The following is a 72,089-nucleotide window of genomic DNA, read 5'->3' as shown; positions in this document are numbered from 1 at the left end:
TCACATAATAATAAATCGAACAGCCGTTCAAATAATAATAAATCGAACAGGCCAAGTACTAAAATCAATGGCGATAAATCGAACTGGCAAAGTCCTCCATAAAGACCGCAAAAGTTGCTGCCGAGAAAAATTCATATGAAGTTTCATTTTACATGCGATTAATCGTCAATTGCGAACCAGCAAAGTCACATTTTCTCTGAAATTATCAAAATTTGGTCTAACGTTTTGTTACAAGATGGACCACACCTTCTACCATTAGATTACACCAAACCTTGAATATCAAGTATTTTGTGTTCTCGTTCACGCATTTGGCAGGTTCGATTTATTGCTGACCAATTTGTCAAGATTGAAAAACATATTATTACATTTAATATTGAATCTATGTCAGATGGGTTTGGAAGGTACAGTCTGTAAGATGGCAGTGTGTCTACACATGTAAACATTTAATTCATATGTCACATAGACAATGAAGTAAAAGCTGACAGTTGAATTGCACAAAGATAGATTTTAAAGGTAGTAGATGTTTTATGGGAGAGGCCTTATAATTCTTCTTGTCTTTCATTGCATGGCTAACAAATTATAGCCATGTACATCAAAGCAGCACATAACACATGAGGAATTAGATAACTCTATAACAGGTTTGGTGAAGTTTGATTTTGTAGAATCATCCATATTTTTTCCACTTTTCCCCACAAACTCAAATCTAAAAATGACATTTTCATTGACCCTTCCTCTTGGGAAATTGATGAACTGTGCCATAACTGTGTAGGAGGAATAGCAAATATATCTGTATGAAAGGCAATAGATTGCAAGGAGAATCTTGAATCAACTAAATAGTGTACTTTTTGTAAGTTTCCTTAGGCTTGTTTCATCGGACATGTTTTAACTGTGAGAGCTTGCTGCAATGTTGTAGCCAGCTGGGCTTGGCTTGTTGCCACAATATTGTACCTGAGAACAACCTTGTACGCTGTGAGACACATAGCAATAGATGACGCCTGTTTGCTGCACCTAATCCCAGCACAGTGGATGTACTTTGGCACTCTCTGCCATGACCTTTGCCCTTTGCCCTTTGACACACCTGCACAGTATGTAGTTTATGCACACTTTACACTTGACTAGAATCCTCAACCTTCAAGTCCATATTCAACTTACTGTGTAAGATCTCTCTAACTCTGTTATTTCTGTGACCAGCAGAATACTAAGTCCAGGAACTTTCTCATTACAGATTTATTACTGTCATAGATAATGTATCTGTACGTTCTTAACTGTAACAGCAAAAAGATAAACAAAGATAAACAAAAATAAACAATCAACACTTTAACAAAAACTACCAAACAAAATATATTATGAGCAAGTCCCTCAAACCAACAACAAAACAATTGACAGAAAATTGTGGACAGCTTACTATAAAATGTCTCTTTCTTTTACATAATTGTATTTTGTGCTGAATGGTTTAGATATAACAATGCAGGGTTTTTTATGCCTCTGCGACGAAGTGTCGCCGGAGGCATTATGTTTTCGGGTTGTCCGTCCTTCCATCCTTCCGTCCGTCCGTCCGTCCTTCTGTCCATCCGTCCGTCCGTAATGAATTTTGTGGATAGCGTAACTAAAAAAACGTTTAAGGTATCCTAATGAGACTTGATATGTATGTGCATGAGGGGACGAAGTTGTGCCTATCAACTTTTGTAGGCACATGCGCAAGGTCAAAGGTCAAAAGGTCAAGGTCAAATGCTCAAAATTTCACTATTTCCCCCTTATCTATGCAATGCCTGGATGCTTTTTCTTGAAACTTGGTGTATACATGTAATACAGAATAAAGATTCTCCAGAGAGTGTTTCAAGTCATGAGGTCGAAGGTCAAAGGTCAGAGGTCAAGTGAAAATGTTAAAATTTCACTTTTTTCTCCATATCTTGGAAATGGTTCAAGCTTTCTTCGTGGAACTTAGTACATATGCATGTACTGACTAGCAGTGATTATCTAGGGAATGTGGAGTCATGGATCAAAGGTCAAGGTCAACTCATAATTTCACTTTTTCCCTCATATTTAAATGCAATACTTGGCAGATTTTTCTTGAAACTTGATATATACATGTATAACCCAATAACTATTCTCTTGGAAGTTTCGTGCCCAAAGGTCAAAGGTCAAGTGAAAGGGCGAAATTTCATTTCTTGGTCCATATATCTCGAAAGTGACTCAAGGTATCATCATGAAACTTTCAGTACATATATCTATGCATGTTCTACCTGACAGTGATTCTCTTGGGAATTTTAGGGTCAAAGGATCAAAGTTCAAGGGTCAAAGGCCAAGTTAAAATGCAAATGTTTTACTATTTGATAGTGAAATTACATTTTTTTCTCCATACCTTGAAAATTTAATCAGTGCATAGACTTATTCAAAAAAGGGCCAAAAGTGAAGTAAAAATGCTCAAATCCCCAAATAACTGCACTCTTGCGCAGTATACTGTACAGCTATCCATCCAATTAAAACTAGGTCAAGGAAAGTGAACATTCAACACATTTATGACAAACCTATCATTTTGATATTTTGCCAATTATTTGAAACTCATCACACATTGTCAAGACATTGTACTATAGAACCATGCATTAAGGTGGAGGCATACCAGTCACCATAGCGACATTTCTAGTTTATTCTAAGTGCTTCAGGTTTTTAATATGCGCTGCACTGTTGCTTACTCGTATAATATTTTTAAATCTGATTCATGAGCAAGATAGAATTTGGTTTGACATTTCTATGCACGAAAGTAATCGGTACACGGAAATCATACGAGCATAGCCAACATGAGATATTAATAGAACGAATGCTAGGACACATACTCACACTGACTACTTCTGTAGAATTATATACAGTTCAGCTGATAAAGCACAGAGCAATTCAATCGTGCAGATATTTTTGAGGGTCTGAGAATTCGCACTGGCCAAAAGTAGTACTGAATCCAGAAAATTAGTACTGTGAATATTTACAATGTATGCATTAACAGTACACTGTGACTTTAACACAGGGCCAGCACAGCATTTTTAAAAGGGAGGGGAGGGGGGGGGGGGCAGTTTATATTTCTGGTGCCACTTTCATGATTCATCAACTAACAAGTAAAAAAGAAAAGAAAAAAACCTTTAGCGGCTATTTTCTGGTACAACTTTTTGGGATCAGTGGCTTGCAAGCAAAAACACAAAAAAGGAAAGCTTAACCACATTTTTCTGGTGCCACTTCCAGGATAATAAAAGTGGGGGCCCCAAGTGGTTAATTAGACTCTATGTATGCTTGCCCAACCCCCAAGTGCCTGGCAATGTATCATACATGTAGGTATATCATGTTCAAACATCACCACAAACTGTTCGGTGGCCCAAAGGTGCACCGTAATATAGAAATCACATGAGGTATAATTGGATCTAAAAAGACCCTCTGACCAAATGAACATAGCCACAAAAAAAGAAAGACCCGTAGCACCTATAAAAAAAAAAAAAAATCCTTAGCAATGAAAAGAAAAACCCTTAGCCACAAAAAGAACAATCCTTAGCCCAAAAAAAAAAGCCCTTAGCCGCAACAAAGAGCAAAAATAGAAAACATATTAAAATAATGTCAGTTTTTAGCCAAAAATGAAGTTCCAAAATCAAGAAGATGTAGCAAAGCAGAACATATGAGACACTGCACCTCAAAACAAACAAAAAGTAGCCAGACATGCAATTTTAGTTATGACCATATTCTGAAAGAGCAGACTTTAACCTTTAAAATGATGTATAACTCAAATCAAATGGACTCTCCTAACCTATCTAAATATTTGAAAGAAAGCACAAACTCAGGAAAAGTGTGAACTGAGAAAAGAGGCTCTGAAGTACAGTGTCTATTCAAGCGCTTAATCTTTACCAAACCGTGCTGGCTGTGCGATGAATGGGACAAAAAACAGGAAGTAAACCACCAGAGTAACAACAATGAAGGGATTATCAAATTAAACTGAAATTAAGCATGCCTCATTAACACATTCTGTCCATAATTAATGCCAACTTTCAAAGCAGTGGCACTATCCTTTCAAAAGTTATTAGAGTTGAAAGTGAAGAGTGTGGACATGGTTTTTCAGAAATGAAAAAGGGATTCTGAAGACACACCTAATCACACTATTCTATCAAAATGTTCAAGATAAACTGCTAAAAAACACACTTTCCTGCCCGTTTTATGATACCAAATTTTAGCATAATGTAAATGAAGACCCGCTCTTTCAGAAAATATGAAAAAGTCAAGTTCGGCTAGGTTGACCCATTTCACTTGTTTTCAGTCCTCACGCAAAATCAGTGTGTGCGACTTTATGTTCGTTTTGAGGTGCACGGTCACATATTATGTATTCTGAAATATAAATCTTAAAAGAATATGACGGATTCTATTTTTTTTTTGTCAACAATTTACAGAGGTGATGAGAACAATGAACTTTTTTCTTTTTTATACAAAGGAAAGTATGCTTGGATATTCGTACAAGAGATATCGTATCCTATACTATCAACCCTCATTCAGAGATACATGTACATCGTAAGTAGGAAAAAAATATCATGTGCTTTAGAATTATCTATGTGACATGAAAGACGGATTTTTTTTTTTTTTAAATATGGATCAGAAACAGGAGAATGGATCAGAAAAAGTCAGCCAAAAGTGAGACACCAACGAAAGTGGTGTCATCACATCTTTGTTGTATACCTTATCTCTGTCTTCCAGGGTGAGCTGGGTAGATTTAGGCGCGGCCCCTCATGGAGGAAAATGTTCAAAAGCAAAGAGGCCGCCGCCCACCACCGCAAAGACAAACTCCCATTGGACATGACGGCTGGGGAGTGCATGGAGGCCTATGGCCCCTCTCCGGGCTCCCCAACCCAGAGGACCATGATGTTCCCCACCCAGCGGACCGCACCCGTGGCCCACGGGGTGCCTGTGCTGCCCGCCTCCCCGCCCCCAAAGGGGCCGGGGGGCGGGGCCGGGATCGGTGGAGGCGGAGGGGGAGCGACGACCTCACCTAGCAATACGGGCGATCTCAGAACTTATTCCTGCTGACATAAGACCAGTGAGGGCGCTCTTACATAGTTTAGCAAAAGGTGTGTGTCATACCTGTCATTTCCATCTTAAATCCAAACAGGATTTGACAGTTTAGATTTTACCCTAAATATCAGAGTTTTGCTTAAATGTGTTTGGTATCCCCACAAAGTGGCGTTAATTAGACTTAAAGGGATGGTACAACTTTTGTTGAGATAGGGTTTCAATTGTGTGTGTGTGTGTGTGTGTGTGTGTGTGTATGGTGTGTAAGCTAATAAGAAACTACTCATGAAATATAAAAGGACATACAATTCTAAGAGAAATTAAAGTTTATTTTGATGAAAGAAATTGCTTTTGAAATGGCTGACATATCCAAAATTTAAAGTCCAAACTCAAAGTGGCCACAACCAAAACTGTATCATCTCTCTAATGTGTGCTCTTGTCTTTGTTTGATTGGCTCTTTCCTTTATGACATCATAGCACAAACTGTTTAAAGGGGCATTTCTGCAATGAGAGATAGATGTAAAATTTATCAATAAGTAAAACATAGCAAAATCAATGATGATGCTACAGTATGCTTAGTTAGAAATGCATTTTTCAATGGAGAGAACAGGGCAGGAATAATTTTGGTTGGGCGTGGATTTCAGATCCGATCACGCAATTGTGAACTTGAATAGCCTGAGCGCAATTTTGCCACAGGACCTTAAGATTGACATCTTGCTTTACATCGACAATAATGCTTTTGAAGTAGTGGTTCAAGAAAAAAATTGTCCATATAGGTATTTGACTCTTGGATTTTCAATGATTTTTTTTTTTTTCATTTGTATTTTTCATTCTTTAACACTGAAGGGAGTTCATTTAGATTAATGTCCTTGTAGCCTTGCTCGATTAACAATCACTCACTGTAATCGCCACTGCCACCTAACTACAACGTACCCAATCAGCTTTCAAGTTGCCGCATGCTTCCATAGCTCTCACCACTAGTTGTTTGTTGGATGAATCTCTAAAGCCATCTACTAAGAGCCTGACTGTAATTCTAATCCCTGATACCTGCCCAAAGCCTCAAGAGGACCAGTACTCAATGAATACTAAAGTATGCATTAGTTTCATTTGTCACCAGACTGTCGTTTCTACTTTTAAATTTTTTGTTTTCATGATTCCAAGTCTGAGATTGATGCTTTTAAAGTTGTCAGACACAATCGGACCAGAAGTAGGGCAGCCAGTGTCATTTTCTATTCTTGGAAAGTTCATGGTGTCCATTTTCTGTGTGCTGTGCTGGAAATAAAAAGCCTCAGAAAAAAAAAAAATGATTAAGTTTCTATTAAAAGTGAAACGTGGACAGTGTCAGAGACCGAGGCTCTTCAAATTGAGAGTCATATTCTAAATACTGTTTGAGTTTACAGCTCGGAGATATTTGTGACTATCAAAGAGACGATGGTGGGATTTTGAGTGCATGCACAATCCACAAAAGATCATACTGCCTTGCCATTGCTCACAACATCAGTGAATGACATACGTACCTGCATCCGAGCAGATGGGGTTCAGAATTGAGTGTGTGACCATAATCTTGTGAGCTTTTTTGTCTCGCCCACCGGAGGTGAAGGCGAGACTAAGGGATCCAAATGGCGTCCGTCCGTCGTCCGTCCGTCGTCCGTCCGTCGTCCGTCGTCCATCCGTCGTCCGTCACAAATGTTAAAGTTTACCTGCAAGACTCTCTTATGATGCATAACTTGGCAACTGTTACAGCAATGGCAGCCACACTTGGGTGATAGAAGCACTAGGGTTATCTTCATGTTATGGTGTTGTCAGAGGTCATGTGATGATGCCAAAGGTCATTTGAGGTCATATATTAAAGAGTATGTGAAAGACTCTCTTTTCTATGTTAAAGTTTACCTACAAGACTCTCTTTTGACAAATAACTTCACATAAGTTGCTTGGATTACAACCCAATTTGGGTCGTAGATGCACTTGGGGTACCTTCATGTTATGGTGCCGTTGGAGGTCACAGGATAAGGTCAAAGGTCATTTGAGGTCATACGTTAAAGTTTACTTGCAAGACTCGCTTATCACATGTAACTCGACACATGTTGATACAATGACAATCAAACTTGGGTGATGGATGCACTGGGGGTACCTTCATGTTATAGTGCCGTAAGAGGTCACATGATAAGGTCAAAGGTCATTTGAGGTCATACGTTAAAGTTTACTTGCAAGACTCTCTTATCACACGTAACTCAGCACATGTTGCTACATTGGCAATCAAACTAAGGTGATGGTAGATGTCTCTTGGGAAATTGAAGGTAACTACAAGGTCAAATGTTACAGACAGGGGTCAACGAACTTTTAGGGCCCAATGTTAAGTTTTTAGGGCGCATTTCGTTTATGGCTCATAACTTTTGATTCCTTTGTCCGTTTGTGACCAAACTTGGATGGAAGATGTCCCTTGGGGAGGTGAAGGTCGTCACAAGGTCAAAGGTCACAGACAGGGGTCAACAAACTTTTAGGGCCCAATGTTATATTTTTAGGGCGTGTTTTGATTGTGGCTCATAACTTTTGATCCCTATGTCGGTTTGTGACCAAACTTGGACGGTAGCTGTCCCTTGGGGAGTTATAGGTCATCACAAGGTCAAAAGTCACAGAAAGGGGTCAACAAGTTTTTAGGGCCCAATGTTAAGTTTTTATGACGCGTTTCGATTATGGCTCATTACTTTTGATCCCTTTGTCCGTTTGTGACCAAACTTGGGTGGTGAATGTCCCTTAGGGTGTTGAAGGTCACCACAAGGTCAAAGGTCATAAGCAGGTCAATTAACTTCTGGGAGTTATAAAAATATTAATTCCTTGTATGCGAATGGGTGAGACACAATTTGGCGATTGCCTTGTTTTTGTATTTTTTTTCATGGGGGCGGGGGAGGGGTCGTAGTTTGGAGGTATGCACACACATACACACATACATGCACACACTTTCTAGTGTCAAGTGTATGTACTGTGCAGTGGTAACTTCAGTTCCAAAAGATGTAGGAGAGTTACATGTAAACTATAAAGGAATGCATTTGTGGCTAAAAACAATGAAAGTATTTCTCCATAATTGCAGCATAGCATAGCAGCAGCGTCAGTCACATGGCCTTGTCACCCTCTTGGAATGTAATATTTTATGTTTGCTCTGCAGGTTATTACATTACAATGTCACTTTTGTGAAGAAAGTGGATTATTACTGGGGTAGTTTGTTTTGTTTTGTTTTTTGGGTTTTTTGCGAGAGTCTGAAATGGGTCTCATTTTCATACACAACTTTCAAGGCAGAAGAAGTAAATACATGCAAATTCAACCAATACCACTTTCTGGCATGAGGTTTCATGTTATGTGCATGACACATCAAGTGTTTGTCCTAGCAGGCATTCTGTTTATGTTGAAAATTTGTCCACAGATTATAGGGTTTGTAGAACAAAAAGAAGATCAAAATGTTCATTTGCCAATTCATGTTGTTTCTACTGATCGCTCGAGGTCTATGTAGATTTTTTTTTCCACCTCGGGGAAAATTTTCTTGATATCTGCCGTCATGTATGAACAGCAAAGAGTCCTGCATGTGGATGGGTACCCATAGCCTGCATCAACAGATGTGCTTCTTCCTGTAAAATGCATGTAGCTTCCATCATTTGTGACATCTAGTATTTTGTTGTGTGTAACCCTGCCTTTTTTATACTTCTTTTGGTGACTGAACTTCCCTTCCACAGATGTGCATTACACAGATTCATCAAATTTTCTGTTGGCCCTTTTCTTTTTTTTTTCATCTGATGAAATATGTTGGATTTTATCCTCGTTTCCATTTCAATTCTGGGTACTATTGAGCTAATATTTCGATAGGGATGTAATCTGTGGTAGTGGACATTTACCTTCTATGATATGGAAAGAGAGAAAGTGACTTATTTAACGCCCCTCTTTTCCTTCCAATCAAAATGGTTACCCGAGACGAGATATTTTGGCTTTTATGAAAGTAAAAATGTTCTTGGCTAGTTGATATAGAGTACCTGAGACAGCAAAGTGGAACAAATAGTGCAAAGGAATAGAGTGTCATCTGCTTTCTTTATTTTTCGTCTTCTTTCATAGATTTCCAAAGTTTGTCAGCATAATGCAGTGCTTGTGGTATACCTAAGGTGGCCTCTCAGCTAGAATGCATTTCTGTGTAAAATGCTCCTTTATGATTGCCTGCTTTACAGCAAACTTGTATTTGTGTCCCTCAGTATGTTGGCAGGAATAGTAGAAATCAAATGTGTGTTGTAATAGCTTCCGTGTGCTTGTGTATAATCCCAGCTTCATGTAAAAAAAAAAAATGAGTCAAAACAAGCTAAAGAGGGAAGGGATCTGTGTAGTAACTGCATTGTGCTGTTATGTTCAAAACCTGTATTAAAGTGACAAACAGTAATTATTTCAGCATTTGTTTTTTGTTTTTGTTTTTCGCAAGAAAGGCTGCCTGTTCTTTGTTTTACCTTCCTTGAGACTTTCACATGTCCTTGTTTTTTCCCCCGCCTACAGAACACATCACCGTGGAAACAAGGACCAAGTCACCCTATCAGCTGACCTCGCTTTCCCTAGCGGAACAGACTGTATGGTATAGGACAAACTTTCGGAAAGCGCAGGACGTCGTTCTGCCGCAGTTCCTCGTGACTTGCAACCCTTTGCAGGGAGCGCTACGTGACCAATCGCTCGCCCTGATCGGCAGATGCTCTGTGGTGTATGGTTCAATTCATTTGTGGGGGGATGGCATTATTCCACTATGGACCTGTGAGTGTCGGGGGCCATTGGTGTTAATTTGCGATGACTTCCGCGTGACACAAGAGTCCGCGAGAAATTGTGCACCACATGCAATGATGGGATGACCCATCAGTTTTGTTAATGTGTCCAACCAGACAGTAAAGAGAAAAGCTGGAATACTCCAGGCCACCAAATGCAAGAATTGTCCTTTCCAGGCACGGTCAAGCCAACCCACGTCCAGAGAAAGACGGCCTCTGGGCCGGATGACAGCCCCGCAGGATTTGAGGTCCTGCCCCACCATGATGCAGAAGAGATGACCTGTTTCTGAACCCCAACCTGACCCCCCTCCCTCCAATATTAGCAAAGGCAGCTCTGCAGATCCACGAACAATGTTACTTCTGTCTTGGTGAGCGAGCCTGGCCAAACTCTCAGCAAGTCACACGGTCTCTTCAATGCCAAACTCTCACACATCCTCTCCAATTATCTTTTGCGATGCTCTCCGATCAACTGAAACTAAAATGCTGACATGCAATGAAGTACTTAAATCACTGTATTGAAATGTTTTCTGTGTATCCTTCTACAACAAGCAGAATCTACACATTCCATTGAGGAAATAATATTTTGTTATTCGTAAGGTTCTGTCCCTGGAGTGTAAATGCTCACGAGATTCCATTGTTTCGATGTACAATTGTATGTGGGCAATTCCGCAGTTAGGTGGACATGACATGGATAAAAGAAATGTGCCTCTTTATCTTACTCTTTAATTTAGGTACCAACTAATGCCATGGATGTTCACCAATCATTAAGGTCTTTCAAATTCAGTAGATTTTATTTTTCATATTTATTGATTTTGCGAGATCTAAAACCATCATTTAAAATGTACATGTGGGACTGGGGATGCTGAAATTCAATTAAATGCCAATTACAGTGGGTTGCTTTGAAATTTGTTCCTGAAATTTTTGCTAAAAGGTAAAAGATGAATATACTTAAATACTCCAGAAGTCATGTGACATTTTGTCAATTAAAAAAGGGTGAAATGATCAGCGGAATTACTCCGGACAAATGTAACGTTACTAACCGTAACGTTACTAACCATGCATTTGGGGGTCTAGCTAATAAATTATCGGTCGAACTGCTAAAAATATTTGCGTGAACATTTGTCATGATGCAATAATTGAAATTAATGCAACACTTTGTTTGAAGTAACTTTAAATTTTGCACACTTTTTGTTACAAGACATTGATTTTTTTGTCATGTCCTTTTTTCGTAACGTTACTAACCAGCCCTATTAGTTGCCATAGCAATTCTAATATTTGTTGGATTGTACTCATTCTTTTCTATATCATAGACCTGGGAAGGATGAACATGTTTTACGATGATTTTGACTTGAAATGAATAAATGGTGATTTAGTAGTAAAAACAAATATCTAAATTTCTTTAAATGTAACGTTACTAACCGCGGAATTGCCCATGTGCACTTATTCGTTAACAGAAAGGAATGAATAGAAGAATCAGAGTGTGGTATTTTGAACAGACTGCTGAGTCTGGTTTTGGTAAGAGAAGAGGAAGTAGAGAATATTTTATACCAGTAAAACATATTAATTTGGCTGTAGCATGGTTTAAAGGGGAACACCTTTCAGCCAGATCTGCTTTCAGCTCATTTAAAATTCCAGCAGCAGATAAATTGATATTGCTGTAGATTTGCTTAAAGGGACTACAACGTAGCCCACTTGAAATCCCAGAATGACCTCAAAATTAGTATTCCTGTCATGTTATGTTGCCTCCGTAATACACACAGTGAAAGGGGACATATAGAAAGTCATATATGTTGATTTCCAAAAAGTTTAATTGTGTTTGTATAAAGAGTACAAAAGAGATGATGTCACAGTCTTTTGTTATGAGCTTGGATTGGAACCAGGTGGGAGCCAACAATAGTGTTCACAGACAGGGCCAGATGAGGTTGTCTAGAACCAGTTTCCATAGCGATGAATGCCCATGACATCACTCTTTGGTACTCTGTTGGAGGGTCTGAATCATGAATTCGGGGACAGACATTTGAAAGAGTGTGGTAAAGAGCTACCAAAAAGATGAAGATGTGTGGTCAGTTGGTAATGGTGCTTGATGGTGTCATTGATCATTAATTTTAGACTTTTTTCCATCTTCATTGGGCTTTTGCCTTCACAAGCATGCAGGTAATTTTTTGTTTTTCTAGGTAGAGGACATGAATATTTTCGCTAGATGCCGATATTCAGTTATGATGTGTATCCATCATCCCATTCACATACATTGCACATTCTGAGGTGTAGGGGTCATATGGTACAATGAATAGGATAATGTGGTATATCCTTTGTCTGTGCTATTGTACATGTACGTAGTCACCAGTTCACGCTCATCGTCAAAACTACCTCTCCCCCTCGTAAAGACCGGACACCGATGGTTAAAGCTGCAAGCAGCCAGTCCGTCACAGGTCAGCCTGCATGGAGTGAGTTCATTGACCTCTGTCTCCCCAAAGTGCTCTTTTGCAACATTATCCCTACAAGTACTGAGGAGAATAAACCTTTTTCCTCATCAAATTGGCAACATTCAATATTGATGGATATCCCATGATAAGATGAAATTGGTTAGAAAAATGCAATTAACTTAAAATAAACTTTCATCTTTAAAAAATGTGTTGCCAATTTAGCAATTACTTTACAAGTATCTTCTCAAATTTGAGAAAGTTTTGCAACAGCATCAAACATTGTATTTTTCAAATACTTCTTTTCTTAATTCTATATCATTTTGACTTTGTTCTTGTGAGCGGCAATATTTTTAAAACCCATTTGCTATTGAAATTAATGAAAATGAACAGTCACATAAATTGGTATCCCAATATCTCATTTGCATCACTTTTCTTTGATAAAAGTCAAGATTCTTTTTTGTTTCCCCCACTAATAAATTCTTAAATGATATCATGTCTGTATCTCATCAAATTGATCATACCAATGATGTATAAACGAATAATGACAAAAACCATAAAAAAATGCAAACAAGAGACTTAAAAAAGAGACTTTCGCATTAATTCTTCCAGCCTGACAGGAAGGAAACAAAAAATATAGATACTTGTTGCCAATGTTCAATGCAAAATGGTCAGGATGAGGGTAGTGCCAAGTGGTAGAGATGACTTTCTTCCGTTGATGCAATGCTTGTGGTTGTTGCAGAATGTGCCATGTGTCGGGGACGAAAATCATCGTCTTTATTTGTCGAAACATCAGGGAACCCGTAGGGACCGCGAGCAACTCACAGTAGAGACAAAGTTAGAATCTAAACAGTGTACGTGTGTTTTCTGCTCTGACTGAAGATGCAAATATTGATATAATGAGCAAGAATTTAGAGAGAAAGATAGGGAGAGAGTGAGATGAGAGAGGGTGAGTGAGAGTAGATATATGCAGTATGTAGAATGTGAATTACGTTTATTACTTAAACCGAATTCACGCGACGAAATTTCTCTCAAGTATTGTGTACATAAAACTATATAAACGTGATGATATACACTCTATGTATATGATGTACAGCATATCGCAAACGTAGCTAGTGGAGAGAGAGTGTGAAAGAGAGAGAGAGAGCGAGAGATAGAGAGAAAGAGAGAGAAAGAGGGAGATAGGTTGGCGATCCCCAGTTAACGTAGAGTTAAGACTGTTTTACAAGCCAAATATGTAATGTACTTTTTTTTTCTATCGAAGTCTAGGGATCGACTTTGAGAAGCTGGAGGATGAAGTTTATGTTGTCTATGCAAATTATAGGACAGGGGAGAAGAGAGAAGAGGGGTCTAGGAACAGTACCCCCTGGAAAACCACCCTCCGGATAACTACCACCCGGATAATTACCTCCCAGGACAATTCCCCCCTAGGGCAACTACCCCCCGGACAACTACCCTCCAAGGGCAATTACCCTCCAGGGTAATTACCCCCTAGGACAACTACCCCCCGGACAACTACCCTCCTAGGGCAATCACCCCCCAGGGCAATTCCCCCTTAGGAAAACTACCCCCTGGATAACTACCCCTCGGATAACTACCCCTGGATAACTACCCCCGCGGATAACTACCCCCTGGATAATTACCCCCCGGAAAACTACCCCCTGGATAACTACCCCCCGGAGAACTACCCCCTGGGTAACTACCCCCAGGAGAACTACCCCCTGGGTAACTACCCCCAGGATAACTACCCCCCGGATAACTACCCCTCGGATAACTACCCCCCGGATAATTACCCCCGGATAATTACCCCCCGGATACCTACCCCCCCCCCCCCGATAATTACCACCAGGATAATTGTCCCCAGGTTAACTACCCCCTCCTCCGATAACTAGACCCCAGATAACTTCCACCCAATAACTACCCCCTCCGATAACTCCCCATGGATGATTAGCCCGGATAAGTAGGCCTACAACTCCCCCTCCCCTATAACTATCAAGAAGAAAAATTACCCCCAGGACAGTGCACCACGTCAATTACCCCCTGGGTAACTACCTCCCGGGTCATTGCCCCCCACCACCCTCCCCCCCCCCCCCCGACTCTTACGTTTAATAAAAAGGATATCATTACTACAGGAAACGAAGTTCATTGTATTACTTGCCAGGAATCACGGAGTACCATACTGATACATCATCTTATGAAAAAAACATCTTAAGGATTTACGATTTGTATCGTTTGCATTTAGGACGATTTATGTACAAGCTTAATTTCTCCCTCTGTATTTTGACTCTATGTTCATAAAACACGAAGCTGTTCCTTCATATCCTACCCGGTAATCCAGTAAAATGTCAATGCCTTTAACCAAAACTATTTTCGCTAAATCTGTATTTTCTTTTACTGCTCCGAAATTTCGGATTTCTCTTAATAGTATAGTATAAAAGAAGTTTTAAGTTTGAATGCCTTTACCATTGAATTAAAGACATTTTGAAGAAATGTTACACTTCAGAATGAGTTATACTTTTTGCAATATTTTTTTAACCACAATCGTCTATCGTTTACCACAACTCCATGTAACACTTCTTTATTTGGAGGAGCTTATATCTCATGCCTCACGTGCCCTGGTTTTGACCCATCATCTTCCTCTTTCCTCTCGCTTTTCTCTGTCCACCGTGAAGGTAGTCTATTCCTGTCATTCATTACTCACCTTTCCTCTTTCTCTCATTACAAGGGATTAATCTCGTGTGTGTTCATGTGCAATGCACTCCCGTTAAAACGAAATGCTCAGGACCGGCATTTTTTTTTTTTTCGTTTTAACGAAATTTCGTTATAACCGAACAAATATAATATGCAATGTATAACGAAAAGAAGGAAACCACGCATAAAAAATTATATTTGTTGAATCCTCATCATACGCTGGAAGGCTATGTGAGATGGGAGAATACCTCTTTAATTTCGGTTAAATATTACATTTTGAAAAGAGCATAAAGTTGTTTGTGTTGTCACACGTGTAGAAAATGACGGTGTTAGATTTGGTTACAGTTCGCTATTCCAAAGGTTCTTTTCTTACTAAAGTACGTTACTCCAAAGGCTCCTTATTCCAAAGTTTCGCCATTCCCGGGATTCCGATGGTTTGTTTATCTGAAGGTTCGCATTTCTGAAGAATCATTATTCCGAAAGTTCATAATTTAGATCAAAATAATATATTGTTCATTTTCCGAAGGTTCGTTGATCTGAAAATGAAATGAGGTTCGTCATTTTGAAGGTTTATAAATCAAAAAGTGAGAAAGGTTCACTATTCAGAAAGCCCGTTGTTCCGAAGGCTTTTTCATCTGAAAATGAAATAAGGTTCGTTATTCCGAAGAAATTTTGCTAATGAAAAAAAAAAAATGAGAAAGGTTAGTTATTTCGAAGATTTATTTGTCTTAAGACTATTATAAGGATTGCAGTTCTTAAGTTTTGTTAGTGTACTCTCCTTTTTCCACCATGGATTAACGATACTTTTTGTAATGTTCCGATTAACGAACGTTTTGAATTCCTATCATTTTCGGACTAACGAACCGTATAAGAATGAGAATAAGGACCATATTTTATTATCGGATTAACGAACCTTTGGAATAACGGCAAAATGTGCTCAATAACAAACCCTATTTCATTTCCGAACTAACGGACATTTAGTTGTATCAGAATCTGTGTGTTTTGTATTAAAGGACTTCGGAACAATGAAACAAACCTTATCTGAATTCAGATTATTGTATTACAATAACGCAAGTTCCCCTCGGAAACTGTGCGTGATACACGGAGTGAACATTCAATGATGCGTTCGCTCATGCAGAGACGCTTTAAAAATGCTTGTTCCGCTACGCATTTTCGAATGCGATCCGCATTTCGTTATAACGGAGCACATTTCCTTTGTTTTTCTTTGTCAGTGGTGCTCAGAAAAGACTTCGTGATGACGAAAATTTTGTTATAACCGTCTTCGTCATAAGCGAATTTTGTACCATAGACTTTAATGGCGATACTTTTGGGACCAGAAGTTTTGCTTCGTTATAACGAAATTTCGTTATAACCGTGTTCGTTGTAACGGGAGTGCACTGTATCTTTATTTGTGTACTTCGTCTCTGTCTTAATTTGCTTTCTTTGCATTGTTTCATTAATTTTGTAACTATTTTACTGTTATACCATTAACGCTCATTTCAGAATTGCCCTACTGCATCATGAATTGGGCATTAACAACTAGTATATCAAGAATGTGGGAAGAGATTGTCACCTCCTTGGTATGATCACCGCAGAGCATTACCTCCCTTGACAATTACTCCTTATTAAAATTAGGCTCCAAACAGTCACCCCTCTTACAATAACTCTCCCCCAGAAAATTACGTCTCTCATTTTTATTTTCGAACAACGTTTGCTATTTGAATTGAAAAAAAAAACACCCATTTTTTCAAATCGTCTGGTTTTGGTCGAGACCTAACTTCAGGTTTTAAACATCTTTTGGGTGAGAAAATTAGAAACCCCTTACGACATATTAAAGAGTATGTTATTCCAAGAAGGATTCAAGTTTTTGTGAAAAAAAAAAATACTCTTGAAATGGCCGGGATAAAAAAGAGCAGCCCTATAATGTAAAAAGAATTCTGTCAACTACAACTCTCTATAGATCTATTAAAAAAGAGGGTGCAGGACAAAAGACTTCGTTAACAACTAGGGGTGTTTTGTAAAAAAAAAAAAAAAAAATACCGTTAAACTCATAATATTTTACTCTTTCTAATCAGACTAACTTATATTTGAACTGGATTTCCCCATAAAGTGTCGAGAACATTTAATTTGAAAACTAGCACAATTCTACTTGTATGTAAAACGAGCTGTAATTTTACTCTTATGACAAATTAGGGCACCGTTTGATAAAAGTTGCCAGTTATGACATCTTGTTAGTCTCTAATAATTTCAATAAAACCATGGGTTCTGCTTGATAGATAAGCTCGAGTTACCGACTTGTTACCGTGGACCTGCTTTGATCGACCTACAACGATTGGTAATTGCGTGGAACTGATAGCTTGTCAGGACTGACTTCATAAAACCGTGCCCGGATCCTATCAGAAATTATGGCTTTATATCGAAGGGTCCCTCGCTAATGTTAAGGGAATATGAATTGCAGTGAAATCAACTCTCCTTTTCTTATGTTTATCTTCTAATGTGTTATAACGGTAGAAAATGACAAGCCAAAAGAGTAAATGATGACAGTGTAAGAGAAAGGTGCATCTTCTGATATGGTGTTATGATCTTCTGGAAAAATTACAAAGGGTGGGAACTTTCGGGGGCGGGGAGGGAGGGTTGTCCAGTAGGTAGGTATCAGGAGGGGTGGGGGGGGGGGGTCGGGGTATGGTTATGGGGGGGGGGGGTAGTAATCCGGGTGGTAGTTATCCGGGTGGTAGTTATCCGGGGGGTAGTTATCCGGGGGGTAGTTATCCGGGTGGTAGTTATCCTGGGGGTAGTTATCCGGGGGGTAGTTACCCAGGGGGTAGTTCTCCGGGGGGTAGTTATCCAGGGGGTAGTTATCCGGGTGGTAGTTATCTGGGGGGTAGTTATCCGGGGGGTAGTCATCCAGGGGGTAGTTACCCAGGGGGTAGTTATCCGGGGGGTAGATGTCCTAAGGGTAATTGCCCTTGGGGGTAGTTGCCCTAGGAGGGTAGATGACCGGGTGGTAGTTGTCCTAGGGGGTAATGGCCCTGGAGGGTGATTGCCCTAGGAGGGTAGTTGTCCGGGGGGTAGTTGCCCTAAGGGGGAATAGACCTGGGGGGTAATTATCCGGGTGGTAGTTATCCGGAGGGTAGTTGCCCAGGGGGTAAGTGCCCGGATACGGAGAAGAGATATGATATGAATCAAAGGAAGTGCATGTGGATTGACGAGCTGAAAAAGCTAGCAATCCCGTCAAAGTCTTTTGGTGTTTTTGTTTTTGTTTTGTTTTGTTTTTTTAGATGCAAGTACTCCCTATGAAGACAAGAAAGTCGGTTCTGGGAGGCGTGGTGAAGATACACAGGTGTTTAAAGATAGCAAGGTGTTTTATGTTTTCATAGTGCTGTGGTGAACATGATTCTCTCTTTTTTCCTTTTTTCCCTTTAAATCGTTCTTGTATTGCAAGGTAGTAACAGTGTTACCTTTTTGGTATATTGCTTAGTCTGAATTGTGTTTTTGATCTCACAATTTACACTCGGTATCAGAGGGAATGCAAATGCAATGCAATGTTGATTATGGATTTCAATTTGAGATGTTCAGGCACCTAATAAAGGACACGAAAACAGAGAGAGACAGGAAAAAAAATCTTATCGGCTGCTGTAATTGTCACAAATATTACGGTCACACAAGTTATTCCCTAAGTCCCATCTGCCTACATGTGTGTGGGATTAGGAGATCAGTACAGCCCCTTACCCCAGCTGCAGGGAGTATTAAAGTGATATTAAGTGATATTAAATGACTTGTCTGGGTAAGCCTCCTCTTATGACAGAGAAATTTGATTTTATCGGAGAATGACTTTTTAGTTTGTGAATTATAACTGATGACGTGATGATATTATGATCGTGTGAATTCGAAGAAGAAATTTCAAAAAAAAAATAATAAAGAGATAAATGAATAAATAAATAAATAAATAAATATAAAAAAGGGGGAAAAGTGACATCGAATGATGAAACATATTCAAAAACCATAGTGGGTTTTTTTTTTAATTATTATTGCACAATTCTTTGTTACTCTGTGTATGGTGTTAAATACATTGCTACCTTCATTGTGAATTTGTTCAGTATACCTGGTATAAGTATGTGCAAAAGGAAAAATCTTTGTTTGATTTCAAATGGTGTCTTTAGATTTTGTATGTTGTCTTCTAGTACAAAAGAATGAAGGATGAACCATGCCCATACAAAAGATTACGTTTGGTATTTTTTATCATTTTCTGTTTAAACATTGCGGATACACATAGAAACTGTGGTATGATTTAGTGGACGATATCATTTCGGACAGAGTTTGATTTGTAATTCTTACTGTAAGGTCCTTCCGTAATGCAATCATCAGTTATTGAGCCCCATGTTTATCATACATGTGAGTAAGATTGTTAATGCCTTCCTTGTTCCTTATATGCTCTTTACCCTTTTCTCCTTTTTTTTTCTATTTCTTGGAGGGTTAGACTAAGATTCAGACTCTCAAAGTAAACCATCTCATTCAGTGAAACGTGCCATCAGACTGAAGAAATGCCATGTTAATACATCATTTCAACACACAAAGGGTGCTTTTATACTCAATTTATGAAGGCAGAATCGGCATTTTTGAAACATTATATTAAATGCCATTCATTGGAATGCTGTTTATGCTTTACTATTTCAGCTCCAGAGAGAGTCGATTCTGCAAAACATGGACTGCGCATTGTTAAAAAACTATAAATTCCTCTTGTAACTAGCTGAGCAGCATACATGAACATGATTTTGCATTTATGCCTCCCCAGTAAATGTGATTAGAAAGACTGCAAAGACATCCTTTTGTGCATTTTAAATCAGCATTTTGAAAGAGTGCTTAATATCAAAATGAGTCAGGATGCAAGGATGTTTTGCACCAGCTACCACATTTCAAAGCACAGATTGTTTCCCAAAAAGTTAAGCGGAAATCACCAAAAGTGATTTCTTGTCCCTGCAACTTAGTTTAGGACGCCGCTCTGTATTTATCACAGTTTGTCTTTATGTTTAAAAACAGGTTCTTAAAACCAAGATGATAATGCTCAACACAGGGATAAACATAATTATAAACATACATTATTAATATTTATGTATATTATTTTATCATATTTTGTCCACAACCTGAGTGGGTGCATTGTCTAACCTTGTTAAACTTCAGTGTATGTGTAGAAAATTTGTTTGTATAGGGAATTATTTTATTTATGTTCACAAGCAGTGTCTTTAGTTTGTAATGGTAACACCGATGTATTTGTCTAATTAGTCCAGAATATATGCGCACCAATCTTTCTGATTCTAGGAAATAGCATTCAAACTATATACCTTCTCATTGGTATCCTTATTCAGGATGCATATTCATTTTAAAAAAATATACCTCAGTGGAGTCAAATATATGCATTGTGCTCAGTTCCTGTGAGTGCAAATGATATACATTCCTCTTCATATTTTTCAGACAAAATAACAGCTGTTGTTTGTGCCTGTTGTCTGTAGAACAAAAAAAAAAAAGAAACGAGAGTACACTGCACCAAATTACTATTGATTTCTTGATTACTGTGTTGAATAAAACAACAACAACAACAACAAAGACAGAATGTTTGCCCTCTATACCCCCTATCCCGGCAAAATATGTCACAGCTAGCTGCTAAAAAGCCTGTAAAATTATTCTCTTAAGATCGATGGACCCAGGCAAGAAACTAAAATCATGCAGTTCAATTTGTTTGTAGATGTACTGAATTATTCCCCCCCCCCTTTTTTTTTGAGAAAGAGAGAGGGGTAGGATTGTGTTCAAGTTAATGTCCTTTGGTTTTTCCTACTTTGAGATGTGATTCATTTTGTCGCAAAGTCCGTAGTTGAACATGTTTCAAACTGATTTTGTGGGAATGAGAACTACTAGTATACATAGTGGTGCATGTACCATTCTCTGCCCCACCCTACCACCTCCCCTTTCTGGTGTGGGTGCTGGCATAGGGTTGACAAAAATCCCTAGAGACAGTGAAAATGTGTCTACTTTAATAGTCAAGCCACAAAATCCATGGACTTGTGAAAGATCTTTGAGTGGGAATGTCCCTGACTTTTCTGTTGATTCAAAAATATGTTATCGTCACAAACACAGGGACCTTCACTCGCATTCTGTACTTTGATGAATTATTCATGAACCTGTGTATGAAAGAAGTATACTTTATGCATTTTGATATTTCATATAGTTGTAGTACGAGAAATGAATTTTGAACGTGCGAGAGAGAGATAAAAAATGATTATATATTCAGTGAGATCGTTCTGGGATTGTCTTTATATCAGAAGCAAATTGGTAACATGAATAAAAGAAAAAATCATCTCAGAGTGTATATTTTATGGGTACATTACAAGTAGTACAATATTTGTCCAGGTATAGAGGATTAATTTGCTTTCTTTTATTTGTGTCTTTTTTTTCTGTTGTACTGACATTTTTGCTTGATGTTAGTTGTATGTAGTGTAATGCAAAATGATTTTTAATGCCAGAGTGGACTCCACCCTGTGACATGGAAGTTCACAAAGAGGAGAAACTGTTGCATAATCAAAGACAGTGTACAGATGATAAAGAGGATACTTGAAAATTGATTCCTTCAGAAATCTGCTATGATTACTATGATACAATAACTGACGATGTTGATAAAAGAAGGGTTATTTGTTTTATGTACCAGATACACTCTGTATGTTACAGGACTGAAAATAGAGAGTGAGAGAAAGCAAAGCAAAAGAAAAAAAAAGGAGAAAGATAACCAAATAAACTACCTAAGTTATTCTTTATCAAGCCTTGTGTATTATTGTGTATTTTTCCTCCTTGTATGTCCTTGGGTGAAAAGGAAATTAATCTGCCGTGCGTGCGATGTGGTTTGCCGAGTTGGTAAATACTCAGTATCAGTTTGGATACCCTGTCAAGGGAATACATGTATAACAGAAATAAAAATATACTATGGTAAAATTGTACAAATCTTTGTAGCAAAGAGTTTTACGTTCTTTGTAGGCTTGTCCCTTATTGATAGGACATACAATTGAGGTCCCGTACGTGTGTGAGAAAGTCACAACTCGTGCACGTAAAAGATCTCGCTTCATTCATTCATGGCAAAGAGCAGGGTGCATATTATCTCGGGGAAGGAGTCCCGCCTCACATTCAGCTGGACCCCATGAAAGACCAGCTAGTGTAGCTGAATATGGGCTATCCATCCATCTCAGATGGAAAATGATACAAACAAACATTACATGGTATCTGGATGCGTTTTGTTCTTAACGTTTCCATCCAAACCAACATTGAAAGATTGACAGAAGAAAAAGAGAGATAAAGAGAGACAATTATAGAGACAAACAGACAAGGAAATATTAAGCAATCAACAAAAGGAAATACATTTCAGGAGACGAGTGTCTGTCGTCATTTGTCGTCATGTGTACGAGTGGCAGTAAAGTTCTGTGAAAGACACCCGATTGTGCGCCTTTCGCTCAGCTAAAACGTGTGTTAAAGTATACAACTTTTCACAGACATATCTGCGATGTATGAAAGAATTTCTTTTGCTATTTATTTCAGGAATGCTTGACACATATTCGAAAGTATTTGAAACATGAAAGTACTGGGGAAAAATCGTACTTTCATTTGTCACAAGTAGATTGTTATAAGGGCTTAATTTTCTGGTAACCCTACCTGACAATTAGATGAACTACAAGGCACAGAATGCATGTGCTAGATTAGATTGCCATTCCGGACTTTCTCATTGATCATAACGTCAGTTTGTTACCTATGAAACAGAGAACTGAAAGGACAAATCCACCTTCATGGACATCTGGGGCCCTTTGCATAAAACTTACCGTTGAATTTCAATGGTAACTACCGTCAAAATTAGGCATCACAGCCAATCAGCATCAAGGATTCTAAAATTTACCGCTAATTTGAAGACTTACCGCTAGAAAGGAGCGGTAAGTCCAGCGGTAAGGGTTTTATGCAACAGGGCCCTGGAATGAGTGAATGCAGCAATACTATTACAACTCATCAATAAGGGTTTGAGGAAAATTGGACAACCCATTGAAAAGTTATGAATTTTTGAAGTTTCTGCTCAGTCACTGCTGGATGAGAAGACTACTAGAGCTTGTGACGTCCTATGTGTTCAACAATATAAAGAAAACAAGAAAATTCAACATATTTTCACTTGACTTCCCTCTTTCAGAAGGCAGGAGGAATGTTATTACCCTTGAAATACGTCAGCGACAAGTCGAGCCAGGATTTTTTTAAAGAATAACAAGTTGTAAACTTATCTTTATATTTTCCTTATATCGTCGTACGCATGTGACATCATACACTGTAACAGTCTTCTCATCCAGTGTAGGGACTGCGCAGACACTTTAAAAATTCATAACTTGTGAATGGATTGTCTGATTTCCCCCAAAGTTTCACGGATGTGTTCTAATAATATTGCTGCATTCACTCATTCCACATGTATACGAAGGGGTCATCCCACGAGACCGACACCCACGAGTCCTACGGTCCACGAGACCGACATCAATAAAAGGTCCATGAGTCACACAGCCCACGAGTTATACGGCTCAGGAGTCATACAGCCCATGAGTTCGACACTACGCACAAAAGGCTCATGAGACTGACACTAAGCAAACACAGCCCGCGAGACCGACACTAAGCAATAAAGGTTCACGAGACCGACACTAAGCAAAGCAAACCCACGAGACCGACAGTAGGCAAAGAAGGCCCACGAGACCGACAGGATATACAGCGCCATCTACATGTCAACTACCTGTACAGGGTGTTCCATGAACGGAAAAATACAATACTGGCGGGTGCAATTTCGTCATGATATCAAGTGAAAGATGGTAACCATCTACATATGAACGACATCAAATATGTATTTCCACACACTTCCGGGGGGGGGGGGGCAGGTCTGTCAGGAAGCGACATTGTTATCAATTAGAAAAATAGAATTGCATTCTTCATGCCCTCCCCCCCCCCCAAAAAAAAAAAAAAAGAAAAGGAGAAGACAAAAAAAAACAACAACAACGTGGTCAAATGAATTTATAAAAGAGGACAAGAACGATTTATGGATTGATTTTAGAGATTTGATAATGCCATCGTGCTACTTTTAATAGGCTTTCCTAGTTTTTAGCTAGAAGATGGACAGGATGTACTTTTTACCTCTTCTCTTTCTCTATAAGATATTCACTATTTTCTTAGGCTATATTAGATATCCTACCCCCTGCTTAGACGTTTTGGAGTAAGATCTATTTGTAATTTTCTCTGTAACTATATGTAATTCAACTGATTAAAACGTTTTATATCGCAGGGATTCACCTCGATTTGTGGCTTGTGTTATTCTCCTCCAAAACAGTACATTTTTCGTGAAGTACAATAGCTGTTTTTATGGAAGCATCTTGATTTTTTCCGAATCCCAATCGAATATGAGTATATTATACATAACATATAGGAGAAATTGCCATTTTTTAATCATTTACTGCCATCACATTTCGTGATATTTTTTCCTTGATAATCAGATTCGTCGAGCCAATGCAGATTAATATCATAGTACAACAGCATCTCATAAAATTCCAAAATCCGTGAAGTATAGCTATTAAACCACTTATCTCTCATCAATTAAATGTATTGTATTTGCATTAAAAAAATATCTATGCTTTATTTCCTTCCTAATTCGTTGACCTGTATTAAATTCTTGTCTGCAGCTCCACCTTCTCATCATGTAATTTAAGTGATTTTAATTTGCCAGTTCTGTGCGAAATTTCCACAAGCAACCGCCTACAAGAATAAAAATGTAATGATTTTGGTAGCCACTTTGTTTATACAGACTAGATTGAATTGCACTAAGAATTTTTCTTACGAGCCGTTTTTTCTCTGTTCATCCCATACGCATACTCGAATCATGGAGATTTTCACTCTATAAAATGCCTCTCGATGATCCCACTAGAATATAATAACAATCACCAAAGGCAGATCTCTCTCTCTCTTTTTATCTATTTATTCATTTATTCATTTATCTTTTTTTGGGGGGGGGGGCTGGGAGTAGGAATATATAAAAGAGGTCACAGGGTTAACATGCAAACGAGGGTGTCTTGGCATCTTTAGTTAATGTGGAAAGATCTGTTGCACACGTTTACTTAATTTTATTCATTTTTTTTTTCACAAACACACACCCACGCAAACACAGTTAAAGATCTTGATCACTTCAGGGGGTGGGGGGGGGGCAACTGATGGGGTAACACCCTGGCAACTCTTCTTTTGTATCTCTCATATCTTCCTTATGCCATTATCAGGACACCCTATACAATTTATTGGTCTATAGGTGGCGCTGTTCATCCTGTCGGTCTCGTGGGCCTTCTTTGCTTAGTGTCGGTCTCGTGAACCTCTTTTGCGTAATGTCGGTCTCGTGAGCCTTGTATGCGTAGCGTCGGTCTCGTGGGCCTTTTCAAGTGTAGTGTCGGTCTCGTGGGCTTTGTTTGCCTAGTGTCGGTCTCATGAGCCTTTTGTGCGTAGTGTCGGTCTCGTGAGCCGTATAACTCCTGGGCTTATTTTACTTGATGTCGAACTCGTGGGCTTTATTTACTCAGTGTCGATCTCGTGGGCTGTATAACTGGTGGGCTGTATGACTTGTGGGCTGTATGACTCGTGGGCTGTATGACTTGTGAGCTGTATAACTTGTGGGCTGTATGACTCGTGGGTGTCGGTCTCGTGACGTGCACCCTATACGAAGGTGGACTTGTCCTTACGATTAGTATCCACTGCAAACACGGTGTGTACAATGTAATGACATTTGCTAATGTGTTTGTTTGCGTCACTCAGCATGACATATGATTTCATTATCATTGATGGATGCTTCGCTTTGTGACGTCAATGTAGTGTTGATGCATGCGTTTTGAGGATATTTTATTTATGGGTATAATCCTTTCCTGAAACTGTAATTTATCAAGTTTTTATGCCTCCGACACGAAGTGGTGCCGGAGGCATTATTTTTCGGGTTGTCCGTCCGTCCTTCCGTCCGTCCGTCCGTCCATCTGTCCTTCCGTTTGTCCGTCTGTCCGTCCGTCCTTCCGTCCGTCCGTAATGAATTTTGAGGCAAGCGTAACTAAAAATCTTTTGAGGTATCCCAATGAAACTTGGCATCTATGTGTATTATGGGGTGAAGTTGTGCCTATCAACTTTTGGGTGCACATGGTCAAGGTCAAAGGTCAAAAGGTCAAGGTCAAATTTGTAAAATTTCACTATTTCCTGCATATCTATGCATTGCCTGAAGATAGTTTCCTGAAACTTAGTGTATATATGTATTACCCAATTAAGATTCTCTGGTGAAAGTTTGGGTCATGACGTCAAAGGTCAAAGGTCTAAAGGTCAAGTAAAAATATTGAAATTTCACTTTTTTCTCTGTACCTTGGAAATTGTTCAAGGTATCTTCATGGAACATAGTATGCACTGACTGGCAGTGATTATCAAGAGAATTTAGGGTTCATGGGGTCAAATGTCAAGGGCAACACTTCAAAATTTCACTTTTTCCCTCATATTCATGCAATGCCAGCAGGATTAGTTTTTTAACACTTTGTGTATGCATGTATAACCCAATAGAGATTCTCTGGGAAGTTTTTTTTTTTTTTTTTTTTTTTTTTGCCTCCAAGGTCAAAAGGACAAAGATCAAGTGAAAGTGCTGAACTAACTGTCTCCTCCATATCGAGGAAATGATTCAAGTTATCTTGAAACTTACTACATATTTATGTATGTTCTGCCTGACAGTAATTATCTTAATATGAATTTTAGGGTCAAAGGCCACATGAAATTGGCAACAATTTACTATTCAATACAGAAATTGCACTTTTTCTCCATACCTTGAAAATTACTCAGTGCATAAACTTATGAATGGATCACAGTCAAGTTAAAGTTCTTGAATCTCCAAATACATGCTCTCCTATTCATCCAATTAAACCTAGGTCAAGGAAGGTGAACATTCAGCACATGTGTGAGAAACTTGTCATTTTATTATTTTGCCAATTTTATGAAAATGTAATCACACATTGTCCACATGTACTATAGACCTATTAGGAGAACCATGCATTATGGCGGAGGCATATACCAGTCGCCACAGCGATATTTCTAGTTATTATTCTTATACTTGCTGGTACACGAACATTGGACTCTGCTCTACCAGCCGCTGCATGATTAGGGTATGTACATGATATTGCATGACATTTAATTTTCTCACAATCACCTTTACAGTGTGTCAGGCGTATATTCAAGAGGGTTTGACATTGCTAAGCGAAACAAAGCCACTTCACTTCGATGGTTCCATCACGAAAATTCTGTATTTGAAATTGTGCAGCACAACTGTAGCACCAATGGCTGCAGAATAATATCAGCGTATAATAGGTCCTACTTTACTTGATGTTGTACTTAACACAATGACATTTAACGACACTATAACATTGTCTGGGAAATACATTTGGTTGTGTTTGTAGATGCGAACGAGCTCTCTAGTTAAGTAGTTTTGTATGTTTGTTCTAGAGACCAAAGAATACTAATCATCTGTTGTGTTCTGCTACGAGATATTCATAACAGTGCGAGAATGGCGGAAAAATGCCTTGCAAATTCTTTCCATCATTTTCTTTTTTTTTTTGTCAGCTGTTTGAAAGCTGTTTTGAGGACAAATAGAGACTTACACAGAGTGTCATACACGTAAACTCTCTCCAGGATGGGCAATGCATATTCCGGTAAACAGAAAAGGGTTGCAATAAGAAAGAGGATTTTCCGCTTCTTCCTTTGTTTTCATCAGGATTTGATAAATAAGAAAAAGTATATCTATACACAATTCGGAGAGTATGTATACTGTTAGGAGGAGCATAATTCGTTGGTAAAGGGACTGCATATTTAGTCATTATCTTGATATATTAATAATAATAATCATGGCATATTCATCATTATGTTTTCATTGCTTTCTTCACAAGCCTGTGATGGAATTTCTCCATGATTGCACACGATGAAAAAGCAACAAAAACAAAAAAACTCTTGCTAAAGAGGCACGTTTTTCTTTATCTCTATTATCCCATATTTTTAATTTATTCATTGGATAATTCATCTATTAATATCAATCAGGCAATTAATTGATTAATTATTTTTTTCATTTATTTATTCTTTAGGCATTTATCAATTAATTACTTAATTTCTTTTTTCAGCATTAAAATACCTACGTATCTTGTAAGCGTAGTATGGAGGGCTCGACATTTGCGGACACCCTGTGGCATCATGACGCTGGCCTTTATAATTGATGTCGGTCACTATACTGCCAAAGAAATCCCAACAAGCCCACAATTTTATAACAATCACTTGGGGCCCTTAGATTCTTTGTAATTTATTGAAAATATATGCGTTCTTCGAGTCTCATTATAGACAAAAAAATGTCCATGAATAATTTGTAGTATCAATTATTCTTTTTTTTGGGGGGGGGTCTTCTGTCTGGAGGAAGGGACTAGCGTGACAAATTTGATAATGTTATGTAATCACAGCTTCTCCAGTGAATTTTTGTTTCTGTAGATACATTTTATCATAATCTTTCGAAGTTTGCGAATATGTGTGTAAATTGTTTTACCAGGGCCTCCAGTGTTCTACTCACCAAATAATGCCACCCTGTGAAAATAAAGCAAATTGATAGACTAATAAATGAAATAAATAGATTTCTAAAAAATAAATTTCAAAACTAATACTGCTACATTCACTGTATAATGAAAAGTAAACTTTCTTTCCATCTCTGCTCAGAAATATAACAGACTTCTATCAGATCTTAGAAATATATTCTGCAATTAATATTCGATAACATTGAATTTAAACGGTGTAAGGAATATTGTCTTAAACGGTTTCTTATCTAGACTTCTCATTTTGAAGTTTACACAGTTTATGGAAATTTTGAAGCAGCTGTAAATAATATGCTCGCAGAGGTCTGTGGAGCACGGACATTGCCCTTCGTGCTAGTGGCTTGGAATTTGTCAGCAATGGTGGTATGCTTAGCTGTTTAACCTCCGATTTTGCTAATTACGAAATAGTTAATGTGAATCAACGTTAATATCTTGTTACTGAAGTAGTTCAACAGCTTTATCAAGATTTTTTCTTCATTTTAAGCATATCTAGGTATGAATACAACGCAGATTTGTATATTTGAAATTCTAAGATTTTTGTTTCGGAAGGTAGAATTTGTGGTTACATTCTAGAAATTATGGTCACATTTTGCAGGATAAATCATATCAACTTTTAACATGGAGTTTATCTCTATGATGCTTAAACATTCTGGTCTCTATACGATGTATTTTTCTATTATATTTTTTTTTTGACAAATCAATGTTTGTATCCAAACAACATCAATTATTGATAAATGCATCAATCATCGAGATGAAAATGAAAGAGAAGTGTTAAAAACATATGCAGGTGTATTGATAACTTGATAATGATTTGTTCAAGTTCATTACACCGGCACTCATCAAAATGAAAAACGAAGAAACAAAACACATTTGAACTAGAGAGGGGCCGTCAAAGGCGGCAGACCCACGCCTAAGTACAAAGTCGGGGTAAACATAATGTGCATTCGGTCATCTACCAGAATTCGGCCACTTAATTGCCAGTGTGCTTTATCACCAGCCAGTGAGTTCTACCAAAGATCGTACACTGAAGTGTACGATCTTTGGTTCTACAGTCACATCACACGCAAATCACATCATTACACATACGGTATTAACACTCATTCACGTACAGGAAAGTCCTTAAGTCTCCTCCAAAAATCCATCGAAAATCCCAAATTCCACCGTCAAAAGTGCAGAATCGGAACTTTTCCAAGCGCGCGCGAATTAAGTCCAGTTTTAAGAGTATTGTCTACGCGACGGGTCGCGGAAAAAGCGCTAAAAATCGAGAAATACGCCGTTTTCTTGCGGGATATTTTGATTATAGCAAGCCGAGAGTGTGATGATATCAGAGGTCGTATGAGTGTACGATCTTTGATGGTATCCACAAAAGCAAAAAAGAAAAACAAAATGTACGTACCCCCTAGGCAATTACCCCTATGATTAGTGTCTACGGGAATTATTCAATGCAAGGGTTGAATGCAAATGTCTACTGCACCAGTATTCGGCCACCAACGAGCGCCGCAACGTCCCCGGTGCAATTTTGCACCAACAGTGTAGAGCGCGATGCATTTTCAGCGGCCTTGCACACGCATTGACATTGAGCACGCATATCGTGCAGTGTGACTGCGACCGAGCAAAATGCTCCTCCAACGAAAAAAACAATCAATGTTAATTTGAAAAATCATCAAATATCAAAGGTCGTATGAGTGTACGATCTTTGATGGTATCCACAAAAGCAAAAAAGAAAAACAAAATTTACGTACCCCCTAGGCAATTACCCCTATGAAATAGTGTCTACGGGAATTATTCAATGCAAGGGTTGAATGCAAATGTCTACTGCACCAGTATTCGGCCACCAACGAGCGCCGCAACGTCCCCGGTGCAATTTTGCACCAACAGTGTAGAGCGCGATGCATTTTCAGCGGCCTTGCACACGCATTGACATTGAGCACGCATATCGTGCAGTGTGACTGCGACCGAGCAAAATGCTCCTCCAACGAAAAAAACAATCAATGTTAATTTGAAAAATCATCAAATATCAAAGGTCGTATGAGTGTACGATCTTTGATGGTATCCACAAAAGCAAAAAAGAAAAACAAAATTTACGTACCCCCTAGGCAATTACCCCTATGATTAGTGTCTACGGGAATTATTCAATGCAAGGGTTGAATGCAAATGTCTACTGCACCAGTATTCGGCCACCAACGAGCGCCGCAACGTCCCCGGTGCAATTTTGCACCAACAGTGTAGAGCGCGATGCATTTTCAGCGGCCTTGCACACGCATTGACATTGAGCACGCATATCGTGCAGTGTGACTGCGACCGAGCAAAATGCTCCTCCAACGAAAAAAACAATCAATGTTAATTTGAAAAATCATCAAAATACGGGCCAGTTTGTGATGACGGAGAACGAACTTTCATAAATCTAGAAGGACATAGTCCCTCAAATAGGCCTAAACGTAAATTTCGGAATTCTTACGAACATTTGAGCAGCGAAGTCGGATCGTTGGGGAGTTTATGTGTTCGTATGGTAGCGGAAAATCGCAAAGTGAGAAACGGGAAATTTTCGGAATGGTCACTATACCATGGGGTCAAAACTTCAAGGTCACACAGAATTTGCAAGGGTCAACCGATTATCACCAAAATCTAATCGATTCTTTCCTGTCATTATCCAAACATTCCCTGAACATTTCGTGCAAATCCGTTTACCCGTTCTCTTGTTATCTTGTACACAAACAAACAAACAAACAAACAAACAAACAAACAAACAAACATACAAACAAACAAACAAACAAACAAACAAACAAACAAACAAAAAAAACAAACAAACAAACAAACAAACAAACAAACAAACAAACATACGGAACCCTTTACATAACCCCCTGCCGATTTTCATCGGCGTGGGTAATTGTATACACGTACCACGGTTGGGATAAACTACAGTATAGAAAGCCTATGTAAGAAATAAAGATGAAAAAAAAAAAGATTTCCATGTGCCGCTTTTTTTATCTCGGGCGGCTAAATAACATTTTTTGGCCATCAAATTTTATATTTAATAATTTTGCAGGCCAGAAAGAGCACCGAAGAAAAGGAAAAAAGCGTATCTTTGTATGTGTGTATAGTGTGCATATATTTATGCTTAATAGAGAGAACAAATTGCATACATTGTTATTCATGGAGCATTAAATAAGGTAGACACACTGATCTCTTTCTTATACACCTTATGAGTTTTGAATGCAATTATGGAAATTGCTACGTACTTTTCATAAAGTTAATTAAATTCTACGATTATTGAAGATAAACCACACCATACAAATACAAATTCATAAGGCTACAGTACACGCGAAATAGTTTACAATTATCATGAGTTTGCTGGTGTATGGTGGGTTAGTATCAGCGATCAAGTCAAGATAGCTTCCGTCCAATACCCTATACAAAAATAATACATGCATGATTCCCATGAAAAATTCATGTCAGATTCAGGCTTTATAATATTCAGTTCGTACGTTCAAGAACAAGAGGTTATTTCTGCAACTGTACGAATCAGAGTTCTAGTGTTGGCAACAGTTGGGAGTGAAAATTGAAAGATGCGGGGTTGAAAGCTTTGTATGAAAACGTAAACAATCATCTCTTTGCTACCACCAGGTGTGTTGGGGACTGCAGAATATCCATTTTCTCGGATTCTTTTACAGTTTTACCGATATACTTCCAATGGACATTGCTTCTTATCCGATTAATAATATTCCTTCTTCGGATCACGCAAGTTTGTTACATCACTGGATTCGTAGAGTGGGTTGACGACCGGCCACTTCGTCGTCCTCGGCGAAAAAGTCGTAGTCGTACAAGTGAAGATCGATGTCATCAAGCTCTTTATCCTCGTCCCCAAATGATGTTTCCTGCGATTGATGCGGGATTCTTTCGTAAAGGTGAGGGTACTGTACTGATTTACACTTCTCTGTGTCATCCAGGAGTGCTGCTCCCGGTGAATGAGCATGAGCAGGGATCGTTTCGTAGGGGGGACCCTGTTGATTAACAGACCCACTCGCCGCTGCTCCATTGCCCACTGGACTTCTTTGGTTCCTACCACCTTTGATTCGGCATGCGTGTTTCATGATCTTGTGTCTGCTAATCAAGCAAACAAGGACCACTAAGATGAATATCACGCTACCGATGATGACTCCAATTGAAGTAGCGGGAACTGGCGAAGAACCAGGAAAAGGCGAAGTACCCAGAAATTGCGAATTAGCGGGAAATGACGAAGTACCCGGATTTGGGGATGTAGATGGAAATGGCGATGGTGGTGATGATAATGGAAGTATATCACACCAGATTGGAGTGGCGTTCGAAAAGGGATCAAGTGTAATTTCTAATGAACGATATGTCGAAAACTCTTGTCTCATTGAAACCGTAAATGATCCAGCAGACAAATTCATGTTTACTAACTGATGCAGACTAACTGTCCAGTCATACTCTTCACTTTGTAACCCTGTGATGTTACAATTTACGGTGTTGACTTCCAGGTGTTGGTGGCCTGATGGGCGTGCATCAAAGAAACAAGTGCATTCAAACACACGAACATGAAACGTTTTCGTCGTTACATATCCCTTGCCTTTCGATGATATTGAACATGTATAGCTACTGGAGTCACTGTATGAGATATGAGTGAAAGATAAGTACAGGGAACCAGTTCCGTTCACATCTTCTACGTATGTGCTGATGGTGTGGTCATTCATCCTTTCTCGCTTTGGCAAGTTTTCGTCTAACCTGGAGTAAAACGCGAAATAGTCGTCGTCCTTGGTATTATCCATTTGGTGTTCTGTTTTGGAAAATCGAAAGCTGTCTGTTTCTTCATAGCCATTGCATTCCAACGTCAAATTACCGCCTGCGTTGACAGGTATATTGACAACGTCCTCTCCATTGCACAACATGCAGACCTGAGAGAACACCAGAGATAATACCACAAGAAGAAAAATATTCCAATATAACTTGCGGATGACATTAAGGGACTTCATCATGCCGTTTCATTTCTCTCTGCGACTGATACAAACAAGGCCAATATAGTTCAGTCTTGGTGAGTAGAATTTTTCTCATCCAATGAATGTACAGGGCATTAAGTCGAACAATTCATCACGACGCTATAATTCCTAGTACGAGGATATAATACAAATCTTGGACTATTTCCTTTTTTTTTTCTGTCCGTAGCAATATCTCAAAGAAACGCAACAGCAAATATTACTTATGAGGTTTGTGATAAGATGTCAGTGAGTCTTGATCGTGAGCTCCTTTTCAGAAGTCCTCTGCGCTCTGTTGTTACTCCTAGATGATTCGTTCACAGAGAGAAATGAGGAAGCTATATCCTAACATTGTGATGAAAGCGTCGAAGGCGTATTTATTGTTTTCAGTGGGTACATCTGCCAGGGTCGCCTTCCTTTAAAAATGTTCAACCCCTGCATTACTGGATTAACCCAACTACCTTTGGATCTGTAGGCGACTGAAAAGAAACGTACAGACTCTTTGCCAGGTCGAACGTTATCATTTATGAACATGAGTACTTACGATTGAAGAAACAACAGTTGGTTTTGATATGCTCCTTCATTACTGGTGATTGTACTCAGTATGCCTCTCAGAAGGTACTCCCCTTAAGTACTATCTTACTACGTCTTACGTTTCAGTTCCCAATCATTCTTCCTTGACTACTTCAGGCGTCTATATTGGAGGAATGCAAAACGTATATTCTACACACACAAAAATGAGAGACCTTCCATCGGGCTGAAAGGGTGGATGCAAATCTAACATACTCTCAAAACCAAACAGGAATAGATAGAATTTGCCCGAAAGCCTGCACGCTATGACATGTATGATCTCTTAACTCTTTCTGTGTCAGGGACTTTGGACAGTGTGTACAATGCAGTAGGTTTTTTGAGTCAATCGGCACTCAAGCACACAATGTACCACAAACAATTTAGCTATACAAACTGTGTATCCATTGTCAATCCCAAATTGTCAGGGAATATTCTCTCTCTCTCTCTTTTTTTTTTAGTCTTCAGCTTTCACTTTCACGTCAAGTGGTCGTGATGCACTAGTTAAATGACCAAAAATGTTTTATGGTGTAGTGCAGTTACATCCAAAGAAGTATCCCGCTAAAATTATTTGACTCTCTCTCCCTCTTCTCTCTCTCTCTCTCTCTCTCTCTCTCTCTCTCTATATATATATATATATATATATATATATATATATATATATTCATTATTTTTCCTCTCACGCACATCAATAGGCTAAATTGAACACATGCTAGTTGGAATTGTGAATTGTAATATGATAATCTGATGATAAGGATAATAACATGAAGAATTTGTATAGTGCATATATTACAAAAAAAATATATATATATATCACAGCTTGACATGGTAAATTGAGAGACATTCAGAAAACGCCACATTTTTATTACTATTATTATTGTACTCTTTATTCTCTTCAAACAAGGAATTGTTATATACAATAAGATATTTCATAAAAACACGCAGATGCTCAGGTACAAATATAATATATCAAACAACAAAAAGAAAGCACACACATAAATTAACAATTAAGTATCTGGATATAAGAACGACCCAAGTCCATGGAAGACCATTTCGAGTAAACTTTAAAAAACTTCATATTTTTGTTTTATTTGTCCAATAATATTCTATTTAACTGTGATGGGAAGGCAACATAGTATATACAAATTAGAACATATTATTACGACAATTAACATTTACACTAATTGTGGAGAGGCCATTTTGTGTGATGGACTTGGGTCGTTCTTTGAATCATATGGGCTTGGGTCGTTCTTTGAATCATATACATGATATCCTGCTATAGAGATGAGAGAAGGATGAGAGAGGTTGCTATAATATGAATGCAAGAATGACCCAAGTCCTTCATTCTTACATTCATATAAGATTTAACTCATTCATTTCAGGCACTTCCGGGAGTAATCAGGATTTATCATTTATACACAAGATGAGTCCATGCAGAAGCTACAATTTCCCACGTCAAACTGAATTTGGCCAAAACTTGGACTTGGGTCGTTCTTATATTCAGGTCTTTAATTAAAAAAGAATAAAAGCCAAATACATTAACAAAAGCGATGCAAATAGGAGGGTCCCTTTACAGGCAAAATGGATAGATAGAGAAACCGTGAAGACTTCGGAACATAGATTCACTTTCAAACACGCACGCAAAAGGCAATATCAAACACACAAACAAACATGTATCGATTACTAAACTACATTTCAATCTTATTGCTTATGAAGGAAGAATAAAACAGGCGAACCTAATATCATAAAGTTCACACATCTTGTGTTTGCATATAAGTAAACTCTTTTTCTGACATGCCTATAAGCTGTTTGGATTATATGTGACCCTGCACCTCAAAACAAACAAAAAGTCGCCAGACATGAATTTTTAGTTAAGACCATATTCTTAAAGAGCAGACTTTAAGCTTTAAAATGATGTATAACTCAAATCAAATGGACTCTCCTAACCTATCTAAATATTGGAAAGAAAGCACAAACTCAGGAAAAGTGTGAACTGAGAAAAGAAGCTCTGAAGTACAGTGTCTATTCAAGCGCTTAATCTTTGCCAAACCGTGCTAGCTGTGCGATGAATGGGACAAAAAACAGGAAGTAAACCACCAGAGTAACAACAATGAAGGGATTATCAGATTTAACTGAAATTAAGCATGCCTCATTAACACATTCTGTCCATAATTAATGCCAACTTTCAAAGCAGTAGCACTATCCTTTCAAAAGTTATTAGAGTTTAAAGTGAAGAGTATGGACAAGGTTTTTCAGAAATGAAAAAGGGATTCTAAAGACACACCTAATCACACTATTCTACCAAAAATGTTCGAGATAAACTGCTAAAAAAAACACACTTTCCTGCCCGTGTTATGATAACAGATTTTAGCATAATGTAAAAGAAGACCCGCTCTTTCAGAAAATATGAAAAAGGCAAGTTCGGCTAGGTTGACACTTTTCACTTATTTTCAGTGCTCACGCAAAATCAGTGCGACTTTATGTTCGTTTTGAGGTGCACGGTCACATATGCTTATCTTAGTGTATATGTATACTAATGACTAGTCAAACCTGTCCTCGCTAATTCCAATAAACCTTCACGTGATCGACTTCATGGACATTCAGTACTTATTATAGTAAAATGTAGCTCTTTGTGGCGTAAGGTTTTGTTTTGTTTTGTTGCTTTTCGTAATATTAAAATCTCGTCTGCGATAATGTAATAAAATACAAATCATTTCTTTTTTGGTTTCCATCTAAGCGGAATATCACAGAAACGTCGCGGCAAAAATCAGGTAATGTGAAGTTTGTGACAAGATGTCGGCTAGTCTTGATCCTGCGCGCCCCCACAGAAGTCCTTTATTTCTCACTGCCGATACTCTTAAATGATGCGGTCGAAGAAAGAGGAAGCCACATTCTTCTTTGACGAAGATGACAAATACTGTACAATTTCTCTCCTAAGTGTAAGTAGGCCAGTCACCGCAAACAATATGCACGAAAAGAAAGACAATAGAAGTAGCTATGTAAGTCCTGGTTTCATGTCCTTCACGAAATTATAAAGGGATAAATCTCCAGGTCCAGCCTTCTTGAACATGAGTGCTTTCTATACTGTTTTCGAAGACATATCAGTTGGTTTGGATGTTGATGTGGTGTCTTACTTGTCACGTACGCCATAATGTACATGGTGCTTGAATCGAATGTAGAAAGGGATGTTACCTCTGCATGATGCAACAAGCAGCCCGCATTTTCCACTACAAGATTTTTGAAGTGACTTGCTCTAAGTGTTGCAGCGATAGTTAGTATTTTATCACAAATCAAAATACCGATCAAGACAAAATTTCAGAAAGAAAAAAACATGCAAAACAGTCCTGTGATATAACACAGATGTATAGCATATTACTTGATAGAGCGGACAGATTCTTATAACCATCTTTTAAACGAAAAAAAAAAATGATACGACTATGATTTTATGATGCCATCGCATTCCGATTTTACGAGTCATATTCATTTCTAAACAAATATACCTTGACCTAGCTCCTTTAAGGTTATCGTACTCGAAAGATACCAAAATCTAATATTTTCCAACAATCAAGTGATACATCTCTTTTAACTTAGATCTCAGATACTTCAGCGGCCTGAAAAAGATCTATAATTTGCCTGACGATATACAATAGCAGCTTCTTTCAATATCAAATTGATTATGCTGTTGTATGTTAACGTCCCCGGGTAATTAATAACCAGCATGATAATGATAATTACTGTTTCGTGAGTGTGCTTTGGTGACCAGTATGCCCTTGTACTTTAGCTGTGATTGACCTACACACGTACACTAAGAAGAAAAATCATCAGTCGTTTTTCTTTCGTACCCGCATTGCAGAATAATGATTGCTCTGTGCCAGTTATAGTCACACAGATCTCACTTCAATTTTTTATGGCCCTAGAGAGTTTGAGGCGGTATGCAGGTAACCACCTGGGTTTGTTTGTTTGTTTGTTTTTTCAACCCTATGCAATAAACACCAGGTGAATGTCACGAACAAATACATTGCTGGCTGTAATACCATCGTAATTAAGTACACTCGCATGCAACGACTTTGTATAATGTACATTCCTATTCTGACGTTCCGTGACACTCTACACAAACACAAGCATTTTTTTTACCCTTTAATTCCAACACACTAGTATTGATCGACTGGCCCGTGATTACTGTTTCCACCTGGGTTTCGATTTTTTTTTTGTCTTCTCTTTTTTCCTCACTCTATGCGGTAAACACCAGGTGAATGTCACGTTCAATTGCATTTCTGGCTGCATGTACCACTATTCAAAGCAAAGTACATTAGAACGCTGTTGACTCTGTACATTCATACTCACACGTTCTGGAACATTATACACAAGCACAACCCCCCCCCCCCTTTTTTTTTTCTACAACATGATTTGATCCCACTGAAATCGATCGCCTGATTATGAAGTTCAGGATATAATGTATTATTTGGGAGTAAGTTTTTTTTTTTTTCTCTCTCTCTCTCTCTTAATTATATTTTGACCTAAACTTTGGAGCTGTGAAATATAAATTGATAACACGGTGCATGCTTTCTATTACATATCATATTGTATGCATGTAGACCTTCAGTAAGCGCCTGTCTGTGATTCGTTTTCCGAATCGATCCATTTGTTGACAATAATTAGTGCACCTGCAGTTTAAATATGAGCAACTCTTTATCTGTCACTGGTGTACATACGGAAACAACTGCTAAAACCATACGAGTTGTTTCCATATTTTTACCTGCATCGCAATAACTGTTTCGAATATCAGTTGGTGTTTTCATTATTCGGTGTATTCTGTTGCCATATCGGACCGCTTGAGGGGATGTTTAGTACATTTGTACCACATGCTTCACATTTGCCGATTTTGTTTTCTCTTACAATATGCTTGACGAATGCCACGATCAGTTTATGCATCCATTGAATATACACCAATCGTAAATTGTACATTTATAAGTTATGATAATGTACATTTCTTTTCTGTGCAAGTGTTTAAGGTCTTAAATGCCGTCTTGTGCTCATTCATGACCTATAGTACATCGCCCAATGTTATCCATGACCTCTTTTACACTTTTGAGGTATAAAGGACAGCTATTCTATCTTTGGTTGTTAAGTTTTCCTTCTAATTCATGATTTGGTTATACACCGAAATGATCTGATTGATTGATAGCCCCACCTGGGTAGTCTTCTTTCCTGGCGCACTGTCACTGGGACAACCTATTTTGGCACTGTCTTTAAATCATATCGTATAAACACAATTTGCCTTACAATGTATATCTGTGAGCTTGTTATATTGTCAGGATTATAACTGATAATTTTTATTACTCCAAATATTTGAGATTGAACTATTTATAGCAAGATGGCTTTCTGCAGTCAGCTACAGTACCTTTATTAACGGGAGTGAGTGTAGAGGCAGTTGCATTTTTATTTTGTACCCACATTTCAACATTGCAGATAATATACAGCAGTCAGTTAACTTCTATGGTTCAGATAGTTTGAGGCGGTATGCACGTAACCAACTGGGTGCCTTATCTTTTCCACCCTATTAAATCAAATGATTAATGAGAGTTATGAATAGTTGGAATGTAATGTTTGACACCCATCGTTCAAGCTAAAGCCAGTTTGTACGTTATGATACTGTACATGTATATTGCTTCTATTTGCTATTGAATACGTGTATATAGCAAGTTGGCTGTCTGTAGTGTCAGCTTCGGTATCCTTATTTGTGTCGTGTTTTTTCTTCTTCTTTTTTGTACCCACATTTTAATATTGCTCCGCAGTTATTATACAACACTTAGTAAATTTCTATGGTTTTGGATAGCTTAAGGCAGTATGTAGATCTTAATCTAGGCTCTTTTTTCCATTCACTCTAACTAAATCCCTAATGAATTATATGAATAGTAGGAATGCAATGTTTGACACCAACCTTCTGATCGTCTGAGCTAAAGTAACCTTTATGTTATGATACTCTTCTGGTATGCATACTGTTACAAGAGTCTTTATAAGAGTCGTTGTCTTAGATGTTGTTGTTGGATATAATAAACTAAACGGAAAGGTTGTTTATTAATGAAGTTTATTTAACATGCTTGATAACAGATATAATTTGGAAAAGATATATTTTTTGATACAAACTATAACATTGAGACACCGTGTTGGAAATGCGGGATATCTTACTTGTAAGTCGCAGATTTGAGTATTGTATCACAGTCCTTACATTACATTCCAGTGTATTCCACTGCATTTGTACCCTCCAGACATTCATCAATTTTAACGAGTGGCGGCAGTTCCTTAAATGTCGAGTGTGTAGCTTATATTCATTGCTTCTACTCGTACCAAAGTGTAAAATGTATTCCTTGTTTCGTTTATTTTTTTCGTGTGTTTGTCTAGTCATATTGTCTTGCGAGTTTAAAATGTCGATGCGCCGTTATTTGCTGATTTTTTACAAACGCCTAATCCCAGCTCCTGTTTTTTTTTTTGCTCCCACTCACCGGAACGAACTAATTGATATAGTTCGGAATTTAAAGAATAAAAAAAGTGTTGGTTATGATAATATTGATAATGTTCTTTTAAAAAATATCATAGAGTTTGTTGTTGACCCTTTGGTTCATGTGTTTAATTTGTCTTTAAGTAATGGCGTTGTCCCCGAGGCTATGAAAGTATCTAAGGTTATTCCTATTTTTAAGAAAGGGGATAGGGAAGACATCAGTAATTATAGACCAATATCTTTGTTATCCACTATCTCTAAATTACTGGAAAAAGTTGTACATTTTAGACTTTTGGATTTTCTTAATAAGCATAACATTATTTCTAATAATCAGTTTGGTTTTCGGCAAGAACACAACACATCTCATGTAGTCCTTACTTTCTTAGATAAAGTCTCCAAAGCCATCGATAAATTTCATCATACTATAGGTGTGTTCCTGGACTTCTCCAAGGCCTTCGATACCATTGACCACAAAATACTCCTTTACAAATTATCCCATTATGGTATTCGAGGCATGGCCTTGGAGTGGTTCAGGAGCTACCTTACTAATCGCAAACAATTTGTTTATATTAATGGTCATAAATCTGTTATGCATGATATCACTTGTGGTGTACCGCAAGGATGTTTACTTGGTCCACTTTTATTTGTTCTTTACATCAATGATATTGAACATTCATCAAGTATTCTTTCCTTTCTATTATTTGCTGATGATACAAATGTGTTCTTTTCGAGTTCTGATCCTGTGTTATTGATTGATACTATGAATATCGAGATAAAAAAGTTACTTTACTGGACTAGAGCCAACAAATTATCAATTAATTTTCAAAAAACTAAATGTATGCTTTTTAGTAATTCTTTGGAAAAGTTATCTCAGAACATTTATTTGGATAATGAAGTTGTAGAAGAAGTTTCTTCAATTCGATTTTTAGGTTTGATCCTTGATAATAAGCTCACTTGGAACTTGCATATTGATTCAATTTGCCGTACAATTTGTAGAAATGTCGGCGTAATCAATAAAGTTAAATTTTATTTCCCCCAAAATGTTTTATTTATGTTATATTCATCTTTAATTCTACCCTATCTGAACTATGGCATTCTCGCCTGGGGCAACACTTACTCCTCATATCTAGAAAGAATATTATTATTGCAGAAAAAAGCTCTTCGTATTATTTGTAGAGAGTCGTGGAGATGTCATACAAACGATTTGTTTTATCAAAATAATATTTTAAAAATTAAGGATTTGTATTGTTTGAATTTAGGTCAGTTTATGTACAAATTGATAAATAATTCCCTTCCTTTTGCGTTTGATTCCATGTTTATTCAAAATAAAACTGTACATTCATACCCCACGAGACAAATCAATGAATTCCATTTACCACTCTCTAGGACGGTTTTGGCAAAGTCTATATTCTCCTTCGCTGGACCTAAATTTTGGAACTCCCTTGACAGCAGCATAAAAGAATGTCTAAGTTTTAACACTTTTACTTTGAAATTAAAGAAAATGTTTATCAATTCTTATATCACTGGGGATTTGCATTTCGAAAGTTGCTAACTGACTTCTTTGCTGTTAATGTCTTTACTTTGTTTAATCTATTTCATAACTGTTGTATATATTACTTATAGATAGTCCACTTCTTGGTAAGACCAAAGTCTCATGTGCCCTGGCATTGGCCCTTGAACTCTTCCTCCTTTGCCCTTTTCTCTCTCTTCCTCTGTCTTCCTGTCCCCCTCTGGGCTTTGACCTCCTATTTATTCTTTCCTCGCGTATGTAAGAGAGCAGCTTTGTTTTTGTCTGTGTGTGCGTTTTGTGTGCGTATACTTGTTTTATTTTCTGTTTCCCGAGGACTATGTCAAATTGTCTTGTTACATTATTATTATAATTTTCACGACTCACGAGGGGACTGCATTCTACAAGCTTGGCTTTTTAGCAGTTCCCTCCATTTCCGACCTTTTCTTTCTTATGATTCAGTCACATTTTGCCAATGTATTTTTTCAGCTAGTATGTTTATTGAGTCATGTAAACAAATGACGTGCATCTAAATTTCATTTGGAAATGTAATAGTTACATTGTACTTAATTTGTTTATATGAAATTGTCATATTATATGTTTTGGCCGGAAATGAAATAAAATGAAATGAAATGAAATGTTAAAACTTTGCCCGAAATCTTTCACCATCAATTATTTCTCATTATTCAAAACACTCTAACTAAACATGCAGCTTGTGTATCAATCGCCACCACGGCACTTCAAAAGCTCATTTTCCTTCATAATTGTTTTTCTTTTACAGCCTACATCTTTCACTTTCAAATCGAGGAATAGTGACGCTTAGTTGAATGACCAAGATATATTATCTTCTAATGCGGTACAGCGATATCAAATGAAATGTTCTTCTTATTCTTGGCTTTTTCTTCTTTGTAACAATTCCTCTTGTCACTTACATCACGTGACGGAAACTATAAGCACATGCTAGTCGTGATACAACAAGATGTTAGGAATATTGTAAATGCGATCAGATGTTTAAAACAGGACTGGTTTAGAGAGTACAGACATGACAATTAATATTGTTTATGTTTTGGGTTGAGATTCTAAGGTACCCAAAGATAGAAGAACATGATAGACAGAAAGAGAGAGAGAGACAGACAGACAGACAGACAAACACACACTGTGAAACATAATAGATTCACATATACACTCTCGTACACCCAGACGCATAACGATATTTCACTCAATTTACACTCTGATAGATTTCAAGGAGACAAAATGAGTAAAACCAATAATACATAAATTAATGACAAATCAAACATTTTCGCAGAATAAGTCGACACGTTTTTTGTTTGTTTTGTTTTGTTTTTTCTGATGTGATATTGGCCTATACAGGTGGATGGATGATAGACATGTTTATCTTACAAGAAATAGGCTTTGGACAATCATGGCCTCGCTGACTTAAATTTAATCGTCCGAAGGACATTGAGCTGTTTGTCCTTCGATTCGATTTATTTTTATTTTTTAATACGATGAACGCGTACGTGGCTTATTAGTCAAATCCGTACCTTAAAGGTAGGGAATCCCATTTGCATGCCTTAAATGAAGAGTTGTGTAAATACAGTGTTATGTTGAAGAGAGTATCATTTTAGAAACTCCCATAAAGTATTGAAAGTGGAAGGTAACATTTAGTACATTTGTATTGATCGTTAGATTTTGAATTGATTTTTTTTTTTTTCGGGGCTCACCGTAAATTCCAGTACATTACTAGGCTACCTTTGCAGACCCATGCACTGCATGTGTGTCCATCATGTATATTTTGTGAAGAAAGTTCATCAAAACTTACAAACATTTCTATATGTACTTGCCACACACTCTATATGTTATTACATCAGCTCTTATACTTTAAGATTTGTGTTTATAGATAAAACAAATACAGAGGACTGCAACAAAAAGGCTTAAGTGTGGCTGACACACGGAACTACTGAGTAGTTGAGTTTTGTGCATTATTCAAATTGTAGATAACTGTTGACTTCCAAATTTCTCAGCAGTGGCCGAAACAAGTCCCCTGAGGTTCATATTTAATGTTTTGCTGCATTTTGGGAGGTCTGTAAAAGGTATCCCCTACCTTTAAAGGGGATGGCTAGTAACTGATCAGTGGGAATCAGTGGGAATGCTGGGGGATGATTTTCAATCCTTGTGGGATCCATTTAAGAGTACATTATATATCTATTGTTGTGTGAAAATTATTTGATTCAGATTGGTCTCATATTCAAGGAATGTGCAGTTCAATGTTATCAGGTTAGCATGACTGTACAGTATCGACTGTTAACGATCGCCCCGACATTGTACTGCAAAAAGTCCGGTGTTAAATTGACACCGAGCTGGTGTTAAATTTTCGGTGCTCATTTATGGTGTGAAATTAACACCTCCGGGTGTCATTTCCAAATTTTAAATTGTTTTTTGAAGAGTTTCTTAGTAACTGCATTTCTTGTTGATTTTTAATTTAAACAAGACGATCAAGAATTTTACATTAAAATACTAGATTTTTGAAAAAAAATGTGAAAATAAATTTACACCAAAGTAACACCAGCTGGTGTGGTCTCTTATTGAAGCTGGACGGGTGTTAAACCATTGATATTAACACCAACAAATATCAAATCAACACCATGTGGTGTCATTTTTTAATTAACACAAGTACAGTGTCAAAATAACACCAGGTACAGTGTCAAATTAACACTACGAAGTGTCAGGTGAACACTTTTCAACACCATCACAGTGCATTTTTAACACCACACTCCTGTGGGTGTGGTCCTCTTATTGAAGTCTGATCGGTGTTAGATTTAACACCCGTGGTGTTGAATCTAACACCGATTAGTCATGCTAGGATAATTCCTGTTTTCTGCAGTGCTACCCTAGCTGCATGATCTGAATTAGATTCACCTTGTGACAGGAACAATTGAACATTGATAGCAAAACTTTTAGATATGGATATCATTACTATGTTTCAGGAGCAAGTAGTCCAAATTGAAATAAGTGTGCACTTTTAAAACTGATAAAATCAACAAAAGTAATATCCAATTAGTGTCTTAATTAGGAAAAGGCAATCTGATCTGCCATAAAGGACGCTGGAATAAAGGGAAGGAAAGTAAAATACCCAGGTTGGGTGTGTGCGTGTGTTTGTTTGTGTGTGTGTTTTGCCAAATTGCTGCTAACAGTCTACATTTACATATGCCGAACGCTTTGGTTTTCTTAAGGAACTATTGGTATTGCTGGTAGTTTTACACTATGTTGGTCCTCGATGTGCATTTAACACTGGATATAGTACCCTATTATATCACAAAGGATAAACTGAACAGTTTTGCGACGTCTCACCGTCTGCGCCACCGAACACCAGGAAACCTTCTTAAAATAACGTACTTACACTCACACAATCATCACTTATGGACAATCTATGCTGTTTACTATCGGTTAGTGAATTTCAAAGAAACAACACAAAAACCAAACTCACACACGCACACACACACAAGCATTAAACAATAGTACACCAAAATATTACTGAGCTCCCATTTGTGTATTGATATAACGACACCCGCGTTCACCAGCACTTATTATTATTAGACAAAGTGTCCGTTGTAAAAAATGATGCTAATTGCAGCAAAAATCGTCAAGCTAAATAATCAACTTAAGAGAGAGGTGAATTTCATCTAAAATTGTAATGGTCTTCGTTCTGCTTCGTTTTTCTTCACAAAAGAAGGACACATTATTCACTAAATCATGGGATGACCATGGTCTTAATGATACAAACGAATCAATCAAGTTATGTTTTCCCCCTTAAAATTCGTTATTCAGAGTTGAAATGCATTTTATCTGAGCTGTGGGTTGGAGCAATAGGTGAGTGATATTTGTAGAATATATTCTATGTGTGCGCTACCTGGCATGGACTCAAATGGATGTGACTGAAAGTGAAAATAAGAGGCTCTGTTTGGTATGGTTCAGGGGCTTTGACTGATCTTTCACATTCCGTTACCTGTTCTTAAATGTCCGCATCCAATTGTGAATGGCATTATTGTTTCATGGAAATTCTATATTACCTTCCTCCTATTAATTCAATATTATACCACCTTAGATCATCCACTCTTTTGTTGGGTTGATATTAGTATAGTTGAGCAATAAATTAGATAGGCTACCACAGATTTATAACATCGTGGATTCATGTGACCACTAACACGACTCTGAAGCATAAATTGAGAACAAAGGTTAAAATGTGCACGCTGTTTGTACGTGTGTTTGATGAGGTCTGTCTGTTTCTGCGTTAAGCACAAAGTCCATCCAGATTATGGTATTGTATGAATTATGTATATTTATCGAGCTAATGCAAACACCAAGACATTTTCGTTCATGCCTTATCGTTTTACAAACTTATTATTCGACACTTCTACATTGTATAGATATGTCACACTGAAGACCTCGTCGGATCGTATTTTTTACACCTATCATGCCTGTAGGATACCCAAATGCAAAAGTATTTCTGTGAATTATGTACATAATTATTATGTACGTAATTTTAAAATAGATAAGTGTCATCTTACTGGAATGGATTGGTGACAAGTTTGTATACTTTACATGCTTTATCTAAAAGTCACCTTTTCGCAGATAGCAATCAAATATTAGTCTTAAAAACAAAGCACACTTACACAAAAAAAAAAAACCAAGGGGTATGTCGATTGTTATAGAGATTCAAATGAGACATACAAACTTTGTTGTTCATAAATATTTCCCCCTCGCTTCATGCAATACCGACAAGACATGTAAAATAGTCAGTGTCACAATAAAGCCATTTATTCGTGATGACAGTATGAATTTTATCAAATTTAACAAAGTTTGACAAACGAGGTTAATCACAAATGTCTACCCAAGCTCAAAACTGTGTAACATTCAGATGTTATTAACTGCATCAGTTGTACTCTTTCGATTCATATCATAATTCCAATGTTTAATTCACGTAAAACTCAATACGACCAAAATGAAAGCAAAAAGAAAGAATGAAATTTTTGTTTTATCTTTTGTCTGTTTATCCCTTTAGTAGCCCTCTGAATTTCGCACATCAGTGTATATCAACTTTGTAGGGAATAGTAATAATGGGTGATGCTTGTTATTCCGAAGGTCCGTTATTCCAAAACGCACAAATTCCGTGTTCCACCATGTTTGCTGATCCTCAAACTAAATTGGGTTCGTTAATCTGATTATCTGTAGTCTTATTCCCGAGATTTGCTACTCAGACGTTTCGCTGTTCTGAAGGATATACTATTTGGAATTTCGAACCATGTTTTCTTTTTTCTTTTTTTGGATTAATAAACCTTCGAAAACCGTTAAAGTACAAGAACACCCGACACATGGGTAAATCTCTGCCTGGGAGCAAGATTAAAGCTAAAGTATTTCGGATAGTGGTATATCTATTCTTTTGTATTACTTGTGTAACGCAAGGTCCATATACGTGCCCATTTTATTTTTTTTTTCCGCCGCGCAGTTATAACGCGATCATCGAAAAACACTGCGTCGTATTGTTGTATCTGTCGATTTGACGCAGTTGTTTGGGAGATTACATGAATAACACCAGCAATAACTGGAAGCAACATGTTGTGCTTTTGTCAATTTTTCAATATGTTGTCGTCACTTCTTTCTTTTTATGGCGTTATCAGCATATAAAGTAAAATAATAGAAATTCTACCGCAAGACACTACTATCGTAAAGTTTGCAAAAAATAAGGACAAAATAGATGAGGCATTAAACATTGCATTAAACTGTTAAAATTAAACATTATACACGCATTGTCATCAATGTGAAAGCCAGGACCTAGTTCCCTGTTACTTTACATGACAGTATTTCTCCAATGCATTCAGATAAAGGTCATGATATATCATAATATATCATATATATGTGACCGTGCACCTCAAAACGAACAAAAAGTCGCACACACTGATTTTGCGTGAGGTCTGAAAATAAGTGAAATGGGTCAACCTAGCCGATCTTGACTTTTTCAAATATTCTGAAAGAGCAAGTCTTCTTTCACATTATGCTAAAATTTGGGATCATAAAACGGGCGGGAAAGTGTGTTTTTTAGCAGTTTATCTCCAACATTTTTGGTAGAATAGTGTCATTAGGTGTGTCTTTAGAGTCCCTTTTTCATTTCTGAAAAACCTTGTACACACTCTTCACTTTAAACTCTAATAACTTTTGAAAGGATAGTGCTACTGCTTTCAAAGTTGGCATTAATTATGGACAGAATGTGTTAATGAGGCATGTTTAATTTCAGTTTAATGTGACAATCTCTTCATTGTTGTTACTCAGGTAGTTTACTTCCTGCTTTTTGTCCCATTCATCGCACAGCCAGCACAGCTTGGTAAAGATTAAGCGCTTGAATGCACACTGTACTTCAGAGCCTCTTTTCTCAGTTCACACTTTTCCAGAGTGTGCGCTTTCTTTCCAGTATTTAGATAGGTTAGGAGAGTCCATTTGAATTGAGTTATACATCATTTTAAAGCTTAGAGTCTGTTCTTTCAGAATCTGCCCTTAACTAAAAATCCATATCTGACGACTTTTTGTTTGTTTTGAGGTGCAGGGTCATATATATATATATATATATATATATATATATATATATAATAATAATAATAATAATAATAATAATAATAATGAGTATATGAATATAAGAACGACCCAAGTCCAATTTTTGGCTAAATTCAGCTTGACATGGGAAATTGTAGCTTATGCATGGACTCATCTTGTGTGTAAATGATAAGTCCTGAAATAAATGAGTTAAATCTTATATGAATGTAAGAATGAAGGACTTGGGTCATTCTTACATTCATATTATAGCACCCTCTCTCGTCCTTCTCTCATCTCTATAGCAGAATATCATGTATATGAATCAAAGAACGACCCAAGTCCATATGAATCAAAGAACGACCCAAGTCCATATGAATCAAAGAACGACCCAAGTCCATCACACAAAATGGCGTCTCCACAATTAATGTTAATGTTAATTGTCATGATAATATATGTTCTAATTTGTATATACAATGTTTCCTTCCCATCACAGTTAAATAGAATATTATTGGAAAAAAAATATGAAGTTTTTTTTTTAGTTTACTCGAAATGGTCTTCCATGCACTTGGGTCGTTCTTATATATTCATATACTCATATAAATATATATATATATATATATATATATATATATATATATATATATATAATATATATATATATATACACTGGACAGCAAAAGAAAGTTCCCACTTCTGTCAAAGGCCGCGCACAAAAACTCACCCCCTGGAAGTATACAATTTTTGTACACAGGTGTGCTACAATGCCCCTTACTTATCACATGCACATAAGCAAATGAATGTCTTCATAACAACGAAGAACTTGACATGCACAGCATCTTGGTCATTGACTCAAAAGTCCCACACAACAGCACTTTCCACCATGCAAAAATGGCCACTGAATGGATAACATTTTTAAACAACCAATATGTCAAAGTGAACACCTGCTTTGTCAAAATTATGTTAATGAGTGTATTCTGTATTTAGGGATGCTTTCCTTCCTGATTATGCTAATTCCCAGAATAAAATCAGTTAGCTCTCAAGACTGGACATTACTTTACTTTGGTCTAAGGAAGCTTCCATTAGGAAATTTATGACAAGTCTTATTCGGCTTGTAAGGCTCATTCTGTTACATTTTGTGATTTTTGATTCAGTGACCAAGATGCTGTGCATGTCATTTTTCCTTTGCAATAAAGATAAACACTTGCTATTGGGTATGTGATTTTCGAATGGATATCGCATCATACCTGTGTACAGAAATGGTTTATTTCTAGGTGGTGAATTTTTGTGTGCAACCTTTGACAGAAGTGGGTGCTTTCTTTTGCTGTCCAGTGTACATATATATATGAAGAGTTTGTTCACAAAAACCGGTAAGTGCATATTTGCCAAATGGAGATATTTGCGATTACAGGTCAAGAAAAATAAAGAGAATAATAAGAAAATTTTTGCTCCTTTTGACCGTTAATTCAAAATATACCTTGATGTAGTGACCAATAGACCATTTAAAAGGTATTATTTTGTACTTTATGACAGAGACCGTATATTTCAAAAATGGACTTATCGGTTTTTGCGAAAAAAACCTCTTCATATATATATATATATATATATATATATATATATATATATATATATTATGCGTGTGTGTGTGCGTGTGGGTGTGTCTGTGCGTGTTTGTGTGATAGTGTGCGTGCGAGCGTGTGATCATTCAGTGGAGCCCTCCAAAAAGGGTCATTCCAAGATAGTAGTGCTATACCCACATTCATATTATACGGCAGGCGAGCTAAACATAGAAAAGAAAAGGATCCATTACTCATGCACCCACGAGTTATACATCCTTACACAATAATAGACTCATCCTGCTCACAAGCTAGACATCAGATAAAACAGACCCCTAAGTTGGACATTTCTAATGTCAGGCTCGTCATAGGCTCGTTTCCAATTCTTTGGGACTTATTTTCCTAGTGTCTAACTCGTGGTCTGTATTTGCGTAGTATCTAGCTTGTGCATAGAATAGCTCGTGGGCTTCATTCATTTTATTGTCGAGTTTTTGGGCTGTTTGAAAATCGAGCTGTACCACCCATGGGTGTCTAACTCGTGACGTACACCACTCGAAAGTACCCAATTTGTAACGTGCTCATAACGGGAATTATACACAGGAAACACGATGGCGCGTGCTGTAGCAGTTTTATCAACTGACACTTCATCATAACTACAGCTGATGTCGGCCATGCACTGATCTGAAAACTGTATGATCATTCTCCAATTCTATTGGAAATGCAGCACTCCCTGATTATCGTTAGGTTGGCCTTTGGCCGCGGAAAAAGAAAGCAGAAAGAAAAGGCCAAATAAGAGTTTGTACGTGTTGTATGGAGATCATTTTCAAACACGATACGAGCAAACAAAAAAAGTTTACTCTTCACTGTACCTTGGACTATGTCTTCAACGAACAAACAGTGCCAACATAATGTTGTATGCTACATAATCTAGGAATATGAAAATTTTAACAACTTAAGAATAGCAAGCAAACGGCTGTGTCGCGGGTAGGACGCTCTTCCACGCGCTCACAGACGATTCATTTTGCCCCGCAATGGTTTACTACTTGGAATGTATTCCGCTATTTTCTGTTCTTTTTTAAATGATTATTGTGATTACTTGACAGTATCTTAGGACATTACAATCCAAACGTGCATTCAACTTATTCTTTATGAATCATCTCGGTCTCTCAGACTACCAGCTATGGAAAGAATATACGACCTCTTTCTCCTTTTGACACTGACTGCAACTACGTTCTGTGACCAAAATATAGAAGGTAAGTGCAACTTTGTTTTCATGAATCTGCACTTTATTTAACCGTTACCGAGTAATTACTCAACAGATCCGTCAAGTAAATTGCAAAATTCTGAACATTTCTTGAAACACTATTATGAACAGAGTTAATCGTTATTGCTGTTGTATCTCTTTTATCTAAACCGTTGGAAATTTAGCCAAATTAAGAACCGGGTTCTGGACTGAGCAATCTTGTGTCTAATCGTACCGTCCCCTCTAGCAAGAGACAAAACACTATGTCCCTCGGATAGGACATAAAGTGGAGGTCCCGAGTACGAGAGAGTCACAACTCATGCACGTACATAAAAGATCCCGCTTCATTCATTTATCGCAAAAAGCACGAGTTTTAACCCGGTGAAATGGTCCCACGTCACATCCAACTGAACCCCATGGAAGACCAGCTTAACGTAGCTGAATATGGGCTATCCAGCCATCTTCTCAGATGGAAATAACAAACAAACAAACAAACAGACTTCTCTGTTTGCGTATAGATATGACCCGGCGTATGTAAAATGTAGATGGCTCACATGCTTGATACGGTGGCTTCACGCCCATGAATTGGGTTCATGAAAGACACTAAATTGGGTGCTGTAGTTTCTGCTAGGGCGAGGTGCGCAGCGCAGCTGAGGGCATACTTACCAAAGTCTTCTGTATTTGAAAATAGGGCCATTTTCAGCATGTGTACCATCCTATAGGTGGAAATCACTGATCTTTAGGGAAGAGCCCAAAGATGTATTCCCAGTGATGGAGAGGAGAAAAATCTCTTTGGGAAGAGCAAGATCATCGATGGAAAGTAGCTGCTTGGCGGAGGTCTGCGCTCTCAGAGTGCTTCTCTAGTTAAATGATTTTTTAAGGAAAACATACGTGGTGTTTTCAATGGAAAATTATGGCATTACCTATTGACTCTAATTAGGATTTACCTGTTACCATTACATTAACGTCACGATTTTTTTTGGGACAATATTTTGATTTTTTTGTTGATGACACTGTTGGTATTTTTCAAATTTCAAATTCAAATTCAAATTCAAATTTCAAATTTCAATTTCAAATCGTGCAAGATTAAAATGGACACATGACTATGTGCTTACGAGGTAATCTGTGTCGTTCTTACATCTTATCTTTTTGACCACCTTCTCAGTGGGCTTCCAAACTTTTTTTCCTGACTTTTTTCTCCAGCCCTCCCCCTTCTTTTTGCATCAGTTTATTTTTTTTTTTTCTATTTGACATTTTGTACATGACCGGCCCACATTTCACAAGCCTTATCTTTTTAGTGGATCCCTCATGCATTTTTCGATGTTTTGCGTATTGTTATAATGTATCAATTCAGTCAATTTTCATGGCAAAGTATTTGTAACTCCAAAGTTTCACAATTGTATATATTTTTTTCAATTTACTTTGTTTTGATTATGTCACCTTATTCTCTGTTACCAAAGAAAGTGAATGTCTATTTTTTTTCGACAAATGAAATAAAGTTTCAATTGAATTGAATTGAATCAAATGGACAGAAGAAAACAGTTTTTATATAATTATGTTCATTAGGACAACTTCGATTGTTTTGATTGAAGTTAGGGTTACCTATTATTTTCATTCTTTCGGACAAAAATGATTTACCTTCACCTTTAAAACAAGACTCAACTCCATCAAAGTTTTATACCTTAAGTTACGTATGAAGGATACATTTCTCATCTGTATAGCCTGTATATCTAAATGATTGAGATTGTAAGAAGGACATTGAGTGAACACCTTTTCGCTAGTAATACCAGACAATCTTTGATATAATTGTAATGATAGTAATAAAAAAAAAAATCAATCGTATCTCTTTGCCGCACATCCCACATTTTGTGTGTGTGTGGGAGGGGGCATGAACAAAAACTGGGCTGACATTATGCATACAAGAAATTTAGAGTAGAGAGCCATAATCATATAATCATGTATAAAGTTCATTGCATGCATGCAATCACGCCCACTCAAATTTCTACTGTTTAGAGTCAATGGTAGGCACTGCCCCCAACGTTCAAGGATGGAAAGGAGAAGACATGCTGTTGCGGTGCGACATCAAGGAAGCGCCTCTTGGTGTGTATTGGGAAAAGGAGGACGTCTTAAATCGCGAACAGAAGACGCCTAAGGCGCAATATTTACATGGAACTTTTGAGAGTTTTGAGGAACGGTTTGATATCGACAAGAACTTCAGCCTGGTCATTAGCAGCTTGGAGGTGGCAGATGAGGGTCGTTACTATTGTCAGGTGCTGTCGAAGAATGCCCAAAGTTTTGGAAATTCCACCATCATGACGATTAGCTGTAAGTAATATCTGTCTGTATTTAATGTCATAGTTGGTGAGAGGGAAAAATATTGCTATGAATTAGGTTACCGGTACATAGAAGAAAAAAAGAAGAAGCTTTAGACACTCAAGTTTGAAAGAACGACATGTTTATGACAGTTCGTCACAATATTATCATAGTGTCACATTGACTTATAAAACAATGTTAGCAGTTCAGCCATTTTCAAGAGTTATGGTTGTGATGAATAAATGAGACTAATTGCAATAAAACCTTTTGCTTGAAAGAAACACAACATGGCACATAAAGCATATTAATGTTGTTAATCAGAGCATGTTTACATATTGTTCATTTTCTCACACGCACACTTAACCTTCCGTTCATTTTCTTGTTTGACAAAGCATTACATTATTTATTAGTCTTGCTACAAAGACAATTCTGAGACTGTTTTCATATCACAAGTTTCACAGCAAACAGATAAAGCAAGATAGTACAGACAATTTTGTAAAAAGAAACAATATATATAACAATTTTGTGTCTGAGAGGAAGATTTACATATTAAACTATTTTCAGCAAAGGAACCTTGTCTTTTTTTTCTTTTTTTTCTTTTTTTTTTTTTGGGGGGGGGGGACACTTTTCCACATTCTGGTGTCATAGCAAATGTTCTATTTGACATTTACCGTTTAAGCCTTAAAACAAAACAAATTTACACTGCCGACATTTAGTGTGTGAACTTTCTGTATAAATCAGTCATGATTAATGCTTTGATACAAAATATACTTAAGTCTCCCTCCCCCCCCCCAAAAAAAAAACAAAACAAAACAAAAAAAACCAAAAAAACAGCAGTTTCTACAAAGGCGTTACCATAGCAACCACCAAGTCTAAAACAAAGTAAGACTTTTGATGGCCGAGTTTTCTACGACAAACAAAATGTTCACTGTAGAAGACATACTGGGACAGGCGCATTCACCTGTCTCACATTTGCATTTCGCATAATTTAGAACATGTTTATTTCTTTCTAGCTTTATAACTACACTATGAATACTGACTTTTCTTTCTGTTTCATGTTGTTACGGTGTTTCTTTTTGCGTTTATCATACTACTTATGAATTTTTAGGTATATTAACAGTGATTTTGGTATTAAGTAATAAAGCTATATAGATGTAATCAACATAAATTTCGAATTCAAATATAAACAGGTGAGTTTTGTTTATTTTGTGTTATCATCTAATTGTCAAAATTATGCTTCTTCATCTGAGCATTGTTTAGGTTGTAGCCTCATTTGTATAATAGCAAATCCAAAGGAAAAACAAACACACACAAACACACACACACACACACACAGACACAAAACGAAAACAGTTCTTCGTTACATCTACGCAAAGTATTAGGTGATACCATGTCCTGTCAGTTATTTGCCGAGTCAAGATTAGGATCCGCATATAACATAATATTTATACGTCATTTCAAAATAATTTTCTTATTTTCCTAGCGATGGCATCAGGACATACGATAGTGGAGTGTGCTGATAGAAGTCAATCTCGTCAAAGCCGGTGTACATATCAATCGCCCTCCAACATCCCTTCTTTAAATCTTACATGTGTCGTGAGTGGATTCAAGCCTAACGTTTCCATGCTATGGACCGAGGAGTCGGGAAAGAGACTGAATTCCGTGGTTTCACAACGGAACACACTGTCTGATGGCACATACGAGAGGTTCGAGACAATCACTGTTTCAACCAATCACGGGACAGAGCAAACCTTCATGTGCGTGGCTACCGGTGACTCGCTGAATGGAACGTCGACCCGAGAAATTACAGTTCTGCATTCACCAGGTTTCGTGAAATGTCGCCAATTCTATGTTTCTGAATAAAAACTGGCAAAAAATCGACATTACTTAAACCAGTGTTCTTATTGAGATTTGTAACGTTCAGGTTTAGGTTAGAAAATAAAAAGTCCAAGAGTCCGGCACCTATTACTGTCATAATTATGCATTGTTGGTCTCATGAACCGCTTGTTTGTTTTTGTTTTCTTTCTTTTCTTTTCTTTTCTTTTCTTTTCTTTTCTTTTCTTTTCTTTGCTTTTCTTTTTCTTTTTCCTTTTTTTTTTTTTGCCTGCGAAGTGTCAGACTCGCAGGCCTTGTTTGCCTAGTGCCGGACTCGTGACCTTTTTACCTAATATCAAGCTCACAAACTGTATGACTGGTGAGCTGTGTAACTCATGGTCATGGATCTTTCATCAATGTCGAGCTTGTTGGTCGTATGACTCGTGGGTGTCGGTCTCGTAGGATGACTAAATTAGAATTGTGTCCTTTGAATAATTTGTTTTGTCATAACAATAATAATAATGATTGTGACCCTGCATATTAACAAAACCAACAAAATATCGCACCCCTTGATGTAACCTGAGAACTCAGAAAAAGGTGGAACATGTCAACCGAGTCAAATCTAAGTTTTTCTACTTTCTGTTAGAGCTAGTCTTCGTCTTATTCGGAAGTTTTGGATCATAAAATGATTGGGAAAGTGTTTTCCAGCAGTTTTTCTACAACCATTTCTTGGAGAGTAGTATGAGCAGGTACGTCTTACAGGTCACTTTTCATTTCTTGAAAATCCTTTGCACACTCTTCGCTTTTCCAACTCTAATAACATTTGAAAATAAATGCTACTGCTTGGAAAGTTTGCATTGTTTATGAACAGAACGTGCTGATAGAACATGCTCAATCTCAGCTTAGTCTAATAATTTTTTCATTGTTGTTGCTCTGAAAGTTTACATTCTGTGTTTTGTCCCTTTTATTGCGCGGCTAGCACGGCTTGATAAAGATTAAGCGCTTGAATAGACCTTGTAATTTAGAGCCCCTTTTCTCAGTTCATACTTTTCGAGAGTATTTGAATTAAATTATACATCATTTTAAAGCTTACATTCTGCTCTTTGAGAATCTGCCCTAATAATCAAAAATCCATATCTGGCGACTTTTTGTTGGTTTTGTGATGCATGGGGCAGACATGTATTTAGGCAATTAACCACTTCGTTTTCACTATCAAACATACATTTTTCTCTCTCTCACACAAACAAACACACACAAACACACACACACACACACACTCACTCAAACACATGTGATGTTAACATTGTATTGTATATCCCAGTATTCCTATGTGTTTATTTTATTGTCTTCTAAATGGAGTAATGAATGAAAACGTGTTTCATTTGTGTCTATATCAAGTTTCAGGAAAACGTGTTAATGCGGGTCTCATCACTGGACTCACCATTGGTGTGCCTGTTATCATAGTCATCCTATTTCTCTCTGTTGGAAAATATCTGCAAAGCAAACATCCGGACTATCTACCGCAAAAAGGTATTGGTTTATTTTCTTTATGGTTAGATATTTGCATTCATTGCGTTAATGATTATTAGAGTGTGTGTCTCTGTGTGTTTCTTTGTGTGTGTGCGCACATGTGTGTGTGTGCGTATAGGAGTGCATTTCTTTGGTTTTATCTATGATATTTCGTAGTTTTGATACAAACATTGAAATTATTACTGATATTTATCAACATTACGATGACCAAAAATGTCTCATGTAAGTAGAACTTGCAAATCTATTACCAACGATGACTACTCTAATATGCCAAATAGAACAAATGATATTATTCGTAAAGGGTGAATGCATCAGACCACAAATCGAAAGCGTATATGCTTGAAATGTTGGCCTGAGAATCTGGTAGCGAACAGAGGGGAAACGAGAAAGGTGTTGAAAATAAGTTGTGCCCTGATATATTGTACTTGAAAATGTTCATTTACACTGATGTTCTTGTTGTTATTGGTGGTGATAATATTTCACAGGATGTGGCTGGAATTCCTGCTGGCGAAGACCAAACATACCAGAGCGATTCCAAGAGGAAGAAGAACTAATACTGAGTAAGAATAATATGTAGATAATCACAATCTAATTCGTGCCTACAAAAAGTGCATTGTTCCATTATGCACAGTTACTTTTGTATTTTCAAATTAATGAAATCTCATCATTTATGACTACATTCTTTGTACCATAATACAGCTGTATTACGCAACACGGTTATTATAAAAAAAAAACGATATAATTATCATATTACAGGCCTTCTTTCTCCCTCTCTTCACACACACACACACACACATTCTCTCTCTCTCTCTCTCTCTCTCTCTCTCTCTTTCTGTATACATGTTATTCCTACGTGTCTGCGGGTATTTACGTACACTCTTATATTTATGATATTGATTTTATGTTTTTGCTTTTTCCTATTATTTTCGTTTCTCTTCTAAGAACCACCATCGCTTACAAAGAAACAGATACAGCAATGTAAGGAAGATCTGAAAGAGTATTACCGTGTATCACGAAGCAAGGTCACGGTGGATCCACTCAACTTTATGGAACGTGTTGAATTGGATGATATTTACACGAATTTAAGTATAATAGACCAAAGTAGCACGCATAAGACACAAATAACATACGACGATCTTCTAGTCTTTCTAAAAAACAATAAAGAGGGATATGTTTCGAAGCGACTTCTGATCCAAGGTGAGGGAGGTGTCGGTAAAACAACATTTTGCGCTAAGATTGCCTGGGACTGGTGTCAGGGACGGATTCTCCAAGATCTGGACATGGTGCTCCTAATACCTCTTAGAGATATTAAGAACGCAATAAGTATCGGTGGTATAGTCAAGACGTACCTCTCGCATTCAAATACGGCAACAAAGACGAAGATAGATGACTATATTTCAACAAATCTGAGTAGGATTCTCATCATATTTGACAGTTTCGACGAGTTTGACGAAAAATTAAGTGAAACGAGCAGCAGTGAAGTCATTCGCATTCTACGAAGAGACCAATACAATTCATGCAAAGTAATTGTCACAACACGCCCTTGGAGGACAAATGAATTCATGACGGACAAGAGTCTTGCCGAAACTTACACTTTTCTTAACGTCGAAGGATTTAACGAGGAGAATTTATCGACTTATATTATGAGGTACTTTCGGATTAGAGAGAAGGACAATCTTGCAGAAAGCTTAATCAGTTTTATGCAGGAAAATGATGTCGTCCAGTCAAATATGGCCCCGTTTCCTATTTACTGTGCCATGCTTTGCCTCATGTGGAACGACTTCAGTGAAGAAAGACGAAGAGAACTGCAAAAATTGCACACTTTCTCCCAGATTTTTGGAGAAATGATCTCTTTCCTAAAACAACACTACGCATCAAAGATTTGTGTAAATCTACAGAATCAGAACCTTATTGAACATTTAAAGGAAGCTGGAAAGGCAATTCAAGAAATAAGTGAGATAGCGTTACAGGGTTTATTTCACAGGAATCTCTCCTTTCCTGAAGAACAATTCAGAGAGTGTCATGATGCCATGGTCACATGCTGCAGAGTGGGTGTATTGACTATAGAAAAAGATGTCATCCCAAGGGAACGTCGGCGCGATGTCAACATTTCATCCTTGGTTACATCAACTGTTTCTTTTCCCCACAAACTGTTTCAAGAATACATTGCAGGGGTATATATTGAGTATTTATTCGACAATGATCGTGCTAAGTACGACAAGGTGAAAAACAAACTTCTTAGTCGACGTGAGGAGTTCCGCTACGTACTCTACTTCACCTCAGCTTCAGGGAATGAACTCGGCCTGAATATCATTAAGGACCTGGTGGAGTATTATCCTCATCAGCAGCTCTGCATTGACGTTGCGTTTGAATGTCACACTGAAGAGGCAGCAAGGGCAGTGGGAGAAGGATGGGATGAATACACACTAACGTCCTATTCACCAGAACACACAGTATCAGGAGTAGTGTTCATGGTGCGCTACAACCAAGTGGTGAGTGACACAACTTGAATGAAATATGGCAGAAAATATAATGTCCAACGAAAATAACATTCCTTGTGTGTGTGTGTGTGTGGGGGGGGGGGGGGTATGGGGGTGTGTGTTTGTATGTGTGTTCAAGTTTCCCCTGTGTGAATTTGAGTGTATAATCTACAACCTCAACAGCTCTATTAACATTCGTTTTAGACCTGGAACAGGCCCTATTATTTAGGGAAATCATTTTTATATAACATTCTGTGCAATTATATCAACGTTTTAAGTATTATTGTTATGTAAAATAATTGCCCTCCTCGCATGATACATTATGATGACTTAACGTGTCAGTTTAATCTGAATTGCCATGGCACTTAATTCATGTCTTGTTATCAATACGTTGAACGTTTGGTGGTAAATTGTATGAAACGTTTTTCGTCGTGGCTTTTAGAAAAAAAAAATGTTATGAGGAGTCAAGCAAAATGTTCTTATTGCAAAATAATTGGACTCCACGGAGTTTCAACGTCTACTGAAATGAGACCCTTTGCGAGAGTTGCAGTTGTAAAACTGCCCTTTGTAGTAATCACCCAACCTTGCCTATAATAAAGACGCCGTGTATATTAAAGGGAGATGTCAAACTGAGTATCGTGTATAGTGTTTTGAACATACAGCTACTTAGGGCACCTAACACGAGTATTGATGTAATGCAATCATATTCATCGCCCCTCTACCTTTCTCATCAAACTGAAAATGCATTCTTTCCTTCCCGAGTTGTGATTAGTGAAATGACGATATGAATAGAACCTGTATAGAATGATCTTTTTTTCTCTCTCTCTCTGTGAGTTTCAAACCTCCAGTCAACTGCGAGTACTTTATCAACCTTATTCTTCTGAGAATAATTTATTTCCTCAACTGTCAATTCATGTTCGTTCTATCAGCAATCGCTAGATATTATCGAAATGAAGTGCGGAAGAACTGTGTCACGTGACTTGGCGGAGGGCATGTGCTCCAGCAGTTTACTCCGTAATGTATGGCTATGTGACTCACAATTTCACGTGAAATTCTTCAAGATCCTCCGGGCAGAGGCTTCAAACTGTCTGGTAAGAACTTTCATGTATTATCATGATCTACAACACATGTCTTTATGTACAGACCACAGATGAAGTGTTACTAAGATATATTTCAAATACATTAAATGGATGATAATAAGAAATGTAAAGAAAACAATCTTAGGTGCAAACAATGTTTCCTTGCAGAAAAAAAAAATCTTCTCGATCAAAGAATCCAAGTTACATCTGAAAACATATACTGATCATGGTATAGTAGGTGTTTCAAAAGATGATATATATATATATATATATATATATATTTGTGACCATCATCACTGATTAAGAGGGAAAATCCTTAACCACTCACGAAGAACATAATATGATCTAAATTATAGTATGCAAGTTTGAGTGAAATCAAGGTCAACTTGTATAGAATAAAAACATCGTTAAAAAATATATGGAATGTTTCTAGATATGCATTTCACCGCAAAAGTGATGTTGAGGGCATCATAAATCAACACAAATCGACATGCATTTAGATTTCAGGGGCCCTTTAAGGTGAAGGATTATCCCCATTTTTGGCTGCAAGCTCTTCAACTCTCCCTCCCTCCCCCCCCCCCCCAAAAAAAAAATGCGCTCGAAGCATCGCGGTAAACTATGACTATGTAGTCACTTCCTGTAGACGCAAAAGGCAACACAGAAACAAGGCTTCAATAATATATTATGGTCAATAGAAAGGCGCACCTGGCATCCTTTTCAATGCCATCGTCTTTATCGTCAACTAAGCTTGTTATTAGAATTAATTGAGTAATATGTTGTTTTCCCATCTTCTTTGTGACCAAGAGCAATAAGCCCTCAATATATTCTTGTCCTAGTTATTCTGCTGAATATCTTTGCAAAGACATACACGAAGTGGATACTATAAGATTAAATCTACTCTATTCATTTGCGTAACGAATGACAATCATCCAGCAAAGTCAATGCAAACCAGGTAATTATATGCAGGGTTCTAGAGGAGCCTTTACAGGGATTTTCACTCAGTATAAAGCTGCTACAAAGATGGGGAGGAAGGAAGGCTTCTGTTAGATCCGGCGTCCGGGGACATGTAGGCGAAGGTACCTCTCCATCTAAGAGTGCACACAAAGTTGACAATTACATTCGAAACGCCTGACATATATTCCGCCTTAAAGCATATATACTTCAGGCATAACATTACATAGCGACGAATGAACCCCATGATGATTGTGCACATAATTATTTAGGCGATTGTTTACTATCATGATTAGGACAATGGATGTTCTACTACAATGGGAAGTTATATCAGAAACCGAATGGATTATGACGTGCAGTGAGTATTTCTTGCGGCAATCATGCATGGGTATATACCTCTTGTCGAAACTGAATCCTAGCCTCGCCACTGTGTCCGCGTAGAAGTGAATGAGTGAAAAATAATTCTCCCCACCCCCACTTACCCCAAATGAAAGGCAGAGTTCAAAGCCTGACGTTGATGGCGAACGATAAAGCCAATATTAAACCAATGGGCGTTTATAAGGCAATCCAGGGATAAGACAATAATATGCACAAAGTGTCCGTTTCGGAACTAAGTCATTTGGCAAATAGTAATAAAAAGGACTTTCATATGGGGAACTATGATTTAAAAAAAAAAGAAATGTAAACGCAATCACATTTTATCATTTTTTTAATATTTATTCTCCGTATAAAAACAACAACAAAACAATAATCGTAAAGTCAACAGAATGATTTCCTAAAATACGGCTGGATTGCCCTTCTCAGCTGTGCCTACACGATACAGCTGTTCTACCGATGGGTACAGGAACAGAGTAAATTATAAATGCAATAGAAAACATTGAATGCGAAAAATAAAAACCCCAAATTAAAAAAAAACACAAACATTAGTATAACTTTACAACAATTTCTAAAAAGAAGGGAGCAAGAATTAGGCCTAAGTACCTCCCCAACCTCCCACCCTATTTTGTAAGCTTGATATTTATCTTAATATGAACATTATGAAAAGGGAATACAAATTACAGGTACAGTTATTTTATGCCACATTTAAATCAAAGGTATTTCAGAATAACTTCAATCATTTTATTAAACTGGTTACACTCAAACAGCCCTTGGACTCTGAAGGTAATTCATTATAACTGAAAGCACCTCTCTCTCCGACAATATTCGGTCCTGGGTTTTGGCAGTGAAAGGGTACCATTTGAGCGGAGAGAGTAATTTCGGGACGTGAAGTTAAATGATTCTTTAAGATATTGGACACTGTAGTCATGGAGACATTTGGAAACCATGGAATTTAAATGCTTTTTGCGCCTTACGTTTAAAAAATTCCAGTTTAGAATTTGATGAATTTCATGATTTGATACGTGCTTATATGGATTTTCCCCAAGAATTATCCTACCCGCCTTATTTTGTAACTTTTCTATTTGCGAAGTATAATTTCAGCGAGGCCAAGTCATAAATTAAATCGGCATAATCAAACAGAGGGAGTATAAGAGAATTATGATAGTTTTAAGCATGTTTCATTAACAATATGACGAAGTCGACTAAAATATTTTACAAGTTTACCAGCTTTACCAAGTAATGTATTGATGTGAACATCCCACTTTAATTGCTGGTCAAGTGTAGCTCCAAGGTACTTAACTGTTTCTTTGTGTTTGATCGGCTGCCCGCATAACTTTATGCGAAGGGCATTGCGGCGTGATAATAAAGAGCGAGAACCAATAAAAAACCCTCAGTCTTTTGGAGATTTAGACTAAGTTTGTTAACGCACATCCAATCATGATATTCTTGTAAGATCGTTGTTTAGAACGTTTTCAATATGGATAGGGTCATTATGTGACAAGTGAATGCGACAATTCTTTACTTGACTGACAATGTCATTAATATAAATCACAAAGAGAACTGGCCCCAGGATAGAGCACTGTGGGACACCATGGAGTATATCTGAAAAAAAATTGACATAGAAGAATTTAGCAATGTTCCGACTTTTCGATTTGTTAAATAGCTTCTAAACCAAGTAAGACAAGCGTCAGAAAAACCCTATTCGCTTTAGCTTTTGCAACATAATGAAAGGATCCACCGAATCGAACGATTTCTTCAAATCAATGAAGATTGACCCTGTGTAAAGACCTCTGTCGATGGCGACCAAAAAGTCATCCGTAACTTTTAGCAAAGCAGTGGTGGTAGAATGTTTCTCTCGAAAGCCTGACTGTGCTGTAGATAGCAGATCGTTTGTTTTTAAATAACTTGTAAGCTGCTTTTGTACTATATTTTGAAGATCTTTTGAAACACAGGGTAAAATCGCAATGGGGCGATAATTTGTAGGACAAGATTTATCACCTGACTTGAATAAAGGAATGAGTTTGGTCATTTTCCACTGAATGGGGTTGATTGATTGATTCTATTTCTCAATTTCTTTGTCATATATAAATGAAATACAAAGTCAATTGAACAAACTGATTGAATACAGTGTAATTTGAATCTTACAGTTAAAACAAATGACTAATTCAAATATTTTACTTTTCATCCTTACACGATGCAAAATAGAATTAAAAACAACTATTTTGTGCATACATTTATGCAAACATACGTTACAATATTTTTATTGCTCAAAAACAAATTATGCAATTATTCTTGATGCACAGAATTCAGGAGACCATTATCAAAAGCAAACGCTTGACGAGGACAATAGCCTCAGAAATTATTGTCTATGTAGAATACAACAGATTAAGAATATAACATTTAAATTACAAGTCACGGAAGCCCCTTTTACACTTTCACGGATCGCATCACGGATGAACACGGATCGTCGATCCGGGATCATCCGTACTGTTTCCGGCATGACCGTGTTGACACCTTGAAGTCATCCGGCATTATCCTTGATCATCCGTGATGTCCGCGGAAAAATTAAGCTTGCTTAATTTTTCATCCCGGACATCACGGATAAAAATCAATACGAACTCTTCCTTGTTGGCGCCGTCTACTCCGTGTTGCTTCCGTATTTCTTCCTTGTAGGCACCGGCTATTCCGTGTTGCTTCCGTACTCATTCCGGGACAATCCGTGAAGACATCGGGATGTCCGTATTAGCATCGGCTCCATCCGGGGTAAAAAATTCGTGTATTTTTCCAATACAAGCTCATAAAGTCCATGAAATTTGCTCACATCTTACCCATCAGTGCAGACAGCAACCCCTCATAGGCCCTACTGTTTGTATAATGGTCGTCTGAGAAGCTTCAGTGGCCCATGCACACACATTTCCTTGATGTTGTTGTTGTTGTTGTTTTTTGGGGTGTTTTGATTTATTTTGTTTTGTTTTGTTTTGTTTTGCTTTGTTTATGTGATGATGTGAATGAAACTTTGCAACAAGAGATTTGCCTGATGTCGACAAGCCGAGGCGTATGTATACTGCCGTAGATTTTCTGGTGTGCTTGTTACCGGTATTAGCTCTAGAGGCATGTTGCCCGAGAATGATAGGGTATCAAAATGTCATCTGTCAACATTTTGGAGATATCCGTGTAAAGACCGAGAAGGGATCCAGCTGCTCTTCCGTAATATCCGTGTTAGCTCCGCATCGTTTCCGCTGTGGTCCGCGTTCGTTCCTTGTCTGTCCGTGTAGGCACCATACATGTCCGTGTAGCCTCTGTACTTCTCCGTGTAGACACCAAGTTGGGATCGTATTCACACCGGCATAGAGAGGAAAATCGATATTTTGCATGCCGGAACACCGCGGATGACGATCCGTGGTCATCCGTGAAGCAATCCGTGAAAATGTAAAAGGGGCTTTAGTGGCGATAAAGAGAAAGAAAGAGAAGAATGAGGGGGCAACGTGCAGTGATGCATTGTGCAAGATGTGAAGTGTTTGAAAAAAAAAAACACAATTTATATGCGTTCTTTTCTGATGCTTTAGGAACGATAGCTTGTGCGTTTATATGGTATCATTATCATTATAATAACGTGTAATATCAGGAAAAAAAGAAATAAGGTATATATATAGATAATGTTCAGCGGATTCTTTGACTGCAAAATTAAATTTGGAAAAATTGATGCTCTTGGGATATCAATGTGAATAACCTCATTTTTAGAGAACAACAAACACTGTCAGCAGCAACTCGATACCATGGCACAACAGAAAGATGAGAGCGGGGTGAAACATTTTTCTTTTTATCTCATCGTAAAATACATCGTCGATGTTCCACACGTTTTTTCAATTATGCAAAAGAAGAGCAAGTTACAAGTAAGTAAGCGTCTTTATGCAAAGGTCGATAAAAGTGTGATATCTTTTATTCATAGTATTTCTAATCTCTTTTTTTGATAGTCATTTGCAGGTCAAGTATCTCGCCATCAAGTAGAATGGTATTTTAAGTTGGAATTAACTACAGTCAAGCCTGTCTTAGCGGCCAACTATTTATGGTGACCACCTGCTTTATAGCGGCCACTGAACAATCCCCGCACGAAATATCTTTATCAGAGCCTTTATATAGCGGTCATCTGCCTAACGCGGCCAGTGGCCACTAAAACATTAGCTGAACCGTTGAATCAGCCATGAATATACGTTGGCTTTCTTTTTCATTGCGTATTATGTTCAAGTTCAAGTTCAAGTTCATTTATTTTCATTTCCAACAAACAAAATAATTGGAAGTACAATGAAACATTCGTATAAACAGATGTCAGAAACTCAGTACCACAATGCGATCAACAGAAATAACATTGTAACACAGATACAGGTAAATTTCCAACATAGATACAAAAAATAACTCGTGTCGCTGTGGTAAATGCATACACAATATTGCTGGAAATGGAGGGGACTGCTAAAAAGCAGAGCTTGTAGAGTGCAGTCCCCTCGTATAAAAAAAAAAAAACACACACACACACACACACACACACACATAGTAACAAAAACAACAAAACAACAATTTCCCTAAGCGGAAAAAAGAAAAAAAGACAGACAAATACACACATACATGCACACATACCAATGCACATTGACAGACACAAGGCGGCTCTCTTGTAAGGAAAGATAGATGAGAGGATAGAGATATAGTGAGGAAGGTAGTAAGTCCCGAAGTGGGCAAGAGGGGGGGGGGGGGGGGGGGGCAGAGAGAGAGAGAGAGAAGGAAACGATGGGTCATAACCAGGGCACTAGAGGCACAGAAGTACGGGATCACTGATAAACAAAGTGTGTATAGTGACACTACCGAGCAACAACAGTTTTGGAAATCACAAATGTATATATATATATATATATATATATATATATATATATATATATATAGACAGAAGATATGAGCACTCTTCATAGAAGGATAGAATCACCAAGTGTATATATATATATATATATATATATATATATATATATATAAAGAATGAATCATTATGCTGCATACGACATTTTTAAATATTTCTTTAACTTTAAAGAAAATGTATGAAAACTTAAAGCTTCTTTGATGTTATTATCAAGAGAATTCCAGAATTTTGGTCCAGAAAAGGAGAATAAGGATTTAGCAAAAACCGTCCTAGTCAAAGGCAAATGATATTCATGGGATTGACGGGTTGGATATGCATGAATAGTTTCATTCTTTAAAAACATGGAATCAAACACCAGGGGGAGAGAATTGTTGGTGAGTTTGTACATGAATTGTCCTAATTGCAAACGATAAAGATCATAAATTTTCAGAATATTATTTTCGTGAAATAAATTATTAGTTTGACTTCTCCACGATTCGTGACAAATGATACGAAGAGCTTTTTTCTGTAATAATAATATTCTTTCTGTATAAGTAGAAAAAGTGTTTCCCCATGCGAGTATCCCGTAGTTTAAAAGTTTAAAGGTAGTATCAAAGTAGAATATAACATAAAAAGTACATTTTTGGGAAGATAAAATTTGACTTTATTTATAATACCTATATTCCTTGAAATAACACGACATACAGAATCAATATGCAAACCCCAGGTAAGTTTATTGTCCAGGATCAAACCTAAAAATTTGATGGAAGAGACTTCTTCTATGACCGTGTCTTCCAGAAGAACATTTCTCGGTAAATTTTCCAGCGAATTACTGAACAACATACATTTAGTTTTTTGCAAATTTATTGACAGTTTGTTCGCTCTTATCCAATGAAGTAACTTCATTAATTCACTATTTAAAGTATCAATTAATAGATCGGGATCAGAATCAGATAAAAACACATTAGTATCATCTGCAAATAATAAGAAAGAGAGGATGTTTGAAGAATTTGACATATCATTGACATAAAGAGTAAATAAAAGGGGACCTAGTAAACTTCCCTGAGGAACACCACAGTCAACATTTTGCGTAGTCGATGCGTGACCGTTGATAAATACAAATTGTTTTCGATTAGTAAGGTAACTCGTGAACCACTCCAAGGCCTTTCCCCTGATACCATAATGTGATAATTTGTGAAGCAGTATGTTGTGGTCTATGGTATCAAAGGCCTTGGAGAGGTCCAGGAAGACTCCAATAGTATGATGAAATGTATCTATCGCTTTTGAAACCCTGTCAAGGAAAGTAAGGATTGCATGAGATGTGCAATGCTTTATACATTCTACCGAGTCCTATCTCAGTCACAACCACACAGACATGATTGACAAAATTAATACAGCTCTTTGCCGTGAAAAGCCGTCTTTTGACAGCTGTTTGAATACCGCTACTTTGACACGTTTGACTAGATATAGGCTCTAGTAATGTCGCTCTAAATAAAGGCTACAAGGACAAAGACAGCTCCTAATAACATCGTAGAATTTGAACAAGATTAAAATACATTTGAATAAATAGGTCACTTGTCTGGGTATTGTGTGTTGCTTATGTCAGTTTCGCACATCACCAATCCCTCACATTCATTCGTGAATCCCATTCATGTAAACCGGCACGAACCAGTGCGGTTTCTCAGGCCCGAAATGTTGTTTTAGAAATCAAAAGAACAGAAATGGGCCAAAAAAACCAACAACAAACAACCAGAAAACAATAAAATGAAGCAAATTGTACACACGCACACACACACACACACACACATACACACACACACACACACACACACACACACACACACACACACACACACACACACAATCCATATAATAGCTGCACATGCAAACTAATTTGCTTGTGGTTTTTGTTTGAATAACACGCGGTATTTTATGCTATAATACAATGCAAGTGTTGATATCAAAAATGGCCACAGACCTGTCTATAGCAGCCACTTTTGTTGTTTCCCTTGGATGGCCCCTGTAGACGGATTTGACTGTATCTGTAACTACATATCATATTCAGTGAGATAATTCATCTCGCCATAACGACATATACTATCTCGTGAGGTCGAGTTGACTGTACAATTCATGTACAGACGACATTCACATTTTGTGAAGGGTACATGTTGAAAGAGTGTAGGTGTCTCTGCAGGTATACACGTGTGCATGAATTTGGAAACGACTTTTGTACAGGAAGATAAAATTTATGTCACCATGACAATTATTCTTTTTCAGGAAGCAGACTTGGAAGATGATTTGTATGTCATCATGACAGCATGATTTTTCGGAAGTCACTTAGAAAGATACGTCAGGCAGTTTACCTTGCATGATGAACTGCTTGAATAACAATGATAGTTTATTAGATTTATATACCAGGCACCCAGATCGAAGCTTGCTAGGGAGCAGCGCACTGTACGAGTTTGACTGCAGTCACAGACAGACAGAAGTGATCAATGTACAGCGTGAGGGCGCTATTATGTGGGAGTTACTTCATGTGGAGACAAACATTGTAGATGAAGTAGAAGGAAGGAAATTAGAAATGTTGCTTTATTGTTCTCTTCCTTTAATTCACTGGTTATTTGCTTGAAAGTTTTGTTTCTCTTGAAAAAACAATTTTGATGTTCTCATTCTATTGTATGCATCACACTTTCTTTTTTCAGTTAAAGTCGGGGAGCCTGGTTAATCGGTATAATAATGATGCTTCGGATAACGATATGCAATAAATTAGACAGTACGTTGTATCCTGCTTGCATTTTATAGCTACATTACAATGTTAAATTGTCCACTAACAATATATTCCTCTTGATTAGGCAACAATACTGTTCAATAACAATGTTCAACAATGTTCTTTACTTTGGAGATTGCCTTCATATAATATCGCGCGACTTTACTCCTCTTACATGTCTTGTTACTGTTCAAAGAGACTTTGCCACTATTTCGTCCAGTTTTGTCCCACCTTTTTTAGTGCACACGGGTCATCTTATCTTTTTAACAATTTCACTCATTATTCATTATGTTTTATGATATCATTTTCACTTTGATTCACTCGGTGTACATGTGGATCGTTATGACTGGCAATACATTGCATTTATCCGAACCTGACCAAGAACGGTAGAAAAGTGAGTGATGTTAACTGCCATAAGTATGAGGATCACGGAATGTAGTGAATGACGAAGCCATCTTTCATCCACTGACTCAACTGGTTGTGAGTCTGTACACTCCGATTATTTGTATAAAAGGAGAGTACATTATACTGTATACTTCCAATAACGTCGTTATTAGTGTTATCGCAACACAATCATGTCAGTTTGTTGATCAAGTAAAAAAAAATAGTATAGCTTGATCTTATGTCTATAGCTTTAGAATGTCCGCACTTTACATCAGTCTTCTTCCTACCTCTACAATGGTCCCTTTTCTTCGTGTTCATTTATTCCTTCTTCCCATTTTCACACCATTCAATTAATCTTCAGTTTTCAGTTTCATATTTTGATTCCGTTATTTTCTTCAGATTGAAGATCTGGATTTCAGTCTTACAAGCAGTGGTGATGACATCCTAGATCAGTCCTCGGTGGGAGAAGACTTCGCCCAATGGGTGTGTGTTATGCCACGTCTTTCGAGGTTATCCCTGGTGTATCCCTTCTTGCCCGATAGTTTATTCTCAACAGCCGCCACCTTAGCATCATCGTGCCAGGTATGTCTCTTTTTTCCCCCTATAATTGATATGAGTCATGTAGTGTTTGGAGAGGACTTTATTTCATTTTTTCGAGAAATGAAAAAAAAAAGCCAGTATGGTAGGGTAGTGCAGTGACTCCTTTAGCAAATCAATCCTATTTTACTTGATATTGACAAGACATTTACCTTTGTAACTCTAGTCCTCCTCAGCATTATGGCATTCAATCTATGAACGAAGGCATTTGTATAGCAAGATAAACTTTATGTTACCATGACAATTATTCTTTTTTCAGGAAGCAGACTTGGAAGATATGCATGTCATCATGAAAGCTATGAGTTTTCGGAAGTCACGTAGCGAGATACGTCAGGCAGCCATATCGACTTAATATACTGTTTTAGAGAAGTTGACCTGGCATGATGAACTGCTGAATAACAGTGATAGTTTATTAGATTTATATACCAGGAACCCAGATCGAATTTTACCAGGGAGCAGCGCAATGTACAAGTTTGACTGCAGTCACAGACAGACAGAAGTGATCAATATACAGCATGAGGGCGCTATTATGTGGGAGTTACTTCATAATAATAGTAGACATTTATAGAGCGCCTTTTCCACTGGATGCAAAGCGCTATGACATGTCATCCCTGGTCGCCATAGGAGATAAAATATATACAAAATACCAGGCAGTGAAAGTATAAGTCCAGTGCACATAGAGGGACATCAAAATAAATAAGTCTTCAAGTTTTGTTTGAAATGATCGAGTGTGGGTGAAGATTTGAGAAGAGGAGGGAGCTTATTCCACAGCCTAGGAGCACAAGAAGAGAAAGCTGCATCTCCGGCTAGTTTTTTTTTTTTTTTTTTTTGTGTGTGTGTGTGTGGTTGTATAAAGATAACGGATGATGAAAGATGAGTGCGCCTAGAGTGAGAGTGTCGTACCAGACACTCCTCAATGTACTCTGGAGCTCTTTTGTTGACTACTTTGTAGACCAGCAGGAGAAGCCTGAAGGATATTCTTGCTTTGATTTGTAGCCAGTGGAGTTGACGTATAAGAGGAGTGGCATGAGAACGTGAACGAACATGTTACACTAGTCTAGAGGCAGCATGCTGAACTCTCTGTAAGCGATCCGCATCAGCCTGACTGATTCCGCCAAGAAGAGCATTACAGTAGTCAAGTCGCGATAAGACCAGTGCACGGACTGCTGCGTGACAAGTAGAAGCATCAATAAATTTTCTGATCCTCCACAGATTTCTGATGTAGTAGTTAGCTAACTTACAGATCTGTGAAACCTGCATGCTCATCTTTGCATCAGAGGAAAAGATAACTCCTAGACTGCGCACATGTGGAGACAAACATTGTAGATGAAGTAGAAGGAAGGAAATTAGAAATGTTGCTTTATTGTTCTCT

At 37.5% G+C, this 72,089-nt stretch overlaps 1 protein-coding gene across 1 annotated transcript; it reads left to right on the top strand.

Moving 5' to 3' along the window:
* Positions 1-53,492: 53,492 nt before the first annotated feature.
* On the top strand, positions 53,493-71,726 carry LOC139727862 (uncharacterized). The gene is made up of 7 exons (XM_071638832.1): positions 53,493-53,866; positions 55,338-55,679; positions 57,068-57,199; positions 57,685-57,759; positions 58,142-59,691; positions 70,520-70,702; positions 71,670-71,726. The coding sequence occupies exons 1-7, from the start codon at positions 53,560-53,562 to the stop codon at positions 71,724-71,726; spliced, it is 2,646 nt and encodes an 881-aa protein (XP_071494933.1). The 5' UTR covers positions 53,493-53,559.
* The last annotated feature ends 363 nt before the right edge of the window (positions 71,727-72,089 follow it).

Source organism: Diadema antillarum, unplaced genomic scaffold (genome assembly GCF_040938485.1).
Source record: "Diadema antillarum isolate AM-2024a unplaced genomic scaffold, OU_Dant_1.0 seq00000157_RagTag, whole genome shotgun sequence".
Taxonomy (NCBI): Eukaryota; Metazoa; Echinodermata; class Echinoidea; order Diadematoida; family Diadematidae; genus Diadema; species Diadema antillarum.
The sequence above is the reverse complement of the archived record's forward strand: the minus strand, read 5'-3'. Positions and strand labels throughout refer to the sequence as shown.

What these genes read in the sequence shown, in the direction of transcription:
- LOC139727862 (XM_071638832.1), top strand. Translation starts at nt 53,560, where the DNA reads ATGGTAGGCACTGCCCCCAACGTTCAAGGATGGAAAGGAGAAGACATG. An exon ending in TACAGTTCTGCATTCACCAG is followed by an intron (nt 55,680 to 57,067) that starts GTTTCGTGAAAT and finishes GTCTATATCAAG; the next exon opens with TTTCAGGAAAACGTGTTAAT. An exon ending in GGACTATCTACCGCAAAAAG is followed by an intron (nt 57,200 to 57,684) that starts GTATTGGTTTAT and finishes AATATTTCACAG; the next exon opens with GATGTGGCTGGAATTCCTGC.